This window comes from Echiichthys vipera (genome assembly GCF_963691815.1).
Source record: "Echiichthys vipera genome assembly, chromosome: 4".
NCBI classification, from domain to species: domain Eukaryota; kingdom Metazoa; phylum Chordata; class Actinopteri; order Perciformes; family Trachinidae; genus Echiichthys; species Echiichthys vipera.
Window position 1 is genome coordinate 22,327,753 of NC_139829.1, and position 62,714 is coordinate 22,390,466.

At 40.3% G+C, this 62,714-nt stretch overlaps 2 protein-coding genes across 2 annotated transcripts; one reads left to right on the forward strand and one right to left on the reverse strand.

Moving 5' to 3' along the window:
* The first annotated feature begins 23,909 nt into the window (after positions 1 to 23,909).
* Positions 23,910 to 50,841, forward strand: LOC310945662 (ras GTPase-activating protein 1-like). The gene is made up of 25 exons (XM_083911826.1): positions 23,910 to 25,129; positions 37,995 to 38,147; positions 41,096 to 41,231; positions 42,048 to 42,118; positions 42,704 to 42,821; positions 42,957 to 42,988; positions 43,563 to 43,615; positions 43,774 to 43,924; positions 44,089 to 44,167; positions 44,551 to 44,674; positions 44,816 to 44,972; positions 45,144 to 45,231; positions 45,584 to 45,664; positions 46,067 to 46,224; positions 46,375 to 46,451; positions 46,581 to 46,753; positions 46,860 to 47,019; positions 47,306 to 47,448; positions 47,942 to 48,057; positions 48,202 to 48,288; positions 48,491 to 48,558; positions 48,642 to 48,730; positions 48,879 to 48,956; positions 49,604 to 49,738; positions 49,835 to 50,841. The coding sequence occupies exons 1-25, from the start codon at positions 24,582 to 24,584 to the stop codon at positions 49,916 to 49,918; spliced, it is 3,159 nt and encodes a 1,052-aa protein (XP_083767952.1). The 5' UTR covers positions 23,910 to 24,581; the 3' UTR covers positions 49,919 to 50,841.
* Positions 50,842 to 51,059: 218 nt separating this feature from the next.
* Positions 51,060 to 56,699, reverse strand: ccnh (cyclin H). The gene is made up of 10 exons (XM_083911827.1): positions 56,529 to 56,699; positions 56,292 to 56,416; positions 56,087 to 56,209; positions 55,911 to 55,984; positions 55,080 to 55,293; positions 54,798 to 54,961; positions 54,089 to 54,159; positions 53,864 to 53,969; positions 51,289 to 51,352; positions 51,060 to 51,188 (listed from the first exon to the last, which is right to left on the reverse strand). The coding sequence occupies exons 2-10, from the start codon at positions 56,406 to 56,408 to the stop codon at positions 51,162 to 51,164; spliced, it is 960 nt and encodes a 319-aa protein (XP_083767953.1). The 5' UTR covers positions 56,409 to 56,416; positions 56,529 to 56,699; the 3' UTR covers positions 51,060 to 51,161.
* Positions 56,700 to 62,714: the final 6,015 nt, after the last annotated feature.

Sequence of the window (62,714 nt, forward strand, 5' to 3'; positions counted from 1 at the left end):
GTTTTTGGTTTTTTTTGCACATTCAGTTTGATATTAAAATAACGGATGCAGAGACCTGGCAGGAACCCCGGGCGAGATCCAAAACTGGCTTAATCTCTACATCCCCTCCAGCCCACTTTAGACCCAGAGCGGTCTTCAGTTCAATAATGTAACACTACTCACTGCCAGAGTTAATAGCAGCAAGTTCCAGGGTGAAAAAGTTTTCATTTGAAATAATCATGCCCACTTCATTCCACTTTCCCCAGCGTCGAGCCTTATGTTAATGCCTCTGAAGGGTTGGATGTGGATGGATGTGCATTTTTCACTCTGACTTCACACAATACACATTAAATTTTGAATTAAGCTCTGTTCCCTCTCAATGAAAGGTACATATTTGTATCTTCCATTTCACTACCTGTCTGTTATAAAATGCTTTTTGGCATATTAAATGACCAACTAAATCAAGAGGTTTTGAGATCTTGTGTCTGCCTCTTTTCCAGGCCCCTGCATTCAAGGTGATTGGAATTTGATTTTAATAAAAGTACCTCAATTTTGTATTTCACTGAAAGGTGCAGCCTGTCTAATTCAATTCATTGTAACACCTGACTAATCTAAGGCAATTCTAAGGTCGCACATTTTATAAAGTGAGATTTCCATGTCTTTGTTGATTATTTAGCCGGTTGCGTTGAAATAAAAATACTGTGAAAGTATCACAATTCTCAATACAGAGAGAAATGCACACAGCCTGTATTCAGAAACTGTGCCTTAAAATGAGCAATCTGTACTCCTGTTTGGTGATGTCACAACTATACTGTATATAGGTAGAAAGTACCACTACAGTGCTGTTACAGTTATTCCCTGGCTACAATGAAAGCACAGAGACGCCAAGAGCACAGAAGTGGAAGACCAAGAAATGCTGAAAAATCAGAGCAGACTGATTTTCTTTGGGAGGGGCCCTGGAAGAGGAAAGTGCGAAAACGGAGCGTTTCAGACAGAAGGAAATTATAGGTATATTCAGACAGACAGTATGAGAAAAGTAATGTGTTTTTTAACACTAAATAATATAAATATACAAATGTGAACCTAAAATTGAGCATAATATGTCCCCTTTAAATTATTTAAGTAGCATTTTTTTCTTTTCTGCCACTACTACTTCACAAAAACATAATAATTTGGTGTTTAGCTTGTTGTACCCATGTGGTGGTAATGTTTTTCTATGGCTGTAGCAGTACATAGATAGATACTGTACAGCATATAAATCTCAGCAGGCGTATTCACTGTAACAAACCCCTCAGTCTAAGGAGGACTGTGTTGGTTGGATTCCGTGTGATCTACATAGAAGCAAAAACACAGTGGAAGATGTCTTTTTCTCTAATGAAGCATCTTGACAGAGGCTTTCTGCTGCAACTTAACAGTGCAAATGTACTGTGGAAACAAGGTCTGACAATGTGAGACTACTAGAGGTGGAAAGTGAGAGAGAGAGAGAGAGAGAGAGAGAGAGAGAGAGAGAGAGAGAGAGAGAGAGAGAGAGAGAGAGAGAGTGACAGGAAAAATGAGGATGTAGTTGATCATTTGTTGTTGTGTTCTCTGCCATGGATTTCTTTCCTCCAACAGATAGATAGAAAATATTTGAACCTTTTCTGGGCCAGAAGCTGTGTCTGATGCTGTCCAGTGGTTACTTTCTATAGAGAGATTCAACCCGCAGCATTTCACACACTGAGAGGCATTCGTCACAAACCTACATGCACACTTGCACACATAAGCCCCAAAACAGATGCATAAACATTGTTCAAGTCGTCTACATCCACTGGAACGTTACTGAAATATGCATACACTATTAAAATAAACACACATGCATAAACAAATCCAAACACAAAATATGTCGCATTCAACCTCAATTTAAGAGAGTACATCTTAATTAAAAATGAAGCACACTAAATGTAGCTATTGTGCATTCAGCAGTTCTCCCTCAAATTGGTGCCAAATGCAGGCTAGAAGGAATTTCTGCAAATGCATATATGGAGTATAGTTGAATATAGCTCATATTTGAACTGTTCAGACAGCTGGATTGAAGACAGACAACGGAAATATATCGATGGATATACAGTATAAAAATGAACAACGAAGCAGCACAGGTACAAGAACCGTATCTCTACAATAGTTCCACATTGGGAACAAACCCTGTCCTGCAGTCTGAGTCAGCACTTTTATAGTTTTTGCAAGTCTGTTTACCATATATTTCAAGATTTCAGATGTAGTCCTGCAGTATTCTCCCAGGACAGACATGCAGAGGTACCGAGGTAGAGAGGCTGCATGGTGCACTTATGTACAGTTGCTAGGTAGCATGATAGCTCCCCCATCTGGACAAAAACAAACTATCAATCTGTAACATGCAATGAATTCCTGGGAGATTTTAAATACTTGCAGTGCCAAGGTTACAGCTGCTGCATGATGAGAAAATAACTGCTGCAGGGGCGTTGCTAGGGGGTGGCTGACCCACCCAAGTCAGAGACCTGCAGGGATGTCTTATAGAGGCTGTAGCGGTGCCTCAAGATATCTGAATAAAAATGGGTTCTATGGGTACCCACAAGCCTCTCTTTTACAGACACGGACTCGGATGTACAATATGTAATTTTCTTTTTTTCTCAATTGCAGGGAAAATCTATCTGATGTGACTAAGTCAAAAATACTGTTGACGTATTAAAGTTATGTTCTACATCTGTGACCCTTGGGGGTTAAAAAGGTAGTGTCCAAAAGCTGCATTAAACCACATTATCAAATCATTGTCAAATGTGTGTTTTCACCAATGTTTCTGTACGACTCCTGAATGCCAAAGATATTTGAAGATGCCGTCTCGCATTTTACCTCCACCATACAGATAACTTTCCCTCCTGGCGTTGCTTCGTATGTTCACATAACGTTTATTCATACCATGCCATTCCAAGAAAATGGCTGCAGTTTTTACCACTCAGATTCTTTTTGTGGTGGAAGCTGAATAGTTAGCAAGCATGCAAGCGTGCTAATGTAAGCCAGCAGCCAGCTAGTTGCGGCTACGCTGCTTGACAGCAGCTCTGGAGAAAGGCAGGAGAGCTTTATTTAGCACCGGGTGGCAGATACAGCCTTAACAGCTAGAACGCCTCCCCTCCGCTCTGAATCAGCAAACTTTCTGTTATGAATAAACTTATAAGTGTATTGATCACTATTGTAAGTTTGCTGTATGATTTAGCCACCAAGTATGAGCATTACACTTATGGTAGTAACGTTAAACTGGATGAAATATCACGTCAATAAATAAGGTCTCAACTGGAGTTAGTTAGTTAATGCAAAAAATGCTGTGGCCGGAAACATTTTTAACTGAGTACAATTCTGTGACATTGTGATGTGTAACATTATACAACTATTGTGTAACATGTCGTGCGTGTTTCCCATTTGGTTCTCTGACAGAGGCTCAATTCTCCTATGTATGTTAGAGCCACAAGAGGGGTTAGAGGTAACGACGCCACTGACAGGTGACGAAAAAAACAACACGCTCCGGGACATTTAAATGAAATAATGAACTTCTCTTGCTTTGCATATTGTTGGAGACATTTGGGATAATGTAAGTACACAACTAATAAAATTAACAGTTGTGACCTCTTGGATAATCACCACAAACTAAAAAAATTAGGGCATTACAACAAACATCTTAACTCTAGATTTACAACTGAGCCCACTATGACAGACAAATAGTCGGTGTGCCTGCCAGCAGCCCTTTAAGAGGTTAAAGTTATTCTGACGTGAGTGTGTGAGTGTGTGAGTGTGTGAGTGTGTGCACAAGCACATACTTCATGCCACCCCTGCATAAGTCAGTGCCCCACTTGTGCCTCCTCAGTCGAAAAGTCTGGATACGCCACTGCCCTGCTGGAATCATCGCTCTTGATACTAACTTTTCAGTTGTTTTAATTTATCATGCTCATGTCCTTTGGTTGTCCTGCACTCATATGAATCATAAGTAACTCCATGCAGGTCCAACTCATTATATGAAGCTCAGAGTGGCACAGTAAGAGTCCATACAAACACAATTTTATTTCTTTTTGTCAGAGTATTTGTTCAGGGGGCAGGATGCAACAATAATTGTTTCCTTTGAACGCAGGAACAGAGCACCAACAGAGATACAAGACACAAAGGCAGAAGTGACTGTGCAGGGGAAATATGAATGAAAGACTTGTGCCTCGCAGAGACATGGGGAGAGAACTGGGGCAGACGAGGGCACGGGGCGTTCCAATTGGTTTCTTTTTTTTGTCTGCAGACCAGTCTCTTCCAGGATGTTCTTTGGACAACACAGATGTTTGGATGAAACGAGCAGGCACAATTGTTGGCCCAAGTTCAGTTGTGTCTGTGAATGGTGCCTTTCAAAGCTCAGCTGAACCATATGGCGCCCAAAAGACCTCAGACACAAAGCCTGGCAGGACAAAAAATGCAAACATAAAAGAATCAAATACCTTTTCTAGATTCTTTTTTTATTTTTTGGGATCCTAAAGAGGCACAACTATTTGTTGTACAAATTAGATGCTATTTGAAGGCCCCACTGCATGGCATAGAATAACCCAGGAGATAGACATCTTTCTGAACATTCTTCAGCTCTGCTTTCACCAATGAGGCGCTTAAAGTTATGTTTGGTGAAGAGCAAAACTTTATTTTTACACCAATTACACACAGTTATACGAACTTAATTACCTTTCACTTTTCAAAAGAAAAGGACATAGACCACTCCAGAGTCTCTTAAGATTTTCATCTCATTAGATCTTTAAACTTTTACAATGCATGCTAATCAAGTGAGAATTACTGTTATCCTATTCCTGTGCAATTACAAAGACATAAGATACAGAATAAAAAGCCTCTTCACTGATGAAATCGTTACCTGCTGATTCGTGTGTGTGTGTGTGTGTGTGTGTGTGTGTGTGTGTGTGTGTGTGTGTGTGTGTGTGTGTGTGTGTGTGTGTGTGTGTGTGTGTGTGTGTGTGTGTGTGTGTGTGTGTGTGTGAAGGTCCGCACAAACAACAAAAGTATTCCACTGCTCCATAGCCTCTTCACTGATAGGAGAGGCCAAGATATCCAATTAATAGGAGAGGTTAAGGTTGACTTTCCAATGGCTGGTCCAATCACAGTAGGCACCCCGGTTAATTTGGTGAACAAAGTCATGGCAGGGGTGGGTGGCCACTTAGGGAAAAGCGAGGAGAAGGAGAAGGGATTGATGAGAGGAAGCATGATAAGGACTGAGGGAAAGATTGCGGCCCCCTGACAGCTCAGCTTGCATGGCAAATGAGGAAGCTGACTGAACAAAAAACATCTGCTGAATCCGTAATGGGAACGATCAGACCACTTCAGGAGAAAGTTGTGTGCTCCGACAGAGAACAAAACAAAAACTTTTGCGACAACCAGAACTAGATGAATCCTCTGCAGGTTATACTGCCCCTGGGGAACGAGTATTTGAGCATAATGTGTTTGCATAAATGTCATTCCACACCTCCAGTTTTGTCAAGAATCATATAGTTCAGCCTTGTGTTTGTTACACAACAAAATACTGTCTGCAGCATTTCATCTCTGCTCAGTCCAGAGCACTGGGACACGAAGGGAATGGCTGTCTGATGTGACATGTGGCCCTTTCTATCAGAGCACCCACATGAATATACAATCAAAGGCTCCATTCACTTGACTCTCCCCAGGAAGCCAGTGACTCTCCACTCTACAAAGAGAATTTCTGAGCTTACAAAAAAGATTGAAAGATGTTGCCAAAATATTGTACATATATACACCGAATTGGGACTGAAAACCAGTCTCAACACTGACAAGCAGCCATGGACGACACGCAAGCACATTCACTGTTCCTAAATTCGTATACAGACACTGATGGCAGTTTTGCCTCAGCGAGCTGAGAAATATTCCCGTCTGCTGGCTTTTTTCTTTCCCTCTAACCCTGCATCCCGCTATCGCCGTCACATCTTTCACACACACTTTGGTTTATGAATCCAAACTGACGGGAGGAAGACTTCTTTTCAAACTTTGAAAAAAAGTGACTCTGAATAGAACATGTAGCCCTTCGGCTCCTTGGGGCTTCGAGACTCCAGAGCTTTTTTGAGTGGTGCATTTCAAAAGTGGAGAAAGGAAAAATATTCAAAACAAAGAAGCTGGAGAATAAACATTTCTAAGAATTCAAGTAATGATAACATTAGATATTATAGTGATTTATGAAAGTTAGAGGTATTTGTAAAATAAAAAAAATTAAATCCCTTGCAGAACATAAGCCACACATTACCAGAATTTCACTGTTCTTTCATCATTTCCAGTGGAGATCTAACCTATCGTTATAAGCTCTTAAAGAAGGCATTCTCAGCAGTATTATCTTGATGCAATGTCATCATATGATAGAGTGCCCTTATTCTGAATAAATGTTTTCATCTATCCTTGAAAAGCTTCCCCTATGGCTATATCATAATATTTCATTACTTCGGTGTAATTTTCACAGGGAAAAAAAATTGAACAAAGTATGGAAGCTTAATTCGATGCAGCTACGGTCTTTTAGAGTTTGAAATTGAATTACACCTACCTTTAAAGTCGGGTAACAAAATGAAGCTTAGTTGTCTGACTTTAAATGTGATTTTGTTCTCAAGTGTCTTTGTTCTGAATGTCTTTTCTTAGAAGTTAATTGGATTTTCAAAGTTGTTGTTCAGCACTGTATAATAGGCATTTATGACACCTGGCTTATATCTCTACTTACAGGCTGCCCGCTTGTCAAATAGCCCACTGCAAGGTGAAATTAATACTTTTGTATCCTCAGCTGAATGGAATCAGGGTTGAAGCAGAAGTCTATATACTGGCAAAGGAAATGTGGGGGATTCTTTTCTTTGCTTTGTTACTAAATTCATTTGTGTTCTCAGCCCACTTTTAATGCTTGAAATATTCTATCGTTCATTAATTCACTTTCCTTAGTAAGATCCTGAAAAGGTCTCTTTAAGTTAGGGTGAATGGCCTGCTTTACAGAGCAAAAAAAATGGTCTAATTAAACTGTACCCTCCATCACTCTATTTAACCTCTGACTTATTTTTAATGAGTTACCCACGTGGAAAAGGTTAAAATTATATTCCATTTATTCATGGGCACATAAATGTGAAAAATATGGATTGGCCCTCCGGAAAAGCTTGGGTCTTAACCCGGGGTTATCACATTAAGACAATTACAGTCTTGTAAAAGTGAGTTAACTATTTGTTAAACACTTCCTACTCATACGAAACTTAGTGTAATACTGTATCCTATAAATCATCATCCCAACAAATACATGAATAAAAGTTCCAGCACATCTTCTGAGAGTGAATCGACTAAATTCAGTGTGAGGATTGGGACACCGACACAAGAGCAGAACAAGCAAAACAATGGGGAGTCTGTTGGGGTGTATAAATACACATCTTAGCTGAGTATCCAGCCAATCAGTCCTTGCAAGCCCAGTGTCCCTGGAGCCTCCTCAGCAGCCATCTGTGAATGAAGCAGAGAGAATAAGCAACAGGGAGTTTGGGAAGTCGGAAATGCTGAATCAAATCTGCACTAGCAGCTGCAGGAGGAGAAAAGTAAGACGCGGTGACCTGGGAGTGAAATACATAAAATAATGAGTAGAAATAAGGCCTGCTTTTGGTGAGAAAATAATACATAAATGTTAGTATGCCAAGGTTTCTCAGTGGTGGAGAGGCATGTATTAGACTTGCAAAAGATGGGTTCAAATATTAACTCCTTTTCCCCCTCATTTCCATCACAAGGCTAAGCAGGTTTATAAAACATGTATGAGTGTAGCCAGGACTGAATTATCATGAGGGAAAAACAGAAAAACTGAAACTTTGTGAAATGATACCCAATAATGCTTTTAGCAGCAACTGTGCCCTCTTCTCGATAAGGGGACTAAATGATTGATTAAGTGACTGAGTGAGTGAGGGAATGACCGATTGGAGAGGGGGAGGGAGGGAGAGGGGGGGGGGGGGGTCAGGGAGTTTGGGAGGAAAGAAACAGACTGCTCTATCATCTCTGCCCAGACACCACTGGGATTCAGAGTGAGAGACAGTGTGGAGCGGTAGAGAAACAAATCGCTTCTCTTGACCTTTGAGAGAATAGCCACATACAGTAATAATCCACCAATGGGAGGTTGGTGGGTTGGGGGGAGGGGGTGGGGTGGGTTGAGCTGGCCATAATATCGGGGTTTTCACTTTCACTGCAGAGACGTACTCTTCTGACATACTGCTGAGGAAGATAAGGTTGGAAGGATGGAGGCTGCACTCGTACTTGGTGTTTGATCTGTAGCTCTGGTGATTACGAGAATTCATTCATCACACAGTTTAAAATTAGCCAGGATGCCACAAACTGCGAATGCTCAGATCAGTTTAAAGATTTGTTCCAGCTGGATACAAAAAAAACCCAAAACCTTCCTTCCACTTTTAGCTGCGGCTTTCTCCCAGCTAGCAGTTTGTTGAGATCTTGAATACTAAGATTTCCACTTTATGTGCCTTCATTAAATTCTAACTAGTGCTGTATATCCCCTCCCTTTGATTCAAAAGCTTGTCTCTGCGCTTTTTTTTTCTGCACGTGGGATAAAGCCTGCAGTGATGTGCAAGCACTGCTGCAGCATTATGAGCCCTTAACTTTTTCATCTGCTACAGTAAAGAGGTTAGCATGATGGACTAGTTACTGGTGGTGACTGTCACCGTGGTGTGCAGTGCACTCTGATCTACATCGTTCTGGGCTTTAAGTACTACTTCATGTCCTGAGCAATTATGGGCTGCTTCGCTACAGTCTGCTGGATAGCAGGCTGAAGATGTATTGGAGGGAAGTGGGAACAGTACCGTTTCTGGTAGTGAATAATTCATCTGTTACATTACTGTAGAAGTGATTTAGATCTATCTTGCTTGATTCTCTTTCACCTGTAATTCCTAATGGTCAGCTCTGCCATGTGAGCTTTTAACAGAGTTTTTTTCTTATGCTATGGATTGAGCACAATATTAAAATGGGTTGCATTACTGTATATCCTTGTTAATCAACAGTATTTTATGCCTGTTTCTGTATCTTTCCTTTCTCACCCAGTCATTTTTATCTGTAGCCCCATTTTCTTTTGTTACCCTCCTTCCCACTCATAGATGCTTGATGGAAGGATGCAGTCTGGATGAATCTGTTCATCCATGTCTACCAAACACTGCTTCTCACCTGTTTGCTCCTAATGCATCATCTCTAATAATCATCCTTTCCAAGAACACCCATCCATTATGTGAGGAATCCCTAGCAGTTGCACGCACTGAATCCGGGAATAATGGTCCACAGTTGACTGGAGAGGAGGCAGAGTGCTATTAAGGCACATATAGGGGCATCATGTCTTACAGCATGTTCCGCTGAATCCAACAGGAGAAGGCCCAGTTGATTCAGTGACACCTGAGTTACATTAATAACTGCCACGAAGAGTCAAATGACTTGTGAGGTTGTAAAAAAAAAGCATCATCCTCCATGAACGGTGTGCTGTACAGCATAATCAATTTCAGGAGAGCACAAATACATGCCACTTTATTATCACAAATAATAAATGAACATTAGGCGGCTGGTAATGCAACCAATTTGTCTTTCTGAGGGTCGCTAATGGCGCAAAACACTCCATGTGAACTCACTAAAAAGAACTTTGGATATTCAGGCGCTTTCCATTAAAAATTGAAATGCAATCAGTGTTGTAATCTTCGGCTGCAACTCTTGCTGAAGTCAATGGTGCTGAAACAACAGCCAGCCAGTCCAATCTAATATCAATCAATCATAAGAGATTGTGCTCATTGGTTGAAACTGCTGAGTCGCTAGAGATGGAAGTAGGTTCTGTAGGTGCTGCATTCACAGCCACTACTTATTTTACACAGATGTGAAATGATTAAGATACTAAATGTCTCCCATAGCCTGCCTTTGCATTATAAATTTGACAACAAGTGTGATCACAATGCTTTAAACGTCCAATATTCTGAAGTCAGTTGTCCATGTCTTTTTTTAAATTATCATTAAAAAGCAGATTGAGGTGCTATATAAGTACTGCGAATGTATTAAAACGCTCAGTCCACAGCCCGTTTTCAGACACTGTGCCTTTAAATGAGCCGTCAGGACTTCTGTACTGTTGTGATGCCACAACAATACAGTGCCTTAAAATGTATTCCCTGACTGTGATGTCTGTGCAGAAACATTGACCAGAGCAGACTGGGCTGAAATTTTTTTTTTTTAATGCCCTTGCAGCGGCGAAAGGTGTTGCCGGATGTATTATTGTGAATGTGACATCCCAGAAACCCCTGGAGTGATTTTCTTCAAATTTGGTACAAATGTCCACTCAAGGAGGAGCTGATTAGATTTTGGAGGTAAAAGGTCAAGGTCACTGTGACCTCACAAAATGTGTTTTGTTTTTAACTCAATAATTATTTCACAGAAATGTTTTCTAGGATAAAATGATGAAGTTATTATAGTTTATATCCAAAACATCAAAGGTCAACTTCCTGTTTAAGTTAAAACCCAGAATACAAGTATGAACCTGAAAATGAAAATGTGCCCTTTAAACTATATTTTACCTTCTATAAATATATATTTTCTTTAACCTGGGGATGTCCTTTTCTGTGTGCTTCTATGCTCATTAAATATCCTCTCATCGGGGCTCAGGGTCATGGACACTGGACCCAGCCGTCTTGGTTCTCTGTTGTGGTTTGGAATACCAGAGTGCCAGTCAAGCAGCCACACGTTCAACCCCCCACACTCAGCTATAATGAAAGAGATGAATTATTGCTCCGGGTGTCCAGAGTTTCACAGAAAGTGACGTTAGCAAGAGCCACAATAAAACTGTACCTCATATCCACACAGAGAGTAAAAGTTAGTATTCTGCATACACTGTGTACTATAGTGTTTGTTTGTGTGTGTGTGTGTTTGTGTGTATGTGTGTGTGTGTGTGTGTGTGTGTGTGTGTGTGTGTGTGTGTGTGTGTGTGTGTGTGTGTGTGTGTGTGTGTGTGTGTGTGTGTGTGTGTGTGTGAGAGAGAGAGAGAGAGAGAGAGTGAGAGAGAGAGAGAGAGAGAGAGAGAGAGAGAGACACACACACTGCAGCCCTCCTCCCCCCTACAATTCAATAGCTCAGTAAAGCCCAGACATCGTAAACAGGATTTATGTCATTTAATTAAGCTTTTGCACAATTACCTTTATTTACAGCTGCATGAAGCAGGCAATGGGGAACTCATGGTAGTGTGAGCCAAACAGAGAGGTCGTAATTTTTGTCCTTTACTTCTCATTGTTCCCCAAGATATGAGAACAACACTCTTGAGTATGTCCCGGAGGCTACATGTTTCGCCCGGTGGGGCTGCATATTTACAATTATCGCAAATCATTTGTTTCTGTGGGATATTATTTCATTCATAATTCAGTGTCTGTATACCATATATAGTTTTCTTTTTAAATAGCATATTTGTATCAAAACTATGGCAAACATCTAAATATAATGTTAAAATAAATATTCCTCAGGATACATTTATCCTGTTTATCCTAAGATTCTGCCTTTTCTTCTGCTATCACCTCCTGTAGTTTCCACCAAGCCTTAATTTGTGAGGAAACTTGTGACAGACAATGGTGATGCATTTTACTGCTTTTTATAGCAGTATAAGGCAACTTGTTTCAGCTTTGGAGTTACAGTGCCATCTAGTGGCTGAACAGATTAAATGTTCAGGTTTGGCTGGCTGCTCATACAGAAAATGTATCAAAACATGTGATTCTGTGTATCATGCCTGTTTGCTTTGACAACAACAGGGGCCCTCTCTGACAACTGTGTCCATCTCCCTGTCAAATCACCAGAACACATAGCAGTGTCTGTGTGTGCTGACTCCCTGCCATGTGGCATACTCGCACAGACACACTGTGACTGACTGTTGGCATTGTGGTCACTCCTGCAGGAGGAGGTCAGTGTCGTCAACATAGGCACAGTGAAGCAATAGTCACCACCATCCTCACTGTAGATACTTCATTTAAAAAAAAATCACATTGCATCAAATGATCGAACTTAAGATACACCAGTAAAACAAAACACATTAGCTAAAAAGACTTTTTTAATATGTTAATTTGGATTTACCCCACCCCAACCCCACCAACAAAACATCTCTTTTTAAGGGTTGCACAATCTGACCAGGAGAGGGAGCTTTAACCACATTTTTCCTCTGCCTGCTGTTAGACCAAACACGAAGACAATACCACATTATCTTTCTTCCAGCTTTCTTGAAATTGATACTCCAAAGTTATTAAATCTATTTACCGATCCATCTATCCATCTATCTACCTATCTATCTATCTATTTATCTATCTATCTATCTATCTATCTATCTATCTATCAATCTATCTATCTATCTATCTATCTATCTATCTATCTATCTATCTATCTATCTATCTATATATCTATCTATCTATCTATCTATCTATCTATCTATCTATCCAGCAGTCGTCTCCTCTCAGGGCTCCTCCATGTGACCTCAGACCTCAGTCACAGAAAAGTGTACTTCTGCACTTGGATTTTTGACAGTGTTTTGGAACTTTGGACAGTGAAGGAAAGGATGGATAAAAATAGTTCCTGTCTAGCCAGTAATGATAAAACCATACCTGCTCATCCGGGAGCTAACCTCCATCCCCTTTTGAAGACAAGAAGCCAAGAGGAACATCAAGAACTCCTGGCCTATTCAATCATGCACAAAAAACACTGCTTAAGTCAACAGGGAGTGGTTCTTTGCATTGTCTTAAACCATTATTTCTGATCTCTAAATCCCAAGGTGTGCCAGAAGAACAACTATATTTTCAATATATTAAAAATGCAGCAGTGCAAGACTGGAATCAGAGGCGCCAGGGACAAATTCTCTACTCTGATTAAATTTGCTAAGGAGGCATAGCATCTCTGCAGCTGGAGTTCTGAGGCTGTGAGTGTGTGTTTTTACAAATATGTGCGTCCTTGGGAGGGGTGGTAAGAACATTAAAAGCGAGAAATGAAGTACTCTTTAATTCATTGCAGAGCAAGTTTAACCCTCAAGCGAAAAAACATGCCTGCTCCTGTTTTAGAGAGAGAAGACTGCCGCGGGTGAAAATACAAGCTCCTTGCTGCAGGCATTTTTCCAGTCAAAATGAGATTTGTCTAAACGGCAGCATCAGGATCATTACAGTGAGTTCTGGAGAGCTCTTTTGTGTTTTTTGCACACACATTTGAAACTATAAGCGCATCTGAACTCATGTGAAGTGGTCTAAAAGATCCCATGTATACATTTATGTGTCCAACTTTGGGTTAAAGTGAACTTATTTCCTTTTATGTGGGTCAGAAAAGCTATATTGATGAGAGAAACAGAATAGCAGAAGAGAGAAAGATATTTCCCGTGTGTTTCTGCTGGAACACATGGGTTAAGCACTGAAGATGAATATTCCTCATGTAATGGCTTGTCCTAGATTTCCCCACCTGCAGTGCCCTTATTTTTCACTGAAGTGTCTAATCCACCATCGGTCTTCCACTTAACACAAAAAAAAGCTTCATACAGTGTTACTCTAGACAGCCCATGGGAGCAGCAACGTTGAGACCCAACTTCATCAGTTTGTAAGTAACACACTTTTTATGACATCCATTCCAGGGAGTGGATATACCAAATAGATAGACACTCACCTCTTTCCACTGAGCCCTCTGCTGATTTAGAATGCAATCTAGTCCATAATCTAAATTTGTTTTGCATTATTCAGGCTTGGATGTACTTTTCTTCAGTGGGAAAATTTGCTTGTTATCAAGCCACCGGATGGATGATACAAAGAGCTTCACAAGGAAACCAGATTGGTATATAACCTGATTTTTATTTAGCCCACAACAGCGGAAGTGATCAAAAAAAATGTTGATGCCAGATTGGAAAGTCTGTGTATGTGTGTTTATTAACAGCTACTGCCGTAATGTCTCAACCAGCTGTGTAAACTTCAAATCGTGGCATTCAGAGGCCCTATTTTCTGTCACTTCAGCTTTAGTTAATATGAAGAATTAGCTATATTTCAGGATATTTAAAAAATAGATGTTATTTTACTTACATACATTGCCTTCTAAACCACTGATTGCTGCCATACTCATATATGTTGACAGTAATGATGGCCATTTTTTTCCAGTTCTCCTGACCTTATTAAGAAACCCAATATGTTGTTTAGTATTGAGCCCTTCCCTTTGCCACAAACTGGGCTTGCATGTTCGATGAAGGTAACAAAATCTGGAAATGAACAAACAAAATTAGAAAATATTTGAATTTAAATTTTATATTTTCCATTTTGTTGCCGAACTTCTGAAGCATCATGAGATCAAAATCATGTTTCGAGCTACTTTTTTTTAATTAAAAAAATGTATAAAGTATAATATTAATAGAACAACACTAAGCATATTGAACTTAAAGGGGGCTATGGGTGCCAGGATCATTTATTCATCGAATATCCACGTGCACTAGTAAATGAACTGGAGTGGACATTGTGTCATATGCTGAAGAAAGTGTACACACACACACACACACACACACACACACATACACACACACACACACGCACACACACACACGCACACGCAAACACACACACCCACACACACGCACACGCACACACACACACATAAACACACACACACACACACACACACACACACACCATTCCACTATGTATGGGCTGCATCAAGGGAGCTAGATCAAGTAGAATTAAACAGCATACACCTCCGCAGTGGGGTTATACAGGTTATAGTAAAACACAGTCAGCCTAAGTAACAGATTTGCTGAACATAGCACAGATCAATAAGGACAGCTTGTGTTGCCAGATTGTTACCCCTAAGAGATTTCCTATGTTGATGTGATCAACTGCCATGACATTAACATCTCCTTCTTACTGTCTCTCTCTCTCTCTCTCTCTCTCTCTCTCTCTCTCTCTCTCTCTCTCTCTCTCTCTGTACCTGACACGTATGGAAACACATTCATTTTGTGCACACACACACACACACACACAAACACACACACACACACACACACACACACACACACACACACACACACACGCACACACACACACACACACACACACACACACACACACCACTTAATTTGGATATCATTTCAGCTTTTTATCTGTGAGGAGACATTACTGTAAGGAAGCAATCATTGCATTTAATTCATGACCTCAGTTTGTGTCATACTATGGCCTGCATAGAGTGTTTGAACGAGATGTGTATGAGCTTCGCTGGGTGAACATGACCACTGTAAACTCTCCAAATGTGTATTTTAAGTATGAAACATTCACCCCCTGAAAATATGAAAAATAGTTCCATAGGCCTTCAGTTTGTTTTTGTTTTTATACTCCACAGCTGACTCATTTTCTGTACATCGCAGCAACGAGCCCATACATTACTGGCATGTTTGCTGAATTTATATGAGTCATAAACAATGCCCTGAACATTGATAATGGAGGAATCCTGCAGGGCGAGTGATGATGTTGCAAAGAAAATAAGGGAAATTACACAAGGACGCTATGTTTTCAGCCTGGAGCTTTACAATCCTATTCAGGCTCAGTCCTTTGTCCTGATCCATTCTTTATTGATGTACGTAGAACAAATATCCTAAGGGCAGATATTTGAGTAGGACAAAGGGATCTTTGTTGTGTTTGAGGCATTGCTCAGCTATGCTTAACAAACAGATCATTTTAAAGACGTGGCCTCTAAAGACTGTCCTGTGAGAATTAAGTGAGGGCCTTGCTTCCTTACTACTGCCCTGATTTCTCATTTTGTCTCACAACAATATTGATCTAAGCATCCTGTTATGGGGTTTAAGGAAGGATTCCACATAAGATTGCTGATGGGATGTTGCTTCAAACCCACCCCTGCTGTGAATAATGCCAATAAAACGCCCAGAGGTGATCAATGATAAAGATTCTCTCAGTGGGAGAATGGTATTGTTTGATAAATGAGCCTCACTTTGTTTTATGGCGATTATAGTGTCTGCAATCATGTAGACAATTGAAATAAAAAAAAGTGTAGTGTGAATACACAAAGAACTAATCTTTATATAAATGTTATTTATTTGATTTTTTAAGTTTTAAGTTTTATTTTTTTAATGTGGAATGTTGAGAACTGTGCATGAAGTTGACAATGCAAATCCACTCTGATTTCTTTCAGTTTTTTATTTGTTTAACTATTATACATATATTATGCAAAATAGCAAGTATGTCTTTGCACATGTTAGCAGTCATAGTGTAACTACACTCTGTGTTCCATATGCGTAAAAAATAATGTTATGAGCATGACATATGTGCTGGAGAGGCCCAGAAACACGGACTGCTGTCCTGTCTTCTCTATGGGAGCACATGGTGCGCTGCTGTGACAGTCAGCATTGAACATGTCTTTGGGGATGCTCCATTATTTACACCGTGCCTTCCTGTGGCCCCGATGAGACATGACAGGAGCCACGGGAAGCTCATGAATTAAACAGAGGGGCCTAAAAGCACAAGGGGAGGGTACATGGTGATTGTGAGGCCTGGGGAGGCAGCAGAGCGCTGGGGCTGCAGAGCTGCAGATTGCAACGCACATGTCGCGGCCTGAGGGGCTGGAGGGAGGTGAAGCAGGGAGGAAAGGACACGCAGGGACAGAGACAGAGAGAGAGAGAGAGAGAGAGAGAGAGAGAGAGAGAGAGAGAGAGAGAGAGAGAGAGAGAGAGAGAGAGAGAGCAGTGGAAAAATATTTTGTGGAAGACGGAGTAGGAAAAGATAGAGACAAGAGTAGAAAACAGCAGAGAGGAATTCTTCAGGGTTGTAATGAGACAGATAGAGTGGAGAGAAATATCTCTAGTCTTAATTTAAATGACGCCCTGGCTGATGCATATGAAACACTGGAGTGGAGATGATGTCATACATTCAGTGGACAGTTAATGGGGTGTGCGATGTCTCAGCTGTTGCTCAAATAGATTGGGCAGTGGGTACCTTCTGGTGTCAGCCTGCATGTCCGGATGGATGGGATAACCTCATTTAGGCTGTGACTCATCACTTGATGCAACACTGTTAACCAATACACAATGCCCTTCCTGTTTTAGGGAAGTGAGGTCACAAACATGGTTGTTGAATTTTGGTGGATGATGAATTTCCTGCATATATAGGTTTTTACATAGTACTATGCATGTTGTATGTTTATAATCACACTTTACAAATTTGTGTAAAGAACATGCATTTATGTCTTTCTCACTCTCTCTCTCTCTCTCCTCTCTCTCTCTCTCTCTCTCTCTCACACACACACACACACACACACACACACACACACACACACACACACACACACACACACACACACACACACACACACACACACACACACACACACATTTGTGTTTTATGAGTCTGATATTTGTAAGTAACTTTTTACAGGAAGTGCTTCCAATAACAACCGCTTTCATTGGCCCTCGGAGAGCTGCTGTCCATCTCTCATGGCAACCCCAGACGGGAAAAGGAACCGCCCAGACCATTGGTGCCAGGGTGATATCATCTGATCATCAACCTCAAACATGGGCGCTGAGCCACATAGTGCATTTTCATATCGTGGAAGGTCTTCATCCTTCACTTTCCTTTTTTATAATCAGGGATTTTTTCTTTTTTTCCCCTGCAAATATTAATCCTGCAGAACAAGTGAAATTGGCCTGTCATATAAAATGGGGAGTTGTGAGCTTTATATATCTGAATGGGTGCCAAGTAAATTAGGTTGATTAACTCAAATCTGTAAAATCTTTTTTTAAAACCTCAAGCTGAATGCAGCTTCTCTCATTGATGCAGTCCATTAGTTGTAATAGTAGTCAGTCTGTTGAGTATCAGTTGTCATTCTACTTGTGCTTGAGTGGTCTTAATTCCCTCCAGAGCCCATCTGGACGAGCATCTCTTCAAACAATATGACAAGGCACTACAATGCAAAATTTGGATGCAGGCATAACACAAGCTGGACATCTACATTGTCATTTGAATTGTTCCTGAATTGATATGTATACTCTCAATCAAGCATTAGTCTATCAAGTGAAGCAGGGGCATGTAAGTGCATTTGCATAAACAATTTTAAGGTTGATAAAGCATGTTAAATACAGGTACTGATATGTCCCATGTCACAAACATCAATAACAAATGTGATGAGGGTGGCAGTATCGACTAATTTGATTATACTGTTCTCTAATCCAGCTGTCTGAAACTAATTCACAGTACATACTGTATCTGGAAAGGAAATTTAGATAGGCGACATTCATCCCTTTATGCAGCTTTGTTCTGTATGTGTACAAGAGTGTTAACAATTTAGCTACTGTAAGCAAGAAACAAAACTGTGATGTTTCAGCCAATATTTAACGCCAGACATTGATGCAACTGAGCTCTCTGGTGTCATTGTCTTAGAGTGTTTAGAAGTCACTGCTGACACTTCTGTGCCAGTAAATGTGAGATAAATAATGCAAGCAGTGCAGCGGCACTAGTGTTGACTTTCCAGAAATAATGCTGCACCTGGAGTTCAGATCATGTTCAAGTAAAACAGTTCAAACATGCTATTTCTCATATTGCAGATTCTACTCTTACTGAGTTTATCATTCAAAATTGTCCTCATATAAAAAAATCACAAAGTTGTGCATGCAGGGATCTGCCCCTTCTCTACCGTCATCCCTCCTAGAAAAAAAATGTGACTGAGGGGGACATGTGCTGTCTGTCCCCCCACCCCCATCTCATCTCACCATCGTTCTGCCCATATGTGCATTCGAGTGGCAGCTGCAAACTCCCCCGCTTGCCTTCTGAAAAAAGAAAGTGAAAAACAGCCCCCTGTACCAAAGTGAAAGTAGGAGCGCTTTTCTGGTCAGAGCGTGTCTGGCTGCCACTGTGCATGTCAGGAAGAAAAAAAATGGAAAGAGGCAAGGCTTCTGGTGTCTATAGTTATAGAAGCAGTAAACCAGTATTTGTAAGGACTGTTGTCATCTGCTTTGTCTGTAAAGAAGTAAAGTCTCTCTTTGTGTCATTCCATACTATTCTGTGATTAAGTCTATGCATTAATTCTGTGTTCATACAACTGGCATTTTTCACTAATAAAGCACCACAGTAGCCTCCCCATCTGCCTTCTCCAACTCCCTTTGGGAACTGCAGGAATTGTAGAACAGCAGACTGTGCCATAGCCTGCTCAACACATTAGTAACTCACTGACACACAGAGGTCGGACGGGCACATACTGAGGCAGCGCCGGCGGAAGTCTCATCCGGCACCAATTAGAATATTACAAGCCAAGTGTGCAGGCAGAGAAGCAAATGCAATAGTGTGCTGCACGCGCAGACACAAATACGTCATACTCCTGTCTGTTTCACGCTCTCTGTTTTACATACACCACAACACTCAGTGAAAGGTCACCTCGTACATACACACACCAGATTTGTTCAGCAACAGACGGACCTGCTGCCTACAGCACAATACCCATCTTGTGCAAAGGAAAAACTGAAGTCATGTGAACTACTAGTATTAATTAACTAGTAAGTGAAATGTCACAGAAAAAAAATACAAAACTGAAACTTGCAGCAGAAAGTTGAGCATCGTGGTGCACTGATAACATAAAATGTAAATGAGATGGATAAATGATGCTGAATACATTCCCAAACACAATTTATAGATTATTAAAATAGATGTTAATGTGAGCTAATGTATGTGTATTAACAACAGCAATACTGCAACAAATCCTGGCACGATCTGAGACATATTCTCAGAAACATGCTCATTGGTTTCTTGAAGGTTTCATGTAACAATGTGAAATTCACATTGATAATTCACAAATGACATTAAACTTTAAGCATCTGGCTGACATTGGACATGGCATGGAAATGTTTCATAAGTCCCATGAAAGTAATGTTGGAAAACCAAGCTGGCTACTCTCGAGGACCTTTGGTCACGCTATCTATCCATGTGTCACTCACTCCCTTTTTTAAACTTTTATGTAATCTGGTGATTTATTCACACAAGTCCCGATGTGCCTTCGAGCATCCTCTTGTTGAGTTGAGGAAGAGACGGGAAGCAGGCTTGTGCACTGACCCAGGAACATATGTGCACACTCACCACTTTAGCACTTAAATGAGACACTAAAGGGTTATTCAGTTGGCATGTTATGAAGATTTTGCTAAAGGTGTGTGTGTGTGTGTGTGTGTGTGTGGGGGGGGGGGGGTATGTGAGAAAGATGAGAGAAAGAGAGACTGAGAAAGGAAGTCTATGTGCATGTATAGCAGTCAGACTCGCTGACGTCTGACGTGTTACAGTTTATATCTAATATATGACTTTTACCCTACTTACCACACAGGATGAAAGATGATTGACAAACACCCACACATTGAGGACAATGTGTGCTATTCAAAAAATCCTGCTATTCAAATTATCATAATCAAAACCAATGACCACTTGCAATTTATAATTATTCACATTTAGGCAAGGGAGCTTATGTTTTTATTACACCAAAATACAAGATGCTGCTGTCTCATATCAGTGAATGCGAAAAAAACAGGCAAACAACGTCATTGTCTTCATAGGCATAGGAGGGCGGCGATCTTCCCATGTGCTGCCTTTGAGGGCAATGAAGCGTTATAATAATATGACAATTAATATGGATGAGGGCCCTCAGTCGACAACTGGTCAGGCTTCCATGGTACTCAGATCAGTGCCCATCCTCAAATCTGACAACACAGTTACGGTGAAACAGAGCAGAACAGCCAGGCTGGCCTACCGTTCTCCCTGACAGTCTTTCTCCCCTTGGCATATCAGTGCTAGGCCCCCCATCCCATAACACACATCCAGAGATACAGAGATGAAGAAAAAGACATGAAGGTGTACAGAGATACAGACACAACTGCAGAATACACATGCACACATGCGTTGAACTCTTGATGTTAGATTTGGACTCTAAAGGGAAAAAATCTCCTTTTTCATGCTTGCACACATAAGGGTCAGTGGTTGAAGTAAAACACGGTAGAGAATGGTTAATCCATCTTTTAGCAGGTATGACGCTGGCCCTTTTGAATTGTTTGCCTGCCAGGGAAAGGTGATTAGCCACATCCTGTCTGTAATCTCATTACACTCAGCCTGGTATGATCCACAGGACGCGTGTTACTGACACACAGACACAGAGGATGATCACAGCCCTCCAGATTACAACACCATATAACGTCAAATGAGTACAGTTGGACCTAGCAGCAATGAAGCCTATGAGGCAAGGCCACACAGTAAATGCCGGGGCAATGATGTCTTGAGACCTGGACTATTGTGCCATTCCAAGGTGCCCAGCGTGCTAAATGAGCATGCTTGAGTGTATGACTACAGCCAGTGGTGCATGTTTGTTTGCGTGTTTACAGTAAAGTATTAGTGTGTTTCAAGTGGAGTAGTTTTTATGGTTACATGTCAAGTCAATGTCAGCCTTTAGTTTTCACAGTTCAATGCACTTCGGTGTCGCAGGACTTAAGGGAGGCCTGTGCTGCGGAGGAGAACATAGGCATCAGCTCCCTGAGTGACCCATGGGAATGCTCCTCTGTCATAGAGCATGCAGGAGCCATTCGTCATGCAAGCTTTAAAATCCGCATCTATCTCTCTATCTGTCTTGAAAGGACTGTCAAATCACAGTAAAACAAAGAGTGAGAACAGAAAGCGCATGGGTTATTTGAGAAAAAATACTACTAATACTACTAAACGAGGGTATCCAAACATCCTTTTTTACGGTGCCAGTTGGTCTAAGATGGATCAGTGTGGAGGTGGAATGGGGATGGCAGCTGCACCGAGGGCATGACTGGACATAGGGAGTGGAGACCAACAGTGCCCCACTGTTGTAGCTGCTCAACAGCTCGATCGGGTCAAATTTAGCCCTCGACTGACTTACTAGAGCTTTCAAATCAATCTCCCTGCATTCAAATTACATTTGAATGTTAAACAGGTATTAAAGGTCCCATATTGTAAAAAGTGAGATTTACACATCTTTTTAAATTATAAAGCAGGTGGAGGTGCTATATAAATACTGTGACGGTATCAAAACACTCAATCCACAGAGAAATGCACACAGCCTGTATTCAGAAAATGTGTCTTCAAATGAGCCGTCAGGACTTCTGTACAGTTGTGATGTCACATCTATACTATAAATAGGTAGAAAGTGCTGCTGCAGTGCTGTTACAGTCATTTCTCGGCTGCGATGAGGGTGCAGAGCCACAGAGAGTGCAGATGTAGAAAACTTGGAAACACTGAGCAATAAGAGCAGACTGGACTTTTTCAGGAGGCGGTCTTAGAGAGACAGGCGCTAAACTGGAGCGTTTCAGACAGAGGGTGAATACAGGTATATTCAGACAAACAGTATGAGCAAAATAATGTGTTAAACATGTTCTATTAGAAACCCAAAATACAAGTGAGAACTGGAAAATTTGCGTAATATGGGACCTTTAAAGCTTATCCAGATTATAATTCACATAAAAGAGCAACCTCACTGTTAGGGCCCGACTTATATTGATGTTCTCCCAATATGATGGTATACAATTGAAAAGTTATCACTGCCCTAATACTTTGACTGCACCACTCTGTATCTGTGCCATGTCTAACAGAATCCAGTGGCCAAATTAATTACAATGAAATTAACTACTGAGTCAAGCTAAAATTAAGAAAGATAGACTTTCTGTCACAAAGCCAGAGCTATATTAAGATTGCCTTCAGCAGTGTATCAAAGTGGTAATTAAAGCTCTCACTAGACCAAGTGCATATTTCATTTCATAGTCATCAGCAGTCAGACACAAAGAATGAATATTGTAAACTGCCAGGCCTGAAAGTCTGAGATACGTCAATCCAGACACTTGTGTTGTCAATGTTGCCGAATAATTTTTTCAAGTTCATATTTTCTGTTCATGATATGTAGTGGTAGAAGACATACTTTACTTAAGTAAAAGTACTAATATCACACTCTAGAAATAATCTGTTACAAGTAAAAGTCCTGCATTCCAAATGTTAATTAAGTAAAAGTACAAAAGCATTTGCATCAAAATGTACTTAAAGTACAGAAAGATTACTCATTATACAGAATGGCCCATTTCAGAATATTGTATAATTAGATTGTGACTATTGATAGATTAATGTAAATATCAATTTAATGTTGAAGCTGGTAAAGGTGGGGCTAATTGTATTTACTTTATGTATTGATGTGTAGCTCAATCTCAATGTAGCTCAATACAGCTCAATACAATCAATATATGCTATTTTATTTGTTGATAATATTTTGTATTAATAATCTGAATCTTTAAAGTAACTAAAGTTATCAAATACATGTAGTGAAGTAAAAAGTACAATATTTCCTACATGTAGTGGAGTTGAAGAATAAAGCAGTATAAAATGGACAGAATAGTACAAAATCTACACAAGTAAAGTACAAGTACCTCAAAGCTGTACTTAAGTGCAGTACTTGAGTGAATGTGCTTAGTTACTTTCCACCACTGATGATATGCTCAAATGTGCCTACCAGACAACCAAAAAGATTGACACTGTGGTTGATATTTTCAAAGCAACGGATCAAAGGTGTCAAATGCATGCATACTGTGAGTAGACTAGTTTAACAGACACATGGAAAAATATGCATGCAGTCCAAGCAGATCTGGTTTTGACAAACATCTGTGCTTCTTGCCTGAAAGCCTATGAGCTCCATCTCTGTGTTATACTTCTCTGACCCTCTGGAAACAATCGGAATCTTATAATATCCATTAGGCTACAAGTCAGAGCACTGATTGAAGATAACATGGATTGAACCGGCGCCGCTCTGTGTTCACTTGGCTGTGTCTGCTCGGTGACTGGAGAGGAGTGGGAGAGGGAGGGGAGAAAGAGAAGCGCAGCAGCGGGCAAGCCACCAGCCCCTGAAACCCAGAAATAAAAGCGAACTTAGCTTGTATACGCAAGAATAATTCGCTTTGGTTTTACGACATGGTAGTTCGTACAGAACAACACACCGCTCGGGGGATCTAGGCGATACGGCTGGGGTCGTGTGTGGACTCTACTCGAGACGACTGGGAACTCAGAAGGAAGAAAACAACAACACTGGAAAAAAGACGGGGGGTTACACACACAACAGTGACAATAAAACAACACTCGCGGACAAGTGGTCTGCCTTGTGCCGAAGGGGTGAAGTACGAACAAAAATAGCAGCAAGTATTGGCGAATTTATATTCAATTTGAAACAGTTTATGTGTTAGTTTCAAGGATAGCGTCTCTTTGTGAACTTTAAACTCAGGAAACAATGAAGCATAGCAAGCAACAACTCATCAAGTGTCTCGAAGCTGCTAGCCAGTCCCGCTAGCGTTAGCTCGGCTACCCTGCACCAGCGAGTGAATGCGAAGTGAAGCTAACGGCCAAGGAAGCTAGGTTAGCTCGTCGGCTAACGTTAGCGGGCTAGCTCAACGCGTTTTGGAGAAACTTTTGGTGTTGTTTCCCCAGAGCCCAAAACACTGAAGGAGTATTGTAAGAACAGAGGGGAAGGGCAGGTTCCCTTCTGGACTTTTTCCCCTCTACATATTTTTTAATATGATGGCTACCGAGGTCAGCAGTGAGGATTCGGGCTCGGTCACAACAGGGACAGGGGTGGCAGGCGGAGGAGGCCCGGAGACGGCCCCTTTCCCCTACTATCCCAAGCCGAGCAGAGTGCGAGTCACTGATTTGGGACAAGGACCAGCTCCAACAACCCTCCGCCAACAGCCAAACACCTTTCCGGACTCACTTCCCGACATGAGTGTGACCTACCCCGTGTCTAGTGGGGATATAACCGGACCAGCGCTTTCCGCAACAGGGAGTGGCGGAGCAGTAGGTGGACATTCAGTTTTCCAAGGAACAAGCTCAGGGACTGTGGGCGGCATTTGCTGCTCTCCTACTTCGGAGGGTCCAGCTAGTCGGATTTCACCTACATCAACAGGCCCAGGTGGGCCCGCTGACTTCCCCCCACTGCCACCACCTCCTCCTCCCCCTCCAGGCTGTGGGGTACTCGGTGGCACTACGGATGAAAGCGACATGCAGGATGGACCGGAATACGAGGAAGAAGAGGTGGTGTTCCCCCTCACTGCACCTCCCACGAACCAGTAAGTATACTACCAGTAAAGATAGGTCTTTTTCATTGACACCTAGATATCAATATTTTGAAGTATCCTGTATTCTTTTGTTGGTTTCACTTCGGAATTTGATTTAGTATTGAGTCCTGCAGGTGACTTTTGCTACTCACAGATATAATCAGTTATGATCTAGGCTACATTTACATCCCACAATCATTACCCCATGTACTGTGGATTTTTATAACCAATAACCATCACTTGTGGCCATGAAATAATCCCAATTTAACAAGACTGATTACCTACTGCTTTTCCCATTAGCAAACTTCTGTTTTATTTTTGGAAGAATCAAAATCATTCAGATCAAGATGAAGTAGTAGCAGGATTTGCAATTTCATATTACATTGAGTCGCAGTTTAAACAGTCAAAAGTTAAGTCAAATTGTTGTTGGATCAGATTGTTACTAACTGTTTTTAGATTAAGAGGAGATAAAGCTAAAAGACAATTGAAAAAAAAAGCCCAACTCATTCTTGTCACAACAAAAAGCTGTAGCGTGCAAATGCCTTCAGATAAACACTGAGTGGTTTAAGAGTGCAGTCTTTTCACCACAAATAAACCATCTGATCTATTCTTATAAGTGAAAATAAATCGTCAGAGGTTTTATCATGAAGGAAAAGTTAGAAGAAGCAGCTCAAGTGAACTGCTTCGATGAAGAGTTGCAGGTGACAAGCGCTTGCTTCAGTCTGAGTGAGATCAGTGCATGTTATCTAGGTAAACAATGTCTTTATATGCCTTTTGCTGTTGTATCAAAACCAGTTGTGTCATACCTGCCCCATGGGCTCTGATCTGCTCACAACTAAATAGAGTTAGTTCACCTTGACTCAAAGTGCTGGGAACACCTGCATAGATAGACTTTGTATTCAGGGGAGTCACAAATCCTGCCCATCCAACTTTATTAAAACTGTATATTCTTTATTAATCAAATGCTCAGTTTCACTGAATTGATCAGCAATTGCATATACATTTTTTATATAGAGTAAGGAAATCAATTATGTTTAGTCGGACTTGTATTGGTACATTGTCGCACTGCAGTCCCATAAAACGCCCTGTTATTATGTCCTCTAATGGGACTGTTCAATATTTGGACCACAATGGTCCAAATATGATCTAGCGACATGTTTGGAGTGATGAGGCAGTCAGTGAGAAGCTTCCTTTAGCTTGGCCAGCTCAGCCTGCAGATATACCTTACTCTTCGGTTGTACGAAAGGTATGCTAGTGCTAACCAGGGATATGAATGCCTCTAAAAGATCAGAAATAAGCTCTCAGATGAAGTGTTTGGCGTAGCGAGATCAGGCCGTCAGCGATTTAACCTCTGAAGCCATCCAGGGTGCTGCCTCTTCAGCACACAGCAGGTCTCCTCGTAGATCAAACCAGGATACGCTTCACTCTTTCTTTTTCTTCTGGTATTACGGCAGACTAGATGCAGGCACAAACAGGAGCTATAGACATGCAATAAATCCACACAGGGACTCGAACCCGTGTGGAACCCAGCCAAGTCACCTATGGACTGAGCTACTGCCGCAACAATGGCGGTCTTGATGATCCCCCGGATGTATCACAGAGAACTTTACAGCAATCTCAACACTGATGGGCTGTCGTGCCACATCGTCGCGTGACTCGCCTGTACAGTTCAATATTTTCAACTCATGCATTGGATGCGATTGAATTGTCATCGCATCCATCTCCTCACATGAAATGCAGATGCAATGTCTTGAAGCTGCATCTGTACATTGACTTTATATGTAATCGTGTCGCATCTGTCGCATCCGGTCTCTACGCACCTTAATAGTAGCCAAAATATTTTCATTGATGTATTGTGCTCTATCAATACCATCATCTTATCTATTAGCTACATGGGAGATAGAGATGACTTGAAGAAAGAATACAGTCCTCTGACTTAATGTGAAACAAGCATAAAAAGAACATGTTAACTCTGTTTTGATTGCTTCATGGAAAATGCATCCTCTATGCATTGTACTTTGCATCTCGAATCATAGGCATTTTTTCTTGCCCGAGCTGGGATCGGCTCGAGTCCCCTGCTACCCTGTAAAGGATAACCAGTTACAGATAGTGGATGGATTGATTTTAGGCATTTTTATGAATTTATAAGGCGTGTGCGTGCGTGCGTGCGTGCGTGCGTGCGTGCATGCATGCGTGCGTGTGTGTGTGTGTGTGTGTGTAACCTAAATACAGCACTCCCATTTGTTACAGTCTCATTACAGAACTGCTGAGCTTTGTCATTTCTGGACCTCATACTGTAAGATATGGAAGTGACTGGGCCCTGGAGTGTGGATTCAGCTCTTATTTTAGGAGCCACCCTATATCTCCCTGTCAGAATACAGAGGAAGGGGAAGGCCAACATTTCACCAGTCTTGTCTGTACTGGTAATGAACAACCCTAACTGGAATTAACTGCAGTTGAATGCAAGTTCTTCCATGTAGTACTACTGTGGAAGCAGATATTTCGCCAAGGGAATACAGACTTCTTCATGTGTTTGCACTTGGATTCCAGTTTATCAACTTGCAGGGTTGCCAGTGAGGCAGTGGAACAGTTGTCCCTTGTGCATGAATGGCATTGATTTTCTTTGGTCTTGCTTGTTTCACAATGAGAGTCTTGTAGTGAAATGTTTATCTGCCACATTCACTGACACACATAACTTTACACGCTGGTGAGAGACAAAATGAATGTACTCACTCTCTCACTCTGGCCTACTATGAGATGCTTTACTCAACCAAGTTGTGCAACGCACATGTGCAACACAAGTCTTTACTCTATATTGGGTGTGTGGTTTTTGTGAATTGCTTGTAGTGGTGATGAATGCACCGGAAAGCTGGACCACATGTCTTTAATGTTTCTGGTTATTAGCTTGCAATTTGCCAATAGGTGTTGTGAAGTACATAATGGCTTTTATCAAAATGAGATGTAGATCTGTAGGATAGGGACAAAACTATTATATTATTTTACTATTCTTTCATTCTTTCAATGCTTGAATTCTGTAATTTACTAGTTTATTGTTATCAGAGAAGTGGACCCAGCTATAAAAATATATGCTGAATGTATGTGCAGTGTGTGTTTGCTCATCATGATAAGACCTGCCATTGGCAATATAAGCAAGCTAGATACAGGCTTTCCCTAGGCATACAGCCCTTATTTATCCTCTTGTCTGGCAGCGGATGCTTTTTGAGAACATAAGAGTTGTAAGGTGCTTCCATGGCCTTGTAATGATGACCCAGTTAAGACAAGGGGATGTCCCAGTAATCCACTTTGAAAGACAGAGGTGATATTTGGACACTTTGCGAGGTTACCGTCTCATCCAATGGTGCTGTCCTATAGATGATCTAATATATCTAATATACAGGTATTCAGGCAAATGTGTCATGGTCATGGGCATAGCTGAAGTTTTGACCTGAAAGCAATAAACTGATTGATTGACTGACTCATGGCCACACTTTATGCAACACAATCAACTTATTTTGTCTCACATTATGTTTGAAAATGTTTAATCTATGTGTAATATAAGACATGGGTACATTTGTTTTTTTCTAGATGGACTTCTTTCATTGTGCCTATAATAGCATATGCCAGTGGCAAATCTAACATTGGCAGCAATCTGTTTTAAATTCACAGCTGACTACCCTCAAGGATTCTGAAAATCACCCTGTCCCTTCAGCTGTGTGCCTTCTGTAATCATGCTCCAAGAGTGATGTTGTATTCCTTTGAGTTATGTTAGCAGCCTGCGAAGTACAAGTTGGAAGAATGATGGTGGAAAACCTCCACATCGTTGGAAATGGTCCCACTGTGTTTTGCACAGTGACTGTGGAAGCCAAACTGGCATTTTGCAGAGTGCAGTAGCTGATAGAGTGAAAATGTTTGTAGGAGAGGAAGACGAACAGCAGTCACATTCATTCACAATTCTGTACAACCATGTGTCATTCATAAACAGTGGCTGCAGCAATGTGATAATATTTTCACACCGATGATAGCTTAACCAAGTGCAAGAATTAAGATTTAAGAATTAAGTGGCCCTAACAGTGCCGGCCATTTGTGCTGCCATTAGAAACCTCTGGCCCAGAGCATGAGCTTAAACAAACAGCACGTTGGGAAATGAGTCGTTGATTTTGAGTTTCCACGAAGATTAGCAAGGGTTTTAAAGCATAAAGGGTTTCCCCGAGGAGGAGGTGGTGGTAGGAGGAGGTTAGGATATGAGAAGATCAATGGCTTTGTGAATGAGTTTAGCAGTTGGCTGTGGAAACACATGTAACTGCAATGTTAATGGAGTACTCACACTACCTAATTCCCCTTTGTGTAGGGAGGCAGAGACAGTGGAATTCTGAAATGGCTCAAGGATCATGTCACATAGCTTAACAAAGTTATTTCACTTTTATAACAAAGCATGGTTTTATTATTAGGATTGGATCAGTCATTACACAGTTTTGATGACTGTTGAGCCAAGCAATTACAATTAAGCCTGTAATATCCTGCCATACATTTTTAATATGAAAATGTGGTTGCATCTTGTCACACAAGTGCCCCCTCAATCTTCCAACCCTTGTAGCGAAGGATTATGCTTTTGGTTGATTTAATAGACCCATTGATTGAAATTTGAGTCACACAGTGTAAGCTTTTTTTCTGTGCATTGATAAGGCAAAGCCTATAGTTTCCATGCATTTACAATGTGTTACGCAATGTCCTGTCATGCCCTTCTAATACCCATACTGCCCTGCCTTTTCTCTCCTACATCCTGTTTTCAAGACTTCTGAACCACTCATTGTGGCCTTAACAGGATCCTCAGAAACATTTCAGTTGTTTGACAATACCCAAGATTCTTGATTTGAATGACTTTTAACATTGGGTTAGTTGGGCTGAATAATACTTTAGATACTTTGGATAAAAAAATGTTACAGCATCAGGTTAATCATAAGTACTGTAGTACAACCAATGTGACCTACACAGCAAGATTCATAAAGGGGTTTCTTTTAACAGGGTTGTCATTGCATTGTTATGTTTGTAAAAGAGCAGCGACATAACTGAAAGCTAGTGTTGTACATTTCCTTTTATTGAGATGCATTGACTGTCTCGTTGATGTTTTTATATGTTACTCCACATTACATACATTGAAATGATATATGAATTTGCCCTAGGGTATAAATTTTGACCATACCGTTGTGTTGTCACGATACCAAAATTATGATTTTGGTACAATACCTGCCTAAAATATCTCGATACCGATGCTGAAACGATACCACAGCGGAAAACTAAAACATCATCAAAAGTAATGTAATAAAATATTAGATGACAGAATGTGGAACCTCCTAATAATTTATTTATTTTCTTATTAATTAAAACACTTAAACTTAAGCTGCTGAGCTTTATAGCTACTTAACATATTATAAAGTACAACACAAATGAACCAGACCTGGTGGAGGTCTGTGCTCTAATCAGACCATCGTCTACTAATGAAAATTACAATATATTTTATAAATGATTGACAAAAATGTACATGCCATGATTATGTTTCCAGTACTGATTGACTGGTGTTGTTGATCAGCATACATGTTATAGTAAAGTTAATGTTAGCAGTGTGACTGTAGCGTTTCAATACAGAGATATGTGGAACCACATCGGACAGTTAAATAGTTAGCGTAACCCCTGCCTCGGGCAACTCGAAAAAAGTTTGAAAAGTTCACAAAATAAGCACATGCTTGGACGTGTTAGTTCCCTTGGTCTGTATCGATTCAGAGCATCGTTTACAGCCCTTGCTGTTTGCTAATATTTTTCTCTGTGCGTCTGTTTCTTCAACAAGCCTAGGATGGCTGGCAGGAGCAATTTTGCCACTTTCAGCCATGTCTGTCTCGCTCTGTCACCATGAAACCGCGCCTACTCTGGCTGCAGGCAGTGAGGAAGCATAGAGGCTCTGCACAAACGTATAAAATAAAGTACCGATAATAATAAATCATTAAACAGTATTTTTTTAATGGCAGTAGCTTTCTAGTATCGGTTTACTGTGCAACACTTCTATACCGTGCTGAAGGTAAGGCCCTCACGATTCAGGAACTGTACTGTGTTTACTTTAAAAGCTTTGGCAATTTGTTCCTTTACTGAAAGAATGTTTGACATTTTGACAGTGAGGGAGGTTCATGTCATTATGTGTTTAATCTTTAAGCATGGTTGAAGAAAGGTTTATATAAAAAAAACTCTTTAAAACAGTGAAGGTCACAAGGCTGTGTGATTTGTTTCCACCAATGTACATCTATGTATTTGAGTGTTCATGGACAGCACATAAATTTGTATGCACATATGCCACCCCCAACCCTTGCTGCCCCGTTGCTTTAAAAACCAATAGGCTGGATGCTCATGATGCATGGCTTTATGAGAGAGAACGAGGGGAGGGTAAGAGAAAGTCGTGGCAGCAAAGACGACAGGACTAGTTTGCCTCAGTTTTTAAAGGCTCAACTTCTTCAGAACAGCATCTAAAGGATGACAGAACCAGTCACTGTCCTCCAATTTTCCTCAAATTAGCAACTAAATACATGAGGGGTGTCAGTCTGCATCTCTGTGTACTCCTGTTCATCTTTCCTCCACCGATGTGGCTCTTTGACACCGGTGACGGGAAATGACTATATCAAGGCGGCAGCCGAGTCGCATCATCATGCCTCGTACGGATTTAGAGCTACCTTTGTGCTGCTTTCCACGTTGGAGCTCACAGTTTTTGCCTGGCCAGCAGCAGTATCATTGGAGTGGGTGCACCTTATGAGACCACAGGACACAGCAGGAAGATGCAGCAGAGGTCGAACTCGGCGTAAGTGGGACATCAAATCATTCCGCAACTCTAACCTTGCCTTTCTAACTGTGGGCTTGGAGAGTAGGATTCCAATTTCATTGTAATTGTTAAAAATATTATATGTTAAAAAGAAAAATCAGTGAGTGTGTGTAGTTTATTCATTAGATGTTATTCAGGGGACTTGTGAGATCTTTCAGCCAACTATGATCATCTGACTTTTCAGTTGTAATATCACAGGAAATAGATAGATATTTAATATCTATATATTTTTGTGTCTTTAATGTTTTGCTTGGACAAGGGTTCATTAGATAGTCAAAAACGTATAATGTAATTTGCCAATTTTGTCTAATCACATATTTTATAGACCTGACAACATGGATGCCTGGAAAGGTCATATTACTTGTTTAACTACATGGTAATGTGTGAGGCCAGGACAACCTAATGGAGCATATTGGCTCCATTTAAATAAAAAAAATAAATGTTAGTGCAGCATTACATTTGTGTGCAGAAAACATGTTATACTCAGTACCCCGTCTATGAAGGCAGCAGCTCCACTGAGGTGCATTGCTAATGTAAAGTAATGCAATGTTTCATTCATTTTGATACTAATGCGGGCTGACAGTACATCCATGGAGATGCTTGAGTACAGCTGCATCCATCAAGACAGAAGAAGATGAAGAAGAGAGACATGATTTGGAGTGAAAGAGTTCACAAAAGAGCTTAATGACAGACAGACAGACTGATAAAGAGACATGGTCCAACTCACTCAAGTCACAGCATCTATGTCTGTCCTGTTAGTCTTATTACCCCTGGAGGTTTGGATCCAGCAAACCGAATATATTTTTCTAGCATGTGGAAACAAAAGAGCTACGTATAAAATGGATGGGCACAAATAGTAGAATCATTGCTAACCTAAAATCGGCTTTAAAATGTAATTTTTATATTTACAGTAGATTGAAAAATGCATAATGTAAAACTGCTCAAGTAATCCATTAACCGAGGCTTATGAAATGGTAAAGTCCTACCCAACATACTCTGGGTATTATTACTTTTTAAAAATAGTTAGAATTTTGGTCAGTAGAGTATGCAGTGTCCTCATTTTGAGCACAAACCTTTCTGAACACTTGTTGTTCTTTTCAAACCGTAGCTTGTCATTGCTTTAACGTCTGTACTATTTTTAGCAATGATTCCACCTTGGTATGACACACTTAGCCCCAGAGAATTTAAAATACATTTTCTTTTTTTTTTCTCAGATCAGTCTGTTGATGTTATCATTTTCTTAATCAATTTATAAGTAATTTCATAATTTCTCCTATGGGGAGTATACAACATGCTTACAACAAGGACACTGCTGTCTCTGAGTGCTGTCTAAAACACCCTAACCATCTACTCCATTGTCTTCACCCTAATCATGAGTTGGGTGCACATTTGTGATCCAAGCAATCTGGCCAGCCATTTTTTTTATTTAGCCAAGAGTTCATTTATATTGCCACATTTATATGCTGTATAAAACATGTCTGTATGCAGCATCTGTTGGAACGTATGGTTCCTGTGGCTTTATGGTGCCATGGGTTGTTCTTTCCAAATCCAAAGCTATAAACTGTGAGAAAACCACAGTGAGGGTTTATGTGGTTCAAAACTTAAGGCACAATCTATAAACAGTATCCTACTCCTGTCTTGTCAGAGCTGTTGTGATGCAATATTAGGCATTCAGCCTCAAAATATAGCCAGAAGGATTGTATACACAATAAAGCATGCTTGCTGGAGCCTATGCCCTATATTTTGGCATATTGCCCAGGCAAACTAGGCTTGGGCATGTTCAATTTGAACAGTGCACGGTAATATTGTTCTTGACAGCATGACACAATTAGCTTAACTATGCATATAACTTAACCTAGTAACGCTCACGTATGCTCACAGGAGCAGCTGAAAGGATTGCCTTTGGCACCTGTCTCATAAGGAAATGACTAAATGAGAGTCTTATGAGAAATTGAGGTTCAGGATGTGGGCACTGGAGTGATGAAGAATGACATTGTTGGTGACGCCTGCTCACTTACCTCAACACTTTGTAACATATTTTGGTGTCTTGTCATTAACAGGACGTTGAGATTGGTTAGTGTAGAAAACAGTACTTTGCCTACATGTGTGTTGCCACATCAGTTAGCCTGTTTTAGTTGACTTTGTGGAAACTAGATGTAGATGAATACATTATCTTGAGCTGAGCGTCCATAGAGAGTACCAGGACGTCACCGTGCCATGCCTTTCATGTACTGACATGACCCGGCATTCCTCAAGCTGATAGTAGCACTGTATTCTGTTACTGCCGTCATGGCCTATGCTTATCATAGCCTGCCCTGTTTATCATAATACCCTTCTCGCCCAGTTTTCTCAGTTACATCCCATGTCAGTGTTATTTAATAAATTAATATTATAGCTCATGCATAAAACTGCAGTAAACTTTATCTGAATAGCAGTTTCCAAATGTACAGATAAGTGTGTACAGTGCAAAGCAGCTAAAGTTTCAGAATACTAAATACCACATTTATTCTGATTCTTCCAGAGGTAAGGCACTAGGGCATTAGAGGATGTCTGTGTTAGATGTACTGTAAATTAAATCAACCAGGCTGCGTAAATAATGCAGATGACATCGTGGCACTGTACAACAACAAATCCACATGGCTGCTGTTGCTATGTCAACATAGAAAACATTGTGTACGACTGTGCAGTAATCAACACTGGTTTGAAATTAGGGTTGTCAAAAAAATCGATACTCATAAAATAATTGATACTATAAATTAGTATTCGATCAGATACTACCTTGCAAAAGAACCTTGACAACCACACTGCAGACAAAACAAGACATAAGCTACAGCTCGTCTTTCTGAGCACGATTGCTAGTTCATCACATTACCAATACTGAGCTTACTGAACACAGCTTGGGGTTTTAGTAGAAAATGAACAAAGCAAAAGTGCCGTTTGTAAATAATTACCATAGGAGGCTAATGACCGGGGAAAGGCTAACGATGTAAAGCTTGTGGTTAGCGCATAATGATAAACACTAACGTTGCGGTGGCTCTAAGCAGCTAACATCTAACGTTAAGAGACGTTAATTTCAAAGGATGACAGAATTGTGTGTCTGAAAAGTCCACCAACAACGAGAAAGAAACAGTGGCAGCCTGCTATACCAACTCTATTTAATCCAATTCTGCAGAACGACAGAAGATAAACAGGACTGTAGCTGAATATATTAGCATGGACCAGATCCCTGTTTACACTGTGGAGGAACCTGACTTTCAACAACTTATTCACCAACTGAATCCAAGGTTTAACCTCCTTCATGAAATCTCTGAGCTATACAACACAATAAAACAAGTGAGAGTTTGAAAAGATTTGTCATATATACACCCTACAGTTATTTACCACTATATCAGACAACTTTTTAAAAGTTTTGTTATTGATGTTGTTTATATTGTTCTAATCTTTATTTTTAAAATTCTGCTTTCATTTTCTGTGATTTTCTCCCCATGGTATTGAGTATCGAGTATTTCCCTGAGTATCCGTATCAACTTCGAAATTTTAGTATTGTGACAACCGTATTTGAAATACACCTGAGAAACAAGACTGGCTTATACAGTTTGCACCTGCTGGATTCAGCAACCCAATGAATGTCTGAAAAGGTCGATATTTCACGTTGTGTCTATTCTTGGCATAGAGTAGGAGTGGAAGTCGGTAATTAAAGGATGCCAACAAGCTGTTTATTTTTATTTTTGTCTGCCCAAAGCCAGAGGTATAACAATAAAATAGAAAAGATAAGATAAAATGTTCCTTTATAAGTCCCACAGAGGGGAAATTTCCAATTCACAGCACCTAGTGGATAGCACACATAGAAGAAGCATCAATAAAAAACAATAAATATTAGAAACAAATATGAACAATATAAACACAGGGAAATATAAAATATATTGTCTTTGCCATTTAACTTAATATTTGAAAACTCACCTGTTGCTAAGCTCCACAAAACACCAACAGTGAAGCTCCCCTGTATATTCCCTGTGCTTTGTTTCACTACAACAATGAACTGTTTTGAATTGAGACCTGGCTTAACAGCTGATGCAAACAAATGTCATTTTTCACCCACACTGCAAATATATTGCTTGGAATTTCTATGTGGAAAAACAACCCAAACGACCCAAATGAAGTGTTGTGCTGTCATAGTCCCTGTAGTGTACAGACAGCAAGACCCCGTTCTATCCATTGTACAAAGTTAATTAATTACCTCCCAGTCATAATCAAAGGCAACATTCAAAAAAGAACAGTATTCCATATTTGAAAATTTCAGCTGTGTTGAAACCACAGATTGTATAAAAATGGAGGATGTGTTTGCAACCAGAGTCTGTGCAGTGGAGTAATGTCATCAAAGTCCTGTCCATACACCCACCCAACCCCCCAGCTGTCAATCATATTATTTCACCCTGTGTTTTTATAGCAACAAATTAAAACCAAAATTATCAGAAAAATGGACACTATAACATACATCAGCATGATAAAAAGTACCTAAAATGACATGAAGCATCTTCTGGAAAATTTAGTTTGAGGTGTACCATTTGCTAACATGGAAGGGGAGGGACTTATGACCTATTTTGCAGCCAGGAGGCGATCACGATGTTGTCCGTCATTCCACTCAGTAGCCGGGAAACAAGACAAGGGACACTTCTGCCGGTCTAGACATTTATTTGTGCTCAAACTGTCTCTACAAATGTCTTGAATTGGTGCTAGTAAATCAGAAGTGGGTTTTGGAGTTTTTGGAGAACACAAAGAAGAGGCCTGCTGACAAACCAGCATCTTTTTGTCCATCATGATCAATATAGTCTTATGCCTTGCCAATCTCCAAGTTGTAGGCCCGACACTGGCTGTTCCTTCTTTTAGGTTAGGTTAGCTTTTAGGTTCCCTTTGTTGGAAACAGTAACAGGCTGAATGTCTTGTATTTGTCTTTTAATGTCATTATATACAGGGTATAATAGGTCATGTGAAGATGCTGGCAGATGCATGAACTACTTAAATCATATTATGCTATAATGAAAATAATAATAATTGTAACTTAGCTAGTTTGGTTTGTAGGATGGGGTGTCAAGCTCTGCTTTCTGCAGTTCTTCTTTTACAGTCATCTACCTTTCCCTCTTCACTGCTCCATCCCTCAGTGTTATTTCCCCCAGCTTCCCTTGGCCCTACTCTCCAACTGCTCCCAGTCGCACTCTTCAATTCTCTTATCACCCAAATCCCCCCAAAGCCCCCTCATGGACACTTAACTCTCCCCTCCTCTTCTTCAAGCCTTCTCCAGCTTACTCCACAATAGCAGACTTCATCACATTTTCTTTACAAGTAGAGACCTCTACTCACCTAAACCAGATGGGAGCCCTTAAGGTTGCCTGTGAAAAGAGCTACTGCAGCACCTCATTCATCTTCTCACTGCTGGATGTTTTTCCAGTCACTGCCTTCTGCTCTGAGAGGCACCAAGCAGTGTCCTAAATTTGGAAAAACGCGTTAATTTTTTACCCTAGCTGGCAAGGCCCAGTTCAGCCTCACCTGCTTAAAATTTTAACCAGTGTTGTTCCTAAAGCCTTCTGTTTAATTCAGAGAGGTAGCAAGACTTTAATGGTGTGGTGGAAACTCAAAATAAAAGCTTTTTGACCTCCATTTGTTTAAGAATAGATGACTTGCTAATCCTGTGTGTTGTACTTTCATGAAAGTAGGTAGTAAAATGCATTAGAGCTTCATAACTTATATTGAATTAAATTTCAATTGGCCCATCAAGATAGTTTTGATAATTTACTTACTTATTTCCCTCACCAAGTTTCCAGAACTATACTGAAAATGAAATGCTCTCAAGTCTAAAGTGGAAATGTATTAAAGCTGTATTATGTAACATTTTTTTGATCATATTCACTGAATTTATGGTTGCTGCTCATCAACAATGTGTACACAGTTGCATCTCAATATAGTTTTTTCCTAATGCACCATCTGACCCCCTCCTAATTATTTCCTCCCTGTCTATCTCAGGTGGTACCATGGCAAGCTAGACCGAACCATTGCTGAAGAGCGGCTGCGCCAGGCTAGGAACCCTGGCAGCTACCTCATCAGGGAGAGTGACCGCCGGCCCGGTTCCTTTGTCCTGTCTTTCCTCAGTGTGACTAATGTGGTCAACCATTTCAGGTATGACATCTATGCAACATCAGAAATGACTTGACCTCAGTGATAGGCCTGGTCTGAATCTGTAGCAAGAGCCCACTTTAATGCCTTAGGGAAAACTAGAGTTTTGCATTGCCATTTCAGTTGCTCCCGTTGTAAATTATGTAGCATGTTTAAACTAACTATTTCAAGGAAAGTAACCTTACTTGACCTACACAATGCTGGTTAAATGTTTGTCCAATTAACTATATTTTTTAACCATTGCTGTTGTAATCACTGGCAAACCAAAATGGTCCAAAACATGGGATTTGCATGAAATAAGATGGTACTCGAGGTATCATTTGTGTTTAACATTACAATTATAGAAGCTACACATAGTTAGCTAACCTGTCTAGCATGGTATTGCCTCCCCCTACAACTGAGAGAGCTTTGTGGGCGATTTTTAGAATAGTTTGGTCCAGCATGAAGTGTTACACCTCTATTCTCTATAGAGCCCTCTTAGTAGGTGAAATAGAACATAATATGGCATCTCACAATACGCAAACAGAATGTCACTCTCAAGTAGCAGATAAGGATAGAGGAAATACAGAAGTTAGTCATTAACTGCTAACCAAAGGAGCAGAAAGCCACAGACACTGCAGACAAATATCAATCTTAGAGATGAACCAATACTGAAATTAGACTATTTTAGTTTGAAAGGTAGTTTTCGTTATCAAGTCATTCCATTGTAGACCACTTCAGCCTATACTGTGATAATTTACACACAGAATGACCTTCCTGAAAGATAAGCACAAACCCTGAGATACTTTTTATAAGAATTAAAATGCTATGATCAACAGTGTCGAAAGCCACAGACAGATCCAACAGGAGTAAAGCAGTGTGTTGACCACAGTCAGCTGCTAAGAGAAGATCATTTAAAACCCTAAATAGTGCAGTTTCTCTGCTATAACCTGCCCTAAAACCCAGTTGAAAGTTCTGAAAGAGATCATTGCCATTCATAAAATAAATGATCTGTTTCGCTACGATTGTTTTTCTAAGACCTTTGCAAGGGAAGGCCGTTTTGAGACTGGCTGGAAATTACTAAGAATGTCAGGGTCTAGTGTATCATTTTTTTTATGGAGAGGTTGTACTACTGCCATTTTAAAATAATCAGGGACAAAGCCAGATGAGAGGGAAGAATTGAATCAATCCACTAGAGGTTATAAAGAAAGTTTCCTTTAGGAAGTGGGACGGAATGATATCAAGAGATAAAGTGGAATTCTCCATTTGGGCAATGGTTTCAGTTACATTTTCAATTGAAAGTCTAGTAAAATAAGTTATGGTACAGTTGGTGCTAGGGTCAGTGGGCTCAATGACTGTATGGGCACATGAAATATTGTGTCTAATGTTTGTGATCTTTTTCAGAGAGAAAAGCTTGACATTTTTCACTTTTTTCAATCGATGTTTCATTTATTGCAGGGAGGGGACTTTATGTGTGACTTTGAGTCTGGGGTTAGATCTGTGTTTATTATTGAGGTCATTATAATAATTTTCCCTGGCCAATTTCACTCCTTGATTGAAGGTCTTTATTAGGTCTCTCAGAGTCTGCAAGTGTACATGCTGTCTAGAACCGCTCCATTTCCAAGTCCTACGACATATAAAGATTTGATGCCATCGGTTAACCATGGCTGAGGTGTGGTTAGGGGTTTCCTAGCTCTTACTGGGGCTGAGTCCAGAATGTTAATACATCTTGAACTGAGAATGGTAGTGGCATCATTAATAATCACTGAACAGACAAAGCCTATGACAGTGGAGGCAAAAGCTTCCCTAAATTTAGCAGCGGACATGAAATTAAAAATGGGGGAATAGAACACGTCCGTATTATTATTATTGACTGGGACTGACTGGATGTTGGCACACAACATTGCTAACCATGAGGCCATGTTATAAAACCAGGTCAAAGGTATGCCCCTTATTATTATGAAAACTCGATACAGTGTTCGAGGCGGAGCCCCATTCATTCCCATGAAAGCCCCTTAATTTAAATATAGATTCCAGCATTAAAAATCTACTTTAAAAGTAATTCCTTAAGAATCACCATACTTATATGAATCTACCCCCCCAAGTAAGTGCTTAAAGACATTATGTCGGTGTGTGATGTAAGTCCATCTATCACTGCATCTCCAGGCCATTGCGCTGATTTAAGTCATTGAAACAACTCTTTTCTTAAACATACTACCCATCATTCCATAAGGTTCTTCTCTTTCTAAAGCTAGTTTTCTTTTTTTAAGTAAACCAATTTTATACAACAGTATTTCTTGCTGCTGCTCTTCTGCTCATGCTTTTCTCTAGAAAATGCACTTCTCTATTTAAGTAACAATGACATCATCTTCTTCACTTACATTGGTTTAGTGTGGTCGCATGATGTCATTGATGCTGGAAGAAAGGAGCCTCTCTGTAAGGGAATTACGAACATAAGGTTAATTGCGTGACACCTACTGTACACTTCAGATGGTTGACGTGCACACAGCAAATGAGTAATCATTTTAATCACAAGTACATTTATTATAAACCCTTAATCAGAGATCCCCTCAGCTGATGAGTAGAGAATTACGATTATCATTCTCTTTTGTAATTTTCAGTCCCAAATTACAAATTTCCTCGTCATGATAGTTGGATTCAACAGGACAGCCTCTATCTCTCTCTCGTCAAAAATCCTTGTCAGATATGCATTTACTATTTTCTTTCATTTTAGGATTGTAGTACTGCTGCTTAGTCTTGTTAGTTATCTTAGTTATATCTCAGTTTATATGTGGTTTTTCATCTGCAGTATAGGGGCACTGATGACAAACAATGTTGACAACGCAGTCCAGATAAATCATTTCACTCTCAAATGAATCAACACTGAATATTTTCCTTCAGTGCACAGTGATTTGTCTGTATTTCAATATAACTGTGTTGTCTTTTATTATTGTTGTGTTTTCTCTCAATAGGATAATTGCCATGTGTGGGGACTATTACATTGGAGGGCGACGGTTCTCTTCTCTATCAGACCTGATTGGTTATTACAGCTATGTGTCTTGCCTGCTAAAAGGAGAGAAACTGCTATCGCCAGTGGCACCGCCAGAGGTGAGATTGACTCCATGCTGGGAATATACAACAGAATCCAATATACTACATTTTAAAGCTACATTTCTGTACATTGTGTGACATTGCGTTTGACAGTTGTTTAAAGAAAAAAAAAAAAAAATGAAGGTATACACTTTCATTTCATTTTAAAGACTTTACACAATGTAAAGGGCATCTTGTTTTCAGTGTAGTTTGCTTCTTTGAAAATGGACGTTTTATAGCTTGATAGTAGTATTGTGATCAAAATGTGATTGGCAACTTCTTGTTTTCAGCAATGGATCACACTAAGTGAATTTGTCTCTTTATGCTATTTGGAATAGAATAAGAAAGAACTGTCCCCAGAAATCTACACAACTAAATTCAAAACATTTTTAAATATGCCAAATGCATGCAAAAACAGTAAATCACATACCACTAAGGTATGCAAAACCTAATCTCCCAAAAATATTGTCCGGTGAAAGTACTTTAACCTGATAAAATGTTTTGGAGTTTAAAGATGAGTGGGGAAAAATGTACCTTTTTGAGTTAACTGGAAGTCAACCTTGATTCCTTTATTCAGCTGCATGCTCAATGTAAAAGGGAGTATTTTTCACGTCTTCCTTTTCCCTGTTTTCTTTTGCCTTCAGGCAATATTCAGAGCTGTTTAAGGCAAAGCTCCAGTTTATGCTAATTACCTTTTTTTAGTGGAGTGTGATATCTCCCAGAGGGGGTTGTAGTAGAATACTTGATTTTTTGGAATAATTGGGGGATTTAACATGGATGTGGTTTTTGGAAGGTCAAGAGTAAGACTGAGAGTTTTATTCTTTGTTTCCACAGCCTGTAGAAGACAGGAGGAGAGTCAGGGCCATACTTCCATACACCAAAGTGCCAGATACTGATGAGATCAGGTATGTTTCTGTTTCCCCTTGATTTTTCGTTTTTTTTTTGTTGCATGTCACAGGCCTGCTCTTCCCCTCACAGAAGCCTGGAAAGCACATCAACTGACATGTTAATGAAAAACAGTCCTGCCCATGTCATTAAGCTTCATTGGGCACACTTAATGATGATCCCAGTTATCCCTGATTTCCTAAATCTGATAAACATCTGTCTGAAGTTAACCTCAACCCTGAGTCAACCAGGGAGCCATTGGCTTAACAGAGTAGATGGACATGCAATTTTTACCTCAAATGTTATGAGTCAGAGGAGACACCTGCTGGTATTGCTCTGGTATTACAATGGACACAAAATACAAAAGACTATTTATTATATTTATTTATTATATTTTCGTTTATTTCTTTCATATCATCCAGATAACAAGGCCTTGACAGAGCAAAAGTGTGATAGAGAGATAGTGACACTTAATAAGAGCTTATTTAAAGCAGAGTTTACTGTGTGTTTCACACATGTCTTTATTGCCTTTTTCATACAATATGCAAAATGCCACAGTGCTATACCTTCTCTTAATGCTCATTTTGACTTACTTGTATCTTTAGCTTCCTGAAAGGAGACATGTTTATTGTTCACAATGAACTGGATGATGGCTGGATGTGGGTGACTAATGTTCGCACAGAGGAGCAGGGCCTCATTGTGGAGGATCTGGTAGAAGAGGTGGTAAGTACAGCACAAGATGTGAACTGTGATGCAAAGGAAACCAATGCGAGGGGACTACAATATATCATACCAAAGTTTCATTAGCATATTGGCCCATTATGTCCTGACAGATTTCTGTTTTTCATATTTTTTCAGGGGCGGGAGGAGGATCCACATGAGGGAAAAGCGTAAGTTGCACTGAACTCAAGTGTCCAATATCTGATCAGTTGGAACATTTCAAAGCATATTTTCCTATTGAATACATATTTGTATAATGCAGCTTCCTTTAAGCTTTTAGACAAAATTATTGTATGATATCCACCCTGTTAGCTCAGCCTCTTTGTTTGTCTCCATACACACAACCTAGTGTCTTTGTGATGACAGCACATTGTACACAATATTCATCATTATTGTCTCCTCACCTGTTAAGTCCTTCAGCTTTGGCAGGACTTAAGTTCGACTGCGTTTGTGACTGGCTAACAAACAAAACAACCTTGAGCATGCCAGATTCCCATGTGAGAGGATAGGAGTTCTAAATTAAATTGTGGTCACATCTAAGAGTTTCATTATTTTAATGCATTTGGACACACATGTGTCACATTTGATAAGTTTGTAGACCCTAATAATTAATCAACAACATCAAGTCATTTATAAGATTTAGAGAATGTGTTGTTGCAGTAGGTTCTACTGAACATTTGCATTTTGTTGATTGAGCTTATTTTATTGTCTCTTTCTCCTGTTTTTGTTTGATCTACTGAACAGCTGGTATCATGGAAAGATCACTAAGCAAGAGGCTTACAACCTGCTGATGACAGGTACCATTCCTCTTTGCCTTTCATTTGGCAAACATTATTAATCACTTGGGATGCTATCGTACATTGTATTTGTCAGAAATGCGGTTTGAACATCAAAGTCCATTGATCAACATAGAATGCTGAGCATGCACTAAAAATAGCCCCTTCTCATTTCATAGTTGGCCAGGTCTGCAGTTTTCTAGTCCGACCATCAGACAACACACCTGGGGACTATTCCCTCTTTTTTCGCACCAATGAAAATATCCAAAGGTTTAAGATCTCCCCCACCCCTAACAATCAGTACATGATGGGGGGGAGGTACTACAACAGGTATGTCTGGCAATGTGCCCCTCTTTGGCATTGTTACAACAGAATAATACCAAGATATTTGATAACTGTTGCATTTTTGATGTTGTAGCTAGCCTGTATTGTGTATTTTGACTTGCAGTTAGTGATGTGCTTCATTTTGTTTGCTCTCACTCTCTCAATGGCAGTGTTGATGACATTATCGATCATTACAAAAAAGAGCAGATTGTTGAAGGCTACAACTTAAAAGAGCCAGTTTCAGTGCAGGTACGTACAAATGTTTATATATATATTAGCATTATTGAACTTATATATTTGCCTTAATGGGATGCAATTTCAAAAATGTAAGGGGTTTTATACCACTTAAATGCTCACATTGCTCATATACCCTCATTGCCAAATATTGATGTTGGCACATACCAGTTTGGACAAAGAGTAAATGCTGAGTGCTAGTGTTCCACTGAACTGTAAATTTATATTCCAAAGAAAATATATTGCATCAGACATTTTCCTGTTTGTTTTGAACCTCTTTTTGGGGCAACATATATAGCACTTAATTAAAGTAGTGTAATGAAAACTGGTTCTTTTGAATGGAATTTATTTGATGGTTGTGTGATGACTTGATTTGTTTTTATTTGTATTTACTCTAGAACCAGGAACAAGTTCTTACTGACACAGTAGATGGGAGAGAAATTTATAACACTATCAGACGGAAAACAAAAGACGCGTTCTACAAAAACATTGTCAAGAAAGGCTACCTCCAGTTTAACAAAGGTATGTTACATCTTTCTTGTATTAATAAGGACTTGTAGTAGCCCCTTGCAATATAATTAATAATTTTATCCCAGGCTTGAATTGCGATCAGTCAGGATCTACCATTATGATAAACTTTTCTTTGGTTCCTCTCACCTTCAGGCAAAGGCAAACGATGGAAGAACCTTTACTTTATCCTGGAGGGTAACGATGCCCAGCTCATCTATTTTGAGAGCGAGAAGAGAGCCACCAAACCAAAAGGGCTGATCGACCTAAGCGTGTGCTCTGTGTACGGTGTGCATGACAGTCTGTTTGGCAGGTGAGATGTCCAAATATTGTTCTTGGTCTAATACAAGTTGGCAGAAAGTACTGCCACTCAGCCATGACTGATCTATTGCACAGCCACTACATGCAAGCAGTTATTTTTAAATGATGTATTATATAGTACAGAGGAACTTTAAATATTCTCTTATATTTTACTTTTTTTCAGGCCACACTGTTTCCAAATTGTTGTCCAGCACTTTAGTGAGGAACAGTACATATTCTACTTTGCGGGGGAGGCTCCAGAGCACGCACAGGTAATAAGAGGCTCTATCACTGAAAACGGTCTCAGGAAGAATGTGTATATCTACATTTTTGTCGAGATGCTTCAAAAAACTGCAACAATGTGCTCTGTCTCAAAAACTTGCAATGCTTTCAAATGCTTCTGTTATTTAGAAAAATAAAATGCATTTCCAGCCCAAATTGGTTCTTCATCAGATACAGAGGACCTAGCTAGTTAGGTACAGTGTTAATCAGGAAGTCTGAGCCAGTCTTTTTTTTTAACAAATAAGTACAAACTGTGTTAGCAGTTCACAGTGTTGTGAGTACTTAGAGGCAGATAACTATGTTTTACAAGTGTTCTGACGGTATTCTGTTTTTTTTTTGCAGGATTGGATGAAATGCCTTCAGACTTTCTGCAGTAACTTAAGGAAAACCACTCAGCCGACCTCCAACAAGAGGCTTAGACAGGTACGTATTCCGTTAGTGTCTGTTTATGTAGACAAAGTAAAGCAGTTGAGGAATAATTCCACAAGTCTGTAAAAACGGTATTTATCTCTAAGGTGCAAGACCGCTAACAATGAGTAATTGTAAAATTTGAAGTTCAGAATGAATCAAAACCGAGCATAACAGGCTCATTGAAATGTAAAACAAGTTAGTCGTGTTAACAATTATGCAATTACCATCCTTGGCTCAACTAAAAAAATGGGTTTTGAAGGCTGTTTGTTTTGTTTTATTTATATATATATATATAGATATATAGATATTTAGATAAGGACATTGTTGAAAATGCTGAGCAATTATCATAACTCATCCATATGTATGTATGCGATTTGTATGTTTTGTGTGCTAAATCCCTTTTTTCTCTCTCAGGTGAGTAGCCTGGTGCTATATGTGGAGGAGGCCCACAAGCTGCCAGTGAAGTATTTCAATAGCCCCTACTGTAACATCTACCTGAACAGCGTCCAGGTGGCTAAAACACACCCGAGGGAGGGGCAAAACCCCGTCTTCACAGAGGAGTTCATCTTTGAGTGAGTATGAATATATGAATGCATATATTGGATCCTTCCTTCTCATTTCTTCTTTCTCCCTCTCCATTTTATCCTCCTCACAGTTCCAGAATTTATAGAATTGTCTCTACTTGTTCGCAAAATATAGAATATACTTATCTGTTGTTTCAGTGACTTGTCGAGTGAAATCAACAGATTTGAAATCAGCCTGAGCAACAAAACAAAAAAGAGCAAAGAAAGTGACATCTGTAAGTACATTTGTACATTTTAAAACAAATGTAATCTCTGTAAGTCTACAATCACCTCATCTCCTTTTGTTTCATTTCACAACTGACATCTCTCCCACCTATTCACACCTCAATCTCTCTCCCTCTCAGTGTTCATGCGTTGCCAGCTGAACCGTTTGCAGAAGGGCCAGATGATTGATGAGTGGTTCCCTCTCAGCTCTCACGTGCCTCTGAAGGGAATCGAGCCAGGCTCTTTACGTGTACGTGCCCGCTATTCCATGGAGAAGATCATGCCTGAAGAGGAGTACAGCGAGTTCAAAGAGGTCTGATCCACCGAAAAGTGATTTTGATTGCATTGTCCATTAACTGTCTGCTGCTCCGTTATTCACTTAAAATGACAATGATATCATTGCTGTGTGTCCTCTGCAGATGATTTTGCAGAAAGAGTTCCACGTCATTTACGCTCTGGCCCATGTGTGTGGCCAGGACCGCACCTTATTGGCAAGCCTCCTTCTGCGGATCTTTAGACATGAGAAAGCTGAAGCCCCTCTACTCAGGACACTCAATGAAAGAGAGATCAAGATGGAGGGTAAGAACCTAAACAAACCAAAAGCATTGCTGAATTATTATATCTGCATACATTTTTACCTCAGGAACCCACAATTTGTTAATGTTGAATAAAAATATAATGTACCATATATGTGTAAATGAGTGCTAAAACATGAAATGTGCATAGCAACACCTCAGTCTGCAGTATTTTACAGGGTTCAGCTTTATTGTTTTCTTTGTTTTGTTGAGTTGCTTCAGCTCAAAAATATGTACAACCATGTGTCCATACACTTGCGTAACCTTCTCTGTTTGTGCACTACTACCAGATGAAGCCACAACATTGTTCAGAGCCACCACACTGGCCAGCACATTGATGGAGCAGTACATGAAGGCCACAGCAACACCATTTGTCCACCACGCTCTCAAAGACACTATCCTAAAGATCATGGAGAGCAAACAGTCCTGCGAGGTAAAGACCTACAAATGTTTTTTTCTCTCACAGCAACACAAGTGTCTAAGCTATCTTCCCCGGCACTATCTGTGATGCAAAGTTAAGTAAATGGCATTTACATCGTACCAGTGCAGTCACTCTGCAAGGCTACACATAGATGCAAAGACATAACATACATACAAACAGTGACAACAACAATATGAGACAATCAAGGCTGCTTTGTGAGTTTTAGTTGCAATGTATATTTCAAAACACTGTGGTTCTTAGAGAGGTCTTACTCATTGAGACAAATTTCTAGTACATAGGCTATTGTGTTTTTCTTAACGTACCTTGTATCTTAACTTACCTTGTATCAAAAATAAGAATGCATTTACAAGTGGCTGATCCACCTCTACATCAACACGACATGCAACGTGTAATGCATGTTTTTGTTACTGTAGAACAAATGAATCATGGCTCGATTCGTCTTAATTACTCGTCATTTGTTTTTCTGTTTCCTATTCTGTTTTAGCTGAACCCTTCCAAACTGGAAAAGAACGAGGATGTGAACCTGAATCTTGCTCATCTCCTCAACATCCTGTCGGAGCTGGTAGAGAAGATTTTCATGGCTGCTGAGATCCTACCACCGTAAGGAAAAAACCCACATATACTCAGTGTTTTCTTGTTTCATGGGTAGATCACTCAAACGGGCTGTTCGGAAAGAATCGCAAAGCCAAAAGTCTTAATAAACCCAAATAATCAGTCATTATCTCTCTGTGATGACCCCTCCAGGACATTGAGGTTCATCTATGGCTGTCTGCAGAAGTCTGTGCAGCAGAAATGGCCCACTAACAACACCATGCGGACAAGGGTTGTAAGGTAAAAAAACACAAATAATCGATGTTGGACACACTTCTTGAGTTGTTAAGTCCTCAACATACTGTATCTTTTGTCTGCACTTACTGGCCATTTGTATGACTGTTTGGCTGTACAGTATGTCCCACTTATCACTATGTAAAGCATCCTTGGGTTTCCTAGAAAGGCGCGACATAAATCCCAGTTATTCTTCTTCTTCTTCCAGTGGCTTTGTCTTCCTAAGACTGATCTGTCCTGCCATCCTAAACCCAAGATTGTTCAACATCATTGCTGGTAAGTATCTGTTGAAAGAACCCCCCCCTTTACTATGTGACATGACATCAATGTGTTTTTTGTACCACCCTCTCTTCTTGCAGACCCTCCATCTTCAGCAGCAGGCAGGACCCTCACACTGGTGGCTAAGTCTGTCCAGAACCTGGCCAATCTGGTTGAATTTGGTGCTAAGGTGTGGATTGTGTACTTGAAACAATAGCATGTAGTATAAATATTGTTTTGACAGTGGCTATATATAAGAGGAGTAATATAATATTTGTGTTTATGTCTGATTTATATTATGATAGACTCTACAATTTTTTTTTTCTATCCCAAAACAGGAACCCTATATGGAGGGTGTGAACCCTTTTATCAAAAACAACAAACACAGGATGATCATGTTTCTGGATGAGTTGGGGGTAAGTAACATTCTTTGCTTTTTGATCAAATCATCAGAAGTCTCTTTAGCCCTATCCGGACGGGATTAGTTTAATGTAGGGACGTGGTATAAAATAGTTTTACCTCAGGGCATCTGCAATTTAAATGGTCAATTCGCATGGGATTAAGAAATCCCTGGATTCTACCAGAGGTGGGAGGGGTTACTTAATTTACGCACTACGTCACCTCACTGTCGCCATGTGCGTGCCACGTAGCTTCCTGATATCACAAAATTAAGTAAACAGAATCAATTATCTTAAAATGTGATAAAAGTGCTTCTTCAAGCGCCTCCATCCGCAAAAAAATGGGGAAACTACGTATTTAAGGGATATGATGTATCAATAATTGTTTTACAGAGGGTCGTATTTGGACAGGACTTGTTTGACCTGAGGTATTTTTTCCGGACCGTTTTACAGAATGTGAAAATCGCCGTCATTTTGACTGACATTCTCCGGAATAATTACTGACATGCCGCATTTTAACAGGACTAAAACCTCTGGTAAAAATGCCAATACCCCATGTACCCACGTAAAACTAGTCCCGTCCAAATAGGGCTTTATTCTTTCTTGCCAACCCAGACTGCGGACTAAACTTCACAAGCTTAGAAAATTTTCCACTGTGTTTGTAGAATGTTCCTGACCTCCCTGAAGCCACAGAGCACTTTAGGACGGACTTGTCCCGGGACTTGGCTGCGCTGCATGAGCTCTGTGCCACACACTCAGACGAGCTCCGGACGCGGAGCAACGAGAGGGGAGCACAGCAGGTCAGAGCCAGATGATATGCGCAGCTGTGCACACAGAGAACAATTTATGGTGTCCTGTCCCAGAAGATTTCTCTAATTCCTGTTTCCTCTCTGCAGCATGTGTTGAAAAAGCTGCTGGCCATCACAGAGCTCCTCCAGCAGAAGCAGGCTCAGTATGCCATGTCCAACAGCAACAGGTAGTACTGCAATCCTCCTCCTCCCCCATCTTCCCATCCTTCCGTCAAGTCTCCTCCACCGGAGAGCAGCACAGAGGAGACCTAGCATGCTCTACCCTCATCACCCTGGCAACCCCTCCATCATGTCCTCCTCCAATAGTCTCGCCCATCCCCACCCACCTGCCATCTTGTCCCATTCACCACAAGAGAGCTATCCAACAACAGCAGCTGAGTACAACAACCAACGCAGTTCTTAAAAACACAAAGTTCAAAAGAAAAACAAAAACCTTGCACCAGTGACTGACAGCTGAATGCACAAGAAACATATTTTTCCCTCATAAACTGTGTTCACAATTCTGACTTGGGTACATTTCATTCCCTTCATCATGAAGGCCAAATATCAAGATTTCAAGAGTTTCTTTGAACCCACTATGTGTTTTGATAGCACAGGTTGCCAAAGTGTACCCCCCCCCCCCCCCCCCTCTTCCATATGAGGAAACTGACATGAAGAAGTTAGTTCTCTCAGTCCTCTTTTCTTGTAACTGGATTATGAGCGATAATGCTTTTTATACTGTAATTGACTGATTTATTTTAAGGTTGTGACAATATCTGCAAAGTGCTGAAACTAGCATTTCTGTCTATTTGTCCTTTTTTCCCTTTGTTTTCTAGATTGGAACAAAGTCTTTCAGAAAAGTATGGTTATTTTATATTAAGAATAAATTCTCTTGCTGGAATCATGAGTATATAAGTGAGATGAGCTGATTTTTTTCTTTCCTCCGATTGTATCAGCTATTTTTTGATTATTTGGTTAAGTCTTTTTTTGAAACTTCTCAATGCCAGACAAGACACATAATCAGAGAAACCAAGTAAAATGAAAGTGTTTACAGCATTACTTTTTTTGAATAGTACAGAATGTATCAGACATGCATGCACTTATTAAACAGTTTTTGTAAAGTAGATTATGGAGTCATTCATTGTCCCCTGATAAAGGTGGAGAAACATGCGCACAGTATCATGTGGCTTGGTTACACGTAAAAATTACAAGAAACATTAAGACACAAAATCTAGGAAAAAAAACATTTATTCTTACTGCAGAACTAAGTCAAACCAAAGTTTCTACAATATTTTATAGAAAAGTAAATATAATGTACACTTATGCATACTGTCTATGACACATGCTTTCTAAAAAGACTTGATCACCCAACCTTGGCGGTGTAATATTGAAATTAACCAGTACATTTAAATCCAAAAGCTTTGGGGGTAAATGTTCATAACAGGTCTTCATCAGTCCAATCCTGCAATGAAAACAGTTATTTTCAGAGGGATTTTACAACAATTATGTAGCTTAATTAAGTTTGTCTGAATCTGAGCCTGTGATGCAGAATATTGTCTCACCTCTTCTGTTAAACGTGGTTCTTTTGCTACATGACCATCTTCTTCGTATCCTCTCTTTCGTTTGCTGCGATACAAAAGTATTTTTAGTATGAGCAGAAAAGTCAACAAGTTTAGAATTACTGTTGTGATTATGAAATAATCACAACTTCTCTGTCCAAGCCGTAATTGTTGGTGAACTCTGTTCCTTACATTCAACGTTTGTGACCAACCCCTTCAAGTCCATTTTCAACACTCATGTAGGTAAATATGGCATCTAGTTTCCTCTACACCTTCATGATCGCCATTAGTAGTCGTAGTTTCCCATGTCTCTTCATTTCCAATCACTTAGTAACTTCATATAGACTAGTTCGAACAATGTGTGACTGGTAGGTAACACAAGAAATAAGGGATTCTCCAAGCATGTGCCTTTTACAAACATGTCCACTTTATCTTACAGGACAGAGTGCACCATCATGTCACTGGCTGCTGCCATCCAGGTAATGTGAGTTTTACAGATTTCCACCCAAGAAACAAGGTGTGGTGGTCAGACCACACAGACAGCCTGCCAAAGTGAGACCTCTTCCCATGAGGTGCCCGACCGAAGACTTCAGTCAGTTTGTATTTATAAGCATGTGGCCTAGATTCCTGGCACTTCAAAAGTAATATGGCTGTTCTCCATGGGAAACCACTTGCTGCATATCTGAATACTGTCCTTCCAAAGCCCTTCCCAAAATGCATCAGACACCAACAGTGTGTTGAACTGATTATATTTTGACAAGAAGGCTTGTCGCATAAGGCCTTGAAGAAATGATTTCTATGAAGATGGACCTGAGATACAGTCAACTGCAGAAATGTCTGAACTTCTTTTATCCTGGTATACCTGCCACTCCCTCAATTTTACTGGTTGGTGATTGACATGGAAACCAGACAAATGTGGCACCCTGATCAGCTGCTCCTAACCTTGGACAAAACTTGCAAGGATTATGAGGCGAGGCAATCCAAAGCATTGAAGTAGCGTCTTCTGCTGTCATCAGGGAATTTAAACACAGCACCTCTTCGAGATGACACAAGCCTTAACTCCCTTTCTACACACCATCCGCTCGCCCACGTCAACTGATTTTATGACATGCTCTTCCTTCAAACCATTAACGGCTTCCACGAGCGTCTTTGTGTATGAACTACCACGCAGCACGGGAACCACTTGTTCATTTTTATACGCTGCTTTGTTTGTTGATATTATACACTAGGCTTATATAGAAGTAAAAAGGTGTTTGTGTATGATCTAGCTGAACAGAGCTGAAAGATAGTCTTAAGAGTTTGTAGGAGATATCTGTAACCTGTCCTGTGCATGTGTTAACCCTGAATGGATCCTGCTATCGTGTGTAGGCCTACATACAGTATATGCTGCTCTAACAAATATCACCTGAACTCCCTCTAAGCCTCGGGGTGTGAACAAAAGCTTTCATGCATTTGCAGTCTCTCTCTCTTGCTCTCCCGCCATCACAGGTGGTGTTTCAGTACACCTCTGCACTGACTATTTTCATATAGATTCATCCTGAGAAGTCATGCCACGCACAGATTTATCAACTTCAAAGTCATAAAGGGTCGGCCTTGTGTGCCTCCTGATGATTCAAGCAGCTGCAGAGTCTGAATCTGTGCCTGTCATAGCTCAAGAGTTTACCAAACTGTTTACTGTAGTTGCACTTAAAGATACCACGGACCTCACCAACCTCACCAAGTGTTAACAGACAGCTGGCGACAGATAAATGATTACGAATGAGCCTAAAAGTCTCCTCATCAGCGATACCAATATCGGTTGTGCTACATGGTATGGGTGATGTAGGTAGGAATGTGGCGTGCTGTTGTACTTCCTTTCTGTATTTCATACAGCTGATGATGTGTTCCTTTTTATTTTTCTACCTGATACTGAACCTTGAACCTTTTGCATCTTAGATACGACAACCTGGCTAAAATAAAACTGTTACTACGTATAACAATGGAAAACTTGAGTTGCTTACTTGGGTGAGGGGGGGGAAAGCATACACATACCAGCAGTAATGCTTCCGAACATTCAGTATTGTGGCATTATTACATGTTAAAACTAAAAATGTGTCCTAAATTACACTGATTCTGTCTTAACTAGACTAAATAATTAGTTTGTGTGCAGTGGAAATCAGCAAATTCACATCCTCAAAGCAATTTCAGTCAAAAGCAACTGGACTTGGTTATTTGTCTAGGAAATTCACAAAAACGATGAGGACAAAGCCAAAATTTTTAATTAAGGCTTTTTGTGAAGCAATTGTTGCTTCTGTACGGAGGTGTGTGCGGATGCAGAGTCGGAGCTAGGGACGGTGGGATTAGCGCAGAATTGCCAGAATTGACCTTAAAGCCGCATGAATTCTGATGACTTTTCCAGTTGAGACTGCGTTGCAAAAAGAAAAAAAAAAATCAGACTTGTATCCGTGTGCTATTCACACTATTATGAAAAGAAAACCCAAAACAGATCTGCATCAAGGGAGAAATAAAATGATTTGGGCCATTTTTGACTGCAGTCTGAATGTAGTCAAAAAAGAAGCAGGTGACTTAATCTCCTTACTTGCTTGAACTGGCAAATTCAGCATGAATCCTTTCCAACTTCTTTTTGCAAGTATTCACCTCCTCTGGTTTGGGAAGTTCATACTTCTTTAGAATTGTTTTCATCCCTGGAGGAAAAGTGAAAACATTTACTTAGATTTCAGATATAAAAGACTTGTCCAGTGAAGCTCAAAACAGCTCAATATCACCATCTTGTGGTGTAACATTGAAGGTGCAGTTCACTCACGTCTCATTGAGTCATACATCTTTGAGAGAGTCTCTTTGTCCTCTTTCAGCCCCAAACATTCCGTCAGGTAGCTAGGCATTTCAAACAACAACAAACAAAAAGGATTGTTTTCCATTTACTTTCTAACAATTTTTCTACAGTGAAATGTCAGTAGTTGTTTTTATTCTGGTAGAACATTTTCATTTAATCACTATTCAAAGAAATTAGTTAATGATAGTCAACCAGCTGATTATTCAAAGGAAATATAATGCAGTTTATAATTGCTAAATGATTTGTTTGTTTTAACCTCAGCACATCTAATGACAGCGGCCGAAATGGGTTTTCTCAGGAGGGTGGCTGGAGTCTCCCTTAGAGATAGGGTGAGAAGTTCAGCCATCCGTGAGGAACTCGGAGTAGAGCCGCTGCTGCTTTGCATTGAAAGAAGCCAGTTGAGGTGGTTCGGGCATCTAGTAAGGATGCCCCCTGGGCTCCAGGGGGACGTTCCAGGCACGTCCAGCTGGGAGGAGGCCTCGGGGAAGACCCAGGACTAGGTGGAGAGATTATATCTCCACACTGGCCGGGCAACATCTTGGGATCTCCCAGTTAGAGCTGGTTAATGTGGCCTAGGAAAGGAAAGTTTGGGGTCCCCTGCTAGAGCTGCTGCCCCTGCGATCCGACCCTGGATAAGCGGTTGAAGATAAGTGAGTGAGAGTGACATCTAATGACTCACCTCTCTATGCTGAGACCGGCTCTCGAGGCACTGTTCAGAATTGCTGTTAGAGCGATCTGAGAGGGGGGAAACAGCAGTCCTGCGTCCGTCATAGCTGCCTGTGTCAGAAAGTCATCAGCACTCTTCCTCAGGGACTCTGGGTTCTCCAGGGTGGGGTATCTTGTCTGAGGGGGGGACATTTTGACGGGGTAAATAATCTGAACCACTATATGAGCTGGATTGGCACTATGATAGTTTCAAAGTTACAAAAGCAACGTTCAAAGCTCTCAGCAATGCACCTACCTTGAGGTCGATGAGCAGACCCTCCATCGGTCTGTAGGGGTTGTGCACCACCAGGTGAAAGTTAAGCTGTTGGATCAGCAGGAGCTCAAACTCCAGGATTTGCTCCAGGACTCGTTCCTGCCCTGCCGGGGTCTCCTGCAGGAGGTTGCCCACAAACTGGGTGCTGGACACGTTGAACTCATCCACTTTACAGGACAGGTATGCACATGTCAGCCTGAAACAGGAAGACAAGTTTGAAATAGGTTGTAAAGACTGATTAGAACAAGGCTGAACAATCCCTTTTCGGTCATGTATGTGTACTTACTGCAATAGTGGGATTGCAGAGGATATAAGACAAAGGCAATCCTAAAACATTATTCTTACAACAATTCCTAAATGTTTAACCAAAGATAGGAACATTTCAAATATGTTATTCAACCTTGAAGTAAAATAAAAAGTGTCATGCGTCAACATTAAGTGTAAAAGTGACTTATTTCTCAATCTAACATCAGTCTTCTTGCATTTATAGTAAAGGCTCAGGCCCACTTTAGATGGGCTTTAAGATACATACAGTATATTGTAAAATACCAGGCTACAGTTTAGAGGATCTGACAAAATACTTTAAACCACTGATAAAAACTAAAAGCACAGATAGTAGGTTGGTAACAGTATGTATCTGCTCCAGATTATATTACTTCCAGCATCTGGAATACACAATTGAAAATTATTTATTAATTCATATTTTGACTCAATAATTGGATCCTAACACTATTACCTACATCTATGACTAATTAGTCATTCAAGCTTTTGAAAATGCTTACAATTTCCCCCTAAAAACACATCTGTACTCACATGATAATTCTAGGGTGGTACTCCATTAGGCAGTTGTTCATGTAGAATCTTCTGAAGTACATGATGGCTGTACCCTGCACAGGAGAGACACACGTGGGTCAGGTATCTGCTGTAGTCTGGTGAGGTCATATTGTTCCCACACCGATGGAGGTTAAAAAAAACAAACAGACACATACCACAACAGACTTGGGCATTACAGGCTTGAAAGCATTGCAGAAGTCCAGTAACCTCTTCTCATAATGTCGGAACAAAACGTCTTCTTCGTGGCACTCCAAGAACTTGGACTCACTCAGCCCAGGCTGGTTCAGACGAGAGAGGCGGGAGGAGGTGAACGACACTGTCACACACTGGACGACTGTGTTTATTTGATGTACTACTTACCTTTCCACTTTCTAGTATCTTGTTTCGGAATTTCTGGTTGGACTTGTTTCTGTTTTTCTCCACGTCGTCTTCACTTTTAAAAATCCAGTATTTTGCATGTGAACTGTTGTGAAACATGGCGGCGTCTGCAATAAATCCGTAGCAAACACATGTCCATTAAAGATGGGGAAAACAACAACAGTGGCAGAGCATGTTGCTCACAGTTTGACAGGTTCGCGTTAGCATCGCTAAACTTACTTTATCTGTGTCTCAATAAACACCAGTCCATTCAAACATCGACCGGCACCGTTGACGACGACAGTGATGTACTGAAGCAGTAGCTGGCTGCTGTGAACCAAACAACCTCTTTAAATCCACGAGAACCTTAAAAAAACGAATACAAACAACAGCAATAACATTAATGTGCGACGCCACTCCCTCGCTTCAACCTGGTCTCCTGTTGATGACGTACTACTACCGTAACTTAGGACACAGTGCGCAAAAGAATTATATATGCTTCTCTCTCTCTCTCTCTCTCTCTCTCTCTCGCTCTCTCTCTCGCTCTCTCTCTCGTATACACACACACACACACACACACACACACACACACATAGCCCAACCTGAACTTAGTATAACGTTCTCTTCTAGACTGTTTGTATAGGTTGTTGACCTTTTTATCTTAATGTTTATTTTTATGAATTGTAGGCTGCTGTTTATTATTTGCAATATTTTTGTATTTATTGTACTACTTTTTGACTGTAGCCCACAGCCCACTATGGGCCTTCCATTGTGTTCTGAATAAAAGCCATTATAATTATTACTATTACTATTATTATAAAGAAGCTAATCTGGGTCCTAGTGCCCAGGACAAGATGAGAGGCCTATCCTGGCATCCGCAAAGCAATTTCAGTCAAAATGAGAACATTCACAGGCCTATCCTGGCATACTTCATACAAAATATAGGCTAGGTCCATCTATTTTTATCGCACACCGCTTATGCAGAGGAACCCCAACTGTATCGGGGTCCCACGATGATAATGAAATAGATAGCCTACATAATTGAATTAGGTTCATCCTCAGGCTGCACTGCTCCCTCATTCCTTTGATTTCCCACCCTCAGCTCACCGACACGAAACTTCAGAATAGTCGCTTGTTGGTCAAATTCCTGGATTTGGATCATTGTGGACGGAAGAGCATAACAAAAAATTGAATCACACAGTAGGCAAATGTTTAGACGGAGCCACTCAACCCCCATCGGTGTTTCCGTATACCGTCATTTGCATAAACATGAGTAATTTATGAATAATAAATGCCCTTGCATTCAGCGGGAGCCGTTAATTTGCATATCACCACAGCTACAGTTTTATTTCCTTAGTGCGGTGTTATCATGAAGCCCTTCAAGACTGCATAAACCAGAATCAAAGATATAATGCATCAACAGGTATGTGCTGAGGACTGTTTTATTGTCTTAATCTCTTTCTCTACATACGGAAATTTTTTTTTTAACTTTAATGTCTGAGCTGTGTATGTAATAGGCTTGTAAAACGCTATACGTTCAAAGTGCGCCAGGCTTACGTCTACAGTATCCATCGCTCGGTCTTTCCCTATAAATTGCATAAACATGAAGTGCCGATGCATTATTGATGAGACCATTGCAACGTTTACTGTATGTGCGCCCGTGTGTGCGCGCACTGATAGGGCGTATAATGCTTGCGTGTGTGCGTGAGTGACTGTGCATGTACGTCTGTGTTGTCAGTGTAACCAAACACCTTTCCTTCTGTTATTTTGCATAATTATGCAGTGTGGTGTACATGGTTTATTTTTGTCTTTTTTTTTTAGAATAAAACATATGTATTATTTTAAACATTGGTGTTGAATTTGCTATTCATATTTTTTGGTAGTAATGAGACTCAGTCAATGCAGTTGCAGTCTCTTTATTTACAGAAGATTCTACTGACAGAGAGACAGCAAGTGAAGCTCTCTGAGTGTGCGTGTGTGTGTGTGTGTGTGTGTGTGTGTGTGTGTGTGTGTGTGTGTGTGTGTGTGTGTGTGTGTGTGTGTGTGTGTGTGTGTGTGTGTGTGCGTGCGTGCGTGCGTGCGTGCGTGCGTGCGTGCGTGCGTGTGTGTGTGAGTGAGAAAGAGTGGTGGTTTGGAAGATAGAGACAGAATGTTAGGTCAGGCTTATGTGTCTCTGTGACTAAAGGTTGTGCCTATATAATCTGACAGGCAGTGTTTTATGGGAAATCATACTCGGGTGAATTTGTAGCATCACCAGATCAGCTGAATGATCGTCGAGCCTCCCTGATCAAGTTAGTCTCATCCCCCTCCAGAGTCTCCTGTCGGTTATTTCTCAGCTGCATACGAAAACCTTTCCGGCATGTTTAAATTATTGGAATTCATGGACACAAAGTCAGCCGTTGACCGACGAATTGACTCTGTGTGAAGCATCACCTTGGCTTTACTTTGTAAACTATTCATGATGATGATAATGTTGTGAAGGAGGATAATCCCCCTACCCTGTGGCCCACCTCCCCGCCATCTCATCTCTGAAGTTTCTTTCTTGTATGAAAGGAAATCATTTGTAAATAACCTTGCAAATAACGATGCAAATGATTTCTCTGACCAATGAGCTTGCTTAATCTCCCCCCCCTTCTCTCATATTCCCCTGTTTTTTTCTGTAGCGTTCAATCCATTTCAGCTTCACACACCAACAAATACAATTAAATCCTGATTCAAACTCCCTATATGTGCATATTAATTATTCTGCCCTCCATTCAACACATATGCCCTACCCCCCCATAGTGCTGCGGTTGCCACAGCAACCAGGGGTGGCAGTGCTGATGTCAGAGACTCCGCCAAGGACACTCGTGCAGGCGCTGGGTCAGGTGATATATACTACTGCTGCTGGGCATCGGTTAACACCCAAGAACAAAATGGCCACCATCCCCCTTGTACTTTTTTTTGCTACATGAGAGTCTCCCTTTGAGCTTTAAACAAAGGAGGAGGTACACCTGAGATTGCCTGATACCATTTTGTTTTGATATGCGTGATATGGATGATGTGGGATATTCTCAGTGTGATCGCTGTGGCCGTAATGCATCACAGAGCTGAGCTGTCTGAGCCCCTCAGGGATCAGCTGCCTGTCTGAAGAATTTAGAAATCTGCCCGGCTATTTGGGTGCATTCACATCTGTGTGTGCCTTTTGTGTTCGATTGTGTCCGTACATTGGTTTTCCTCAGGTTGGCATTAAGCAGCCAAGGTTTTTTTTCCTCCCCCCCCCCTCACTTCCCTCTATACACTCAAAGCTCCCCAGCCATCTCTCTCTCTCACTCTATGTCTCTAATTGAGCTTTGTGTCTACCTCCATCTCCATTCAAATCCAGTCATTTGCATACTGCTGTCGCGCGCCGGACAGCTCCCCAGCTGTACAGTACAGAACTAAATGAGGAACACAGACCCACTTTACGTGACGTGAATGCTAAACAGCAAGGAGAGTCATTTTCCTGTTTCCTGAAAATACAGCTACCTGAGAGATGTGGGGTATAGAGGAAGCAGGATGGTTATATCAAATCAGTGCATTCAGAGTGAGACGGGCATTATAAGCCTGAAAGGAGTTGTCGAGGAAGAGTTTATTATTTTTAATAAAACAAGCAAGCACAATTTATTAGATACTATAATTTATAGGCTAAAGGCAGTTTGTGATAAAAGCCAGTTTTACAAACAGTTGCTTCAGTGTTTCAATTTGAATGTGATATCACAATCATTCTGTAGGAAAATACAGGATTTACCCAGTTTTTTTGATACCAGTATGACGCGATAATTGTCCCCATTTTGCTCCGATTTAATTTGAACCCAGCGGCCCCTTGGCTTTTCTTTGGCTTCAGTCCTGTGAAGGACTGATCCTGAGCTCTCTTCTTGCACTTCACCAGAGAGACTTCCTCAGCATCAAGGAATTTTAGGGATGTTTTGCTTGAGTGCACGGACACACGTAATGCTGTATTTTTGATGCACTCCAACCACACTTAACAGAATGTGTTAAGCACACCCTAAATGGGAACCTTCAAACCCCAAGGCCAATTTTCATTTCGAGCATATTGGTAGGGATTTGTGACATTTCAACTCATTTCGGGATTCAATCAAAGACATAGCTCCAGGGAGAGCAAAAAAGGCACGCTCTTTATGGCAAATCCAACTGTCCTTGGTTTGCTATAAGCACACAACACCTTCCTCCACAGTAAGACCAGTGAGAATCAAGTGAAATTTAATGATCCATTTAACTTTACCTTGAAGGCAAATGCAAACAGAGCAAAAGTGTTTCAGTTCCCCCCCCTCGTTTAGGTGGAAATGTTTTATTTAGAAAACAAAGTAACTTGTGTTCATTTGTGATTGGTTGCCAGGATTTAAATTACTGGGGAGTGAAAAACACACATCATGCTCCATCATTCTGAGCACCGTAGTTTTGAGTGAAATGCAGAGAAGGCAGATAGAGTGATGTTATAGTGCAGCCATTCAGCTCAAAATCCAATCCTTCACAGTACGAAGCTCCAACAAGTCCTCCAAATGACCCTTTATATCAACGTGCAATGTCCTCACCTATCCAAATAGCCGGGCCATTTTGGTGAAATGGGTCAATGTATAGTGTACTGGTAGGACATATGTCTGTTGGCACTGTTTTTTTCTTACCAAAGAAAAGAACAGTGCCAAATATATATATATAAGGCAGATTATTTTACCATTCAAAAATATTGAACTTATTTCTTTCATATATATATATATATATATATATATATATATATATATATATATATACTATCTATCAGAAATCCAGGCAGGAGTTTACAATTGAAAATCCCTAAGGTTGCAATAAATGGACCATTTTGATTTAAATGTTATACTTAAAATAGATGCATTATTTTTTATACATATTTATTAATTACATTAAACCCTGATAGCTACATTTTTAAATAGGTATGTAAAACAAAGCTATAGTGTGTGTGTGTGTGTGTGTGTGTGTGTGTGTGTGTGTGTGTGTGTGTGTGTGTGTGTGTTTGTGTGTGTGTGTGTGTGTGTGTACGGGATTCATACATCTGTGTGAATTTGCCTGAGGGGGGGGGGGGCATCTTAATCTAATTAAGAACTAGATGCCTGAATTTAGACGAAGAATTATGATCTTGAAAATGGGGTAGGGGAGCTGTGTTTGATCAAGTCAGGTTGCCCAGCAACCTAAACCATTTATTTCAGACAAAAAAGAAGCCCTCTAAGATTTAATAATCAGGTTGTCTGCATTAAAATGCAAAGGAGGCTGTCGGGCTGCACCTGAAGGACAGCAAAAATTAGGCAGGATAATTTCTAGACTTACAGGTGAATTGGTGACCTTCTGCGTTAAGTGCCTGTCAAAATCAGCACTCAAACACTGCAAATCAGCCAAAATAAGCTTTTAAACGTAGCTTGTAAAAGCTGAAGGGAATAAAATGGAATCAGCATGCATACAGTATATTTTTTGTCATTTAGAATTTTGTTAATTGAGCAAGCTCAAGTGAGTCTAAACGCAGTCATTATGAATTAAACACGGTGTTCATTTTCAATGTTCTACTCAGACAGGTCCACAGTCTGCACGTCTCGTTTATTTCAGCAAATAAAAGCAAATATAATGGCAGACAGATGTAATAACAGACAAAGGGCTGGACAAGCAACACAAAATAGTATTACTCATTTTTCTAATATGAAAATAACATATTTTTGGGCAAAATAATAACAAATTAAATAAATGACATTCATATTTATATTTTATCTAACTATAATCACAGGGCTATATTAACAGAGAAATTTAACCACCAGAAGGTATTTTCTGATGCTCTTCGCTGCTTCTCTAATTGACAGTGTGAAAGCTGGGTGTTGGCTGTTGAAGTGCTTCTACTATAATCACTGGCACACTCCTTTCTTTTGTTTTCCTAATTGCCGCCATCCCTTTTGTTAGAGAGGAATCTTAGAAGTGCATCAATCCCTGCCACAGAGCTCTGAAGGCTTCCTGTGGACTTCCTGTGGACTTCAACAAAAAGCCTTGTCAGGTGGATCAGCCTTTAGTCACCGGTCTACTTTGTCTGACAAATCTGACGTTTAAAGTACAAGCATCATTCCAAAGCACCCTCTGTGCCCCACAAATTGCACGTTTTATCCTGGAAATGTCATATAAACGTTGGGTTGAACTTTTTAACAGACAACATGTTGATAACAAAATGTCGATTTTGAGCCTTTGCTCAGTTAAATCGCATCTTGTCAAATGTATGGCAATAGAAAATATAGAAATAAATACAGTTAATTGTCGACTGTGATTTCTGTAATTATAATATGGTACCGGTATGGCTCGGTCATTTATTGCTTTAAATCATTGTTTTTCCAACTTTGTAATTATAATTCTAAATCAATTTTTTGTAAAATAGTATTT

Coding starts and splice junctions, on each gene's coding strand:
- ccnh (XM_083911827.1), bottom strand. CDS start 56,408: ATGTTTCACAACAGTTCACATGCAAAATACTGGATTTTTAAAAGTGAA. Junction 54,962..55,079: donor GTCTGCTCATCGACCTCAAG/GTAGGTGCATTG, acceptor TCCCCCCCTCAG/ACAAGATACCCCACCCTGGA. Junction 51,353..53,863: donor GAATTTGCCAGTTCAAGCAA/GTAAGGAGATTA, acceptor TTTGTATCGCAG/CAAACGAAAGAGAGGATACG.
- LOC310945662 (XM_083911826.1), top strand. CDS start 24,582: ATGATGGCTACCGAGGTCAGCAGTGAGGATTCGGGCTCGGTCACAACA. Junction 45,232..45,583: donor AGGCTCCAGAGCACGCACAG/GTAATAAGAGGC, acceptor TTTTTTTTGCAG/GATTGGATGAAATGCCTTCA. Junction 48,289..48,490: donor ATGCGGACAAGGGTTGTAAG/GTAAAAAAACAC, acceptor TTCTTCTTCCAG/TGGCTTTGTCTTCCTAAGAC.